Source organism: Colossoma macropomum, unplaced genomic scaffold, assembly GCF_904425465.1.
Source record: "Colossoma macropomum unplaced genomic scaffold, Colossoma_macropomum, whole genome shotgun sequence".
Classification (NCBI taxonomy): Eukaryota; Metazoa; Chordata; class Actinopteri; order Characiformes; family Serrasalmidae; genus Colossoma; species Colossoma macropomum.
In genome coordinates this window covers 31823205-31895293 of record NW_023494804.1, presented here as the reverse complement: position 1 = coordinate 31895293, position 72089 = coordinate 31823205, and the positions used below count along the sequence as shown (strand labels likewise).

Below are 72089 nucleotides of genomic sequence, written 5' to 3'. Positions count from 1 at the left end.
CCGATTGAATACATTCTGATTATAGATTAAGACTGAGGTGTTTATGCTCACTCTACTCAACAGTCTGATGGAAAATCTCTGTTTACGTGCTCACTACAAGTAATCAGATCCAAAATGATGTGCATGTTTAGAGAACCACTTAGTGTAGACGTTACCATGACAACGAGCATCACGTGAGTCCAGTCAGAGTGAGATGAGCAGCAGTGAGCAGTGCTTATGTTTTTAATTGCTTTAAAATGATGTCAGACTCAGGAAAACGTCCTTCACATGTCCTTATTAAAGAAGGCCGAGAGGAAGACGTCGTGTTCTGAGACACATAAGCTGGACGTCCGTCCCACCGCCGTCTTTTAAAGATCAGAGCATAAACTTCGTCTCCTCTGCAGACCAGTTTCTGCTCCGCCATGTTGAACGGTATAAACTCTCACTATGACGTGACGAACATGATCAGAACGGACTTAAACTTTCCGATAAGGAATGTAATCAGATACAGGCGTTTACACAGATATTATTCTTCTATTTAATGGTTATTTACAGGATTACCCACCTCGATCAGTCGGATAGAAACTGTATTCCGAATGGATTAGTCTATTCCGATTGAGGTGTATACATGGACGTATTCTATTCCAATTAGTTATTAGTCAGATTATTACCGGATTATTATGCTGCATGTAAACGTGACTACTGTTTCATGGTAGTTTTACAAAAATGCTTTTGGCCTAAAACTCTTTTAAATAGTACCCAAAATCTTATATTTCAGATTTACCACTACTTTATCATTATCAACATGTAAAATTCAGACATGTGTGGGTTCAGAGTAAATGAAATGGCTGTATTACACTGTAGGTATCACAAGCCTGGTTCCTACTGGACCCTCACAGAGCAGGTAGTATTTGGGTGGTGGATCATTCTCAGCACTGCAGTAGCACTGATGTGGTGGTGGTGTGTTAGTGTGTGTTGTGCTGGTCTGAGTGGATCAGACACAGCAGTGCTGCTGGAGTTTTTAAACACCTCAGTGTCTCTGCTGGACTGAGAATAGTCCACCAACCAAAAACATCCAGCCAACAGCATCCTGTGGGCAGCGTCCTGTGACCACAGATGAAGGACTAGAGGATGACCAACACAAACTGTGCAGCAGCAGATGAGCTATCGTCTCTGACTTTACATCTACAAGGTGGACTGACAAGGTAGGAGTGTCTAATAGAGTGGACAGTGAGTGGACACAGTGTTTAAAACTCCAGCAGCACTGCTGTGTCCACTCATACCAGCGCAGCACACACTAACACACCAACACCATGTCAGTGTTACTGCAGTGCTGAGAATGATCCACCACCCAAATAGTACCTGCTCTGTGAGGGTCCTTGGGGGTCCTGACCACTGAAGAACAGGGTAAAAGGGGGCTAACAAAGTACACAGAGAAACAGATGGACTACAGTCTGTAACTGTAGAACTACAAAGTGCACCTATATAGTAAGTGGAGCTGATAAAATGGACACTGAGCCCAGAAGCAAGGAGGTGGTCATAATGTTTTGCCTGATTGGTGTATATACATAAACGGTCCACGGCCGGTTACTTCAGCACCTGGCCATTATAAATGTGTTTATTACGGATACTGCCCATGGTAAGTGGGCGAATGCTCCAGCAAGGCCTTGTGCATGCCTTTTGGTGTTTTAATTTGAAAGTGCTGACTATGTGATGAGAAATGACAATACAGATGACTAACCTCTGATGCCCCCCCTGCTGTCTCTGCTCTGTCATAGTCGCAGTTTGCTGAAATGTTCTATTGCTTACGCAACACATAGAAGCCAGTCCTGCACTGTTTGCCATGGTTCAATATACAGATATACAGATAAATACAGAGGACACTCGAAACAAGTCTCTGCATAATCACAAAATAAACTAGTAGCCAAATAAACCCTGTGAAAATTCTCTAACCTTTAACTGACTCTTTGCTGTGTATATTGCAATAAATTATACATGTGGCTGCACTCAGCTTGTTATAGAAGGACAAAAAGATAGAAGCTAAAGCTTATAGATTTTGTCAAATAATGACGTCTCACCAAATAACAATCCATATAGCTGAGATGAAAATAAAAGAGCAGCACTGTTCCTGAACTGCAGGATAGCTAAATATATGATTGTGTGTATAACAGTTCATTCCCCTCATCATTACAGTGGCAGCTGGGTCATTCTACAGAAACGTTCACTTTTCTATCTCTCCATAGGAGTCACTGGTGTTACTGATCGTCATTGGCGTTACACTTAAGAAAGGAACACCAGAGACATTTTTAATGAACAATGCATTTTACAAAATGGCTGCTACAGAGCACCAAACTAAACATCAGTCATGGAATATCCACTAAAATATGGAATTTAATCCATTTGTATTCTATTTTTTCACAATTACCTCAGAATAAAGTCGGTCACACCAGTGACTTCAGCTAAAAGCTTCATATGAAATCATGAGCTAAATGAGAAAGTCTCTGATAACTGAAAGACACAGTGGACTCACCATGAGCTTTTCTTCATAGATCCTCAGAAAACAGGTAAAAGGAAGTCGAGTGATGTCATCAGTGTGACTTTTATTTCAAAATAAGAGATTTTTTGTTACGCAGTGACACCAGTGACACGACTCCTGAGGACAACAACTTTCATTATATATTTTATAATATGTATTTGCCATGTATTTTCTTTGTCAATTAATTAATATATTTCATAGTCATGTATAGATTATTACAGTTAAAAGTGCAGAAAAATGTTTTTTTCTTCAAAATATGGCCTCAGCCTTTACATATGACTGTGGGGACGAGCTCTTCTGTTGTGCCTTGAATTCTATACAATTGTTTTAAAAACCAATATTGCTAAATTGAGGCTCAAGAAGGTGTAATTATTAAAATAATGTACTGTTTTATTTTAAAATATAAATAAATTGTAACTCTAACCTGTTTTTCAAGTGTAATATATCTGTAAACGCTAGGGACACAAAAATGGACGTTTCTGTAGAATGACCCAACTAATAAACAGTGATAAGGCAGATCACAGACAGTCACCATTCTCCATTTCATTCTGAAGCTCACTGGTGTTTTGTGATATTAACCCACCGCTCTCCTCCTCCTGAGAGGGACGGTAGAGCAAAGACTGGATTTACTCAGAAATAGGTTGATTATCCACAGAGCACTGCAGTGGAGAATGCCTGTGTGAATGCATTTATATTTTACAACCTATGGGACCTTTTGCGTTAATTTGAAGTTATAATTTGTTTTAGTTTCATAAATCTGTGGAGTTAATGAAGGAAAACTTCGACAGTCTGGCAGACTTGCTATGCCACATAATATGTTGTAATTTTTTCACAGGTTTAATTGGTAACATAGTGATCCGCACTATTTAACCTTCTTCACAGTGGCCATAAAATACAGCCTCCATCTGTTTTGGAGGTTTCAAAATTGATTTTTTTGATAATGTTGATGGAAAATATTTCAGTGAAAATGTGTATAATTTACAAAACCAGAAACTAACAGGATTTTCATCTTCATATCGCTGTTAGAAAACCTCATATCTCCAAAATGGTAACTTTACAGGAGAAGGAAAAAACATACTTTACTTTTAATGTAAGTCAATGGAACCAGACATTTTCCCAAGTCATTCTGGGACATTTCTTTTGGCCCATTCTTCATTAAATTTACACACAATGTAAAGGACAACAGGCATTTTCAGATTATGTCAAAAACTGAAAAACGACAAAAATGGAGATACGAGGTTTTCTTCCGACAGCAGCATAGTACCTCAACACTGATAAAAGTACTTTGATAGTTTTTTTTTTTGTGCTCAATGGATGTTTTGATATAATGAAAGCTAAAGTGCTGTCCAGTTTCTCTTGGCACGTCCGTCTTTGTGGGGAAGTGCGAATTGTTTTCACAGCAGGGGGTTCTTGTCCCTCATTGCTCACTAGCAGCTCAACGCAGAGTCCTAACATTTCACACAAATAGATCCAGGAGTGTTCTAGTTAATCTGACAGAGTTCTGGGGAAAATACTTTACATCGTTTTGCTTTACACCAATGGAATGGCCTCTAGTGTGATTTTGATCCACCTGTGTGGACGTAGCCATGGGAACGAAAACAACTTCGCAACAAGCAGTAGGTTTGACTTGTTTTGACTTTTTGAAGATTTCATATTAAAGCAAGAAATCAGACTTTGATATTTCATCTATGTGAAATATTAAAGAGGAACTCCACCGATTTGGCAAACACAAATTCAGAGTGGTTCAGTGTGAAATGCGCCTTTCTAGAGAAATTTACAGAGTCAGAATTGTTCACCATTATCGTACTAGGAACCAGACGTCTGACGCCTTTAACGCCTCTAAAAGCTACATCACACAAGTTATCACACAGAATGGTCATTAATGCATTGCTTGATACCTGAGACATTGTTTTGTGATAGTTTTGTTATAAAGTTTTGGCCTAAAATGTATTTTTAATATAAACTATTACTCGATCACTATTACTCACTCCTGTCAAAACCGCATTCTCAGCTGAGATCAATGCACGTGAGCTAATGTGCTTTTGTTGTTACTAGGCTTCAACACACGGTTCAACGCCTGCAGCAGCTTTTGTTTACAGTTTATTTTTATGGTTTTCTTACCTATTTTGGAAGATGGCAGAGTATGTGGAGGACTTCGAGGAAGCCTGTTTCCAAAATGTCAATATAGAGCCATATCAATTAGAACGCAGTGGTTTAAAGGAGAGAGAGACAGACAGAGAGAGAGAGAGAGAGAGAGAGAGAGAGAGAGAGAGACCGAACCCGCTGGCGCCAACGCAGAGCAACCCAGAGCAAATGGAATCTCTAGGTGTCAACAACTAAACTACTTGCTACTCCGCTCACCAGTTTATGGGAGTAGGACAGTGAGGCAGATAGTGTTGTGGCCCATTTTAGACAGTCTGTTCTCAGCTAACAGCTAACCGTGATATATCGCTGCTGTCAGAACAAAACCAATCTCCATTTTTGTTGTTTTTCAGTTTTTGATGTAATTTGAAAATACTGTTTACAATGTATGTGAATTTCATGATGAATGGACCAATAGAAACGGCCTAAAATGACTTGAAAAATGTCTGGTTCCATTGACTTACATTAAAAGTAAACTATGTTTTTTCCTTCTCCTGTAAAGTTACAGTTTTGGAGATACAAGGTTTTCTTCCGACAACAGCGATATGCACGGTGGCTAACGGCAACTAAATCAATTTATTTCACTCACAAACGTTTCTTACCTTGATTCCAATTTCTGCTGGAGTGAAATGGCGGGTGTGTAAATCTGCAGCTCTGCGGTCGGACCCTTCTCCAAAACGCATTCAGGGCGGACAGGTACATTCAGGGCACATTAACTTAGCAGTATTTTACCATCATCAGCATAACATATTAAAACGTACAAGACACATGTAGGTTCACTGGTCATTTTGGATAGCAGAATGGTGATATTTATAGTGCAGACATAGCAACGTCTGGTTCTTAGTACTATAATGGTCAACAATTCTGAATCATTTCACACCAAACTACTCTGAATGATTTTGTTTACATCTAAACCATTAAATAATTACTTAATTTCACTAAATCGCTGGAGTTCCCCTTTAAATTATTGAGGTCTGACGATCTGCAGGACAAGCTGTACAGGGTTTCCAACGTCACGCTGTCGTCACGTTGTTAGGAAATCTGCTTCACCTTTGAGGCAGGCTCTGTATTTTGTGCACTGCATATGCTCAAAGTAGGGCTGAAATGATTAATTGTTATTAAATCATAATTGCAATTTTCAAATCGCAAGAGCTGCAATTTTTGTAGCCTTCATGTAAAAAAGAAGGTTCCTCAAGGTTCTGAAAAGGTTGGTTCTTTAGTAAAGACAATCATTCTATATAGAATCATGAACACTCTAAGATCCGTTTGCATGCTCAAAGTGTTCTTTGCATGGTGAAACTGTTCTTCAGATTGATGGAAAATCTGTTATATATGGTTCTATATATCACCAAAATGGGTTCTGCTGTTCTTATTGTGTCAATCCTTGTAACGATAGAAGAACCTTTTTGGTGATATATAGAACCCTATGCAAACCTATACAAACCTCTCCAACAGTCTGAAAACTAATTTCACTATGCATAGAACCCTCTAAGCATGCAAATGGATCTTAGAGTGTTCATGGTTCATGGAACCACTGTCTTTACTAAAGAACCCTTGTAGAACCATCTTTTTGGGTGTGTACATTGTCAAAAAACATTGTCTTAAGTTTTCAAAGGGTAAATTAAGCCTAATAACACAGAGCTTGTGAAATGCCTGTAGATAAGCTAGACCAATCAGAGGCAACCAAACCTCCATGTGTTGTGACATCACAACCATGACTTGGGGTCCAGCCAAAAAAGGTGGATATTCTGGTCTTTGTGGAGAAGACTGAATCTCAATTTTTAGAAAATAAGCAAGCAAGTCAAGTCAAAGTTTATTTATATAGCGCTTTTTACAACAGGTGTTGTCACAAAGCAGCTTTACAGAAAAATCCGGGTCCAAACTACCATGAGCGTCGCCAGTGGCGACAGCGGCAAGGAAAAACTCCCTAAGAGCAACAGGAAGAAACCTTGAGAGGAACCAAGACTCAAAAGAGGAACCCATCCTCCTCTGGTCGACACCGGATAGTAAACAGTGTTAGTATAAAGTGTTAAAACAGGCGGAGCAAATGGTTAATTAGATTAGTTTGAGTTTATGCAGCATTATTGGGAGGGTCAGTTCATGAGGGCGAGGTTTGCAAGGCGTTGTACAGCATGAAGCTCAATGGTGGTCAAGCCGGTCCAGAAGGCTGGCGAGCAGTGGGCACCCGATCAAGGCAGAAGAGGCAACAGCATCAGACACACAGGATGGGCAGCTGTTCAACTCAGCAAAGAAAGGAAAAACACACAGAGAGTCAGTTCTGTACAGAGTGACTGATCACAGATTACAGTATAAACAGAAGTATATAAGTTGAAGTAAATAATCGCAATATAAGTTGGAAAAAATCGCAATTAGATATTTTCCCCAAATCGTTCAGCCCTAGCTCAAAGTGTTCATCTTGAAGTGGATGACAAAATTTTATGGGGTATTATTTCCCCCTACTGGGCTGGGCTTGCTTATGTGAGCATTTTTGCGTGGTTTTTGCGTTCTCCTGTGGATGTAGAGATTTTTCAAAATGCTGCTCATGTGCAGTTTTTTTGAAAACGGAGAGAAAACCCACTGTTTTAAAAAGAGTCAGCTGCATTTTCACTAGCAGACCATTTTTAAAGAACCAATACATTTTGCCGAGCCAATTTTGCAAGTGTAGCATCATCCCTGCTCAAAGGTGAGAATAATTTGGTGGATTTTGCCGCCTTTGCTCAAGTGCCACTCTAGGCGATTGCCTAGTTTCTCTAAAAGGACACGCTGGCCATAGATCCAGCACACACATGTGGTTGAAAAACACTGCAGTATTGCTTTAACGTGAACACAGAGGCAGTGCATCTCCACACTAAATGGATCTAGAGGATTGTGAGCACACCCGTGCTCTGTTCTCGCCACGCTTGTATGACATCTGTTAATGGGCTGGGCACCAGCATGCCGGACAAACTGGGTAGGCCTAAAGGCAGGGTGAAATTAGATGCATTGGAGGAAAAGGTCACATTAATAAGTGTCAAATAACGTACGGTCCAGGCCAAGCTTCATTAGGGAGGTTGCTGGGTGAGGGCTGAAAACATGAGGCACGAGGGCTTGGGTGCATGGAATTTTCCAGCATCAAAGGAGACCAAATTAGGGTTATTTCTTTGCTCTGTAGAGAGGTGAAGGAAGCGGTGAGTGAAACCAAAGATCCTAACTGAACCGCGTTCACGTCACTCAAAACAAACCAAGGACAGCTGTGAAGAAACATTTCTGATTCTGTGCCTTTTCTCCAACAGGACCTTAGCCTGATGTAATAAAACCTGGCTCCAGGGGTCGAACCTGCCCTTGGAATGTGAATATGTCGAATCCACTTAACCGTTTCAAAGTGACTAAAGTGATAAAATTGTCTGATGATGCTCTAGCAGCTCTGTGAATATTGATCACATAAGCGAGCATCAGCTGCCTGCGCTCCAAACAGAGCTGAGGGCGCTAATTAGCGAATCTGCAGCTCAGGCCTCTCACTTCAAGTAATCACGACGTGATCCTGAAGGCTAAATATGGAGCGTGAAGAGTGCCAAAATTACTCGCTTGTGAAATTAGTACAGCTAGGTGCAAAGACGCACGACCGAATGAAAATCCAGTCGGGAAATGTGATTAACTGTAATCAACCAGCTTTAAGTCGCTCCTGAGTTGGTGACTCGTACTAAAGGGGAACTTAATGAGGCCTATTTGTAAGCCTGCAGCCTGGTGGATATTATGGCTGCCACTGAGGAGTACATTTGATTTGGTTCAGTGGTCTAAAATCATACCGGACATCTACTTTAGTGCGGGTTACGCTTTCAAGGCAAATCTTACATGTCTGATCCAGCTGGTCAAGGAGTTCTGATTAGACAGGTATTAGGGTTCTTTCATATTAAAGAACTGAAACGGCAAAAGTTTGGTTTGTGTGTAAATGTGACGTGATCATAATGAGAAATGCAAATCACTGTGATCACCTGATATGAGTGGCTAACTTAAAGGGGTTTCCCAAACCGAGAACTAGCATTTAATGTGTTTTTTGATGTGCTGTGCAATATTCAGCTCATGATTTTATCCTCCAGCTTCATCGCTTTGACAGAATTCGTGATTTTGCATTGTTTTAATGTTTTTTTGTTTATCAGTGTTTTCTCACTACAATACCCAGCATGCATTACACACATCCAACTACAAATACAACTATTGGGAATCCCTTTGGAGTCAACCAGTCATCTGGGTCATCAAACATGATAGCTTGTTTGTTATAAAAGACATAGTTGGGTTGAAGGAGGCCTGCGGACTGTGGATGTAAACATATGCTTTAGAACGTTCTTCCTATTCACACAGTTCTATATTCCCCCCTTTCACATTGTTCTAGAATGGCCTATTTCATTCATACTGTTCTTGAACGGCCTCTTTCATTTACATTGCTCAAGAATGTTCTCCCTCATTCATGCCATTCCAGAATGTTCTCCCTATTCACACGGATCTAGAATGCTCTGCTTCATTCACACTGATCTAGAATGCTCTGCTTCATTCACACTGATCTAGAATGCTCTGCTTCATTCACACAACTCTAGAATTTTTACACACCTGCAATTTTTTGCTCGCTTTTTGTTCTGCAATGTTCTCTTTCATTCACATCAGTGAGGAAACCTCAGTGCCTTTAGACCTTCAAAGAAGGCCTAATAGTTCATTTTTATTAAATATAGTCATCAATATTGTCATAACATTTTTATTTAATTATTACATTTTGATTGGAAACAAATAGATTAAGTTCTTACATCCAACAGAAAATTGTCCAATCGGATGCATTTTTTTCCTATGGTGTCTAGGTAAATACAGCCAAGCGAGCTCTCCCATTGGTCAGGACAGGGAGGTGAGAATGGTACTTAGAGACAGTTAGAAATGGAAAACAGTGGTGGAAGCTCTGTGCCGGTACCCTTTACTGAAGGAGTCACTATGAAAAACAGCTACAAATGTAAAATATATATATCTGTATAAACTTCAAATAAAACATTTGTACAAGCTTCACATGTCCGAGTTTGATCTAGAATGACCAATTTATCATTTATCACTGTTAGCTTAGCGCTAGCATGCTTCTAAAATCCTATAGGGGCGCTAGCAGAAATAAGCATATTCTAAACTGCTTTCTCCTTTCATTGTAATTCACACAGTAGAAAGTTGGTGTTTGTTGAGGAATGTTGGGTTAGTGTGCCATGACCTTAAGATGGATCAAGTCTGGAGGATTAAAGCTAAATTCTGAGGTTAAGTCTTCATTTGTAATTAGCCAATCCACATTACTGCATCATACAGGCACAGGTGTATAAAGCAATGAAGTTTTCACTTTTGCTGATTGCCTAGTTAAGGTCTGTTGGGATGCATAAATAATCTGGGCCATCTGAGGGTCCCCAAAGAAACACACATATATATATATATATATATATATATATATATATATATATATATATATATATATATATATATATATAATATAATGTGTGTGCTTCTACTGTAAACTTACCATATTGAAAATAAAAGGTTTTGTTATGACAATGGTGACATTGAATCACTTGTCATTAATTATTGCTGTTATTTTATTCAATAAAAAGTTGCATAACTTAAGACATTAAAATGCAAGCATAGCAAATTTAGCAAACACAGCAAAAAATAGTAAATGTTATTACATAACATGTAATTATCTATGGGCGGCACGGTGGCGCAGTGGGTAGCGCTGTCGCCTCACAGCAAGAATGACCTGGGTTCGATTCCCGGGCCGGGTGACCAGGGTCATTTCTGTGTGGAGTCCGCATGTTCTGTTCCTACTCTGGTTTCCTCCCACAGTCCAAAAACATGCAGTCAGGCTGACTGGACATGCTAAATTGCCCCTAGGTGTGAATGTGTATGTCTGTCTGTCTGCCCTGTGATGGACTGGCGACCTGTCCAGGGTGTATCCTGCCTTCCGCCCAATGACAGCTGGGATAGGCTCCAGCGACCCAGAAGGATAAGCGGTTTAGATGATGGATGTATGTAATTATCTATTTGTAGTAATCTAACCATTTAATCAGCAAAATTTGGTCACCACTTTTCAAATATGAGCCAGTCTGGAAAATGATTTCATTATCAGTTCATTCTTGATGCTGTGCAGCCTTCTCAGTCATTATGGAATCATCTTCAGCTCTGTTCATCACTGAGAATGTCTTCATTTTTAACAGCTACCTGCACATTGTTTGACACTGAATATAAGCATTTATTATACACACGTCTCAGCCACTTTCTGTTGTTGAAGACAGAGATTCCAAACTTTTGAATGCTAGCGTATGTCAAAATGGGGAGCATATTCTTCCAATGACCTTCTCACATTGGAAAGACCATGAGCACTCTCTGTAATAACCATATGCATTTGTGCTTAATGAAATGCAGGGACCTGTGGATTCATAATATATCAGCACAGCGTGAGTCCCCAGAGGGCCTTGTGCCCATGGCTTGATCAGTCAACTGTCTCTGGGCAGAAACTGACCATTCACACTGATCTAGAACAAGCCATCTCTTACTCAGATTCTAACCTTGACCACTGGCAAAACTGGTCTCAGATCAGCTTAAAATCACCCGCTTCCCCCAACTGCACATCATCATCACCCAACTCATCATTCCGCCTTTTCCCGTCCATTACCAGCCCAGCTGAGTGGTTTCCATCAATGCTAATGTTGTTTGGGTATTGGGTGTCATTTGTAACTGAATGACTGAAATGGGCCTTTTGTGAGCTCTGTGTGGTCTCGTAATCGCTGAAGTGCACTTTAATTGTCCATGCCGCACTGCATGTCTGCTAACAGGTGTCTGGCCATCGGTGTCCAGCCGTTCATCTGTCACTCAAAACCAGGAATGGTCAGAATAATTGCATGGATATTTCACTCAGAGGACCAAAGCGGTTCGGTTTTGTGTCTGTGTCTGAACGTTGGATGCTTTTTGACCAGCGATTCTCTAAAATCACCTGATTCACTTTTATGACTGACATTTGATCCATTCAACAATGAAAACAAAACAACAGATGAACACAATATGGAGATTAACCAAATGTGCAGGAACCAGGAGTCATGACTGCATATGTGGAACAGACTCCCTCTCCCCATCGCCGTCTGGCAGTGACCCCCGCGGGCTGCACTGTTGCCGTCAGTAACAAGCGGTGCTGCAGATGGTCAATGTGACATTTTTAATAAATAAATCGAACAAATCAAACCCGTCAGGACAGGAGGAAGAGAAGGACCCATACCAGTCAGAAACAGGGCTGTGGGGTGCCTTTGCCAACTGGGAGGGCAGTGTTGTTATTCCTCACCCTAACACAGTGGCCCATTCCAGACTCTGCTGCCCGGCTTATTCACAATGCAGCCATTTCGAATAAGCCAGGCAGCATCCACAACCCAGCCGGTGAAACAAATGTTCCTTATATTACAACTTTATTTGCTTTCTTAGCTGTTGTTCATGCAAGTTCCTCCACTGTAATCAATTTCTCTCTCTCTCTCTCTCTCTCTCTCTCTCTCTCTCCCTTTATTTAAGCCCCTGAGCAACATCTGCCTGAGTTGCCATATGTGAGCCACCAGAGCTACTAGAGTCACCAGAGCTCCATCTCTGTTGGCTGATCTGCACCGTTTTGACCACCATGGAGCTTCATGCTGTACAACGCTATGCAAACCTCACCTGCATGAACTGACCCTCCTATAGCGTTAGTATAAAATATAATATTTTATACTAACGCTGTTTGCTATCCGGTGTTATCCAGAGGTTTCTTCCTCTTGCTCTTAGGGAGTTTCTCCTTGCCACTGTTGCCATTGGCGACGCTCATGGGGGCTCGGACCCGGATTTTTCCGTAAAGCTGCTTTGTGACAACACCTGTTGTAAAAAGCTCTATATAAATAAACTTTGACTTGTCTCGACTAATAATTTGCACAAAAGCTACTTGAGCAATATGTGGAGAACCTTCAGACACTTATGTGAGTGTGAGTAGGCCAGCTCCAAAATTGATGGACTGCACATGTTATCATCACCTAGTACATAAACCTAGAGTATAGTTCCCACCCCTGTCCTGGAGTCCCCCCTGCCCTGCACATTTGCATGTTTTCCCTGCTTAAAGACACCAACCGAAGGTCTTGAAAGGCTTGTTAATGAGCTCATTAGTTAGAGCAGGTGTGTTTAAAAGCAGGGAAACGCGAAAACATGCAGGTTACTGGGTTTTCCAGGACCTACAGAGAAACAGCTCAAGACCAGCTGAAACCTCTCATCATCAGCCTGTTTAAAAACACAATTTTTCACCATCAGCCTTCAACAAATAACATTAAATAAATAAAGTCTCCAAAGATAAGCTGGAATTAGCCAAATGATATGTCTGTACATACAGGCTGTTAGCTAGAGACCTGAAAGATCACAACAACCAGAATAATCAAAATACATACCGCAGTAATGCACTTTCCATAATGTGGAAATATTATAGCACACAATTATAAAACACCTTTGGGGATGATCACCAAAAGTGGTCTTTGTCCTATTTAAACATGCTTTGTGTCCACGGACATTTTCCAAAATGAGTTCTCTGAAAAGGATTTAAAATTAGCATCCTAACTGTATTAGCAGACTGTGCTACGTTGTGTTTACTAAACCTACTACCTGAAGACTTTGACAAAATTGAAATTTTATTTCATGAAATTTTGATGAAATTGTGGCTGATTGCTTTTAAATAATTTGAAATATCTTCTGAAAAATTAAGAACTTGTACTTTAATGGCCACTTTGATGGAAATTAAATAATTGAAGGGGGGTCGCTGAGTTTTTCACAGTACTGTTTCTGTCATTAACATCTCTTTAATGCTTAAAATTCCCAGGCATAAGCTTTCTAAGGCTTGGTATTCAGTGATAACATGGAAAACAGTGTAAACTGGCTGACTTATTCTTAAGTTATAGGGCTGAGGAGTGGAGGTCTGGACTCACCAGCATGTTCTGGCTATTTAAAGGGTCAAGCATACTCAAATTATTCAATGGATAGCAAGTATTGTGGACAAATAAAGTGTGTTGGAGATTAGTTTAGATTATTATTGTCCTAATTGTTCAAGGTTTTAGGCCATGTCAAGGTTCTTTTAGGTCATTCCTCATTTGGCTGCCAGAAGTGGTACAGAAAAATGATGTAATCGAATGTAATTAAGTATTTGAGTAATTAAGTGTAATTGAGAATAAGTATAATGTCACTCTAATGAGAAAGTTATGCTGTAATACATGATACTGCTGGATTTACATAGTTTAATTGTGGACATTGGTTCCACTCCAATGGTTTGATTTAACAGAACCCTACACTCTTAAAAAAAAAAAAGGTTCCTCAGGGGTTCTTGGGTAAAGAAAATGGTTCTATATAGAACCATGAACACACAAAAACCCCTTGCGTGATTAAAAGGTTCTTTGCATGGTGAAATGGTTCTTCAGGCTGATACATAATGTTCTGTAGATGCATTCAGATGTTCTTCACCATGCTGTGCTTCCTCTAAAGTAGCCACACACACACACACACACACACACATCTTCTAAGCCGCTTCTCCTTCTGGGTCACGGGGGGTGCTGGAGCCTATCCCAGCTGTCATTGGGCGGAAGGCAGGATACACCCTGGACAGGTCGCCAGTCCATCGCAGGGCAGACAGACAGACAGACATACACATCCACTCACACAAATCACACCTAGGGGCAATTTAGCCTGTCCAATTGGCCTGACCGCATGTCTTTGGACTGTGGGAGGAAACTGGAGTACCCGGAGGAAACCCACGCAGACACGGGGAGAACATGCAAACTCCACACAGAAATGACCCTGGTCACCTGGCCTAAAGTAGCCAGTCCACCTTTAATTCTCATTCTTTTTCCTCCTCTAGAGTTTCTGGTTGATGTTAAATACCATTGAAACCTGTAAACTCACTGTGATTAAAGAATCTCCTGTTAACTCTTTCGTATTTCACTTTCATCCAACTAAACATATATATATAGGTAGTATAAATATATGGTAGGCCTCAACATAATTACATTAAATGCATATGAGCTGATTAAATAGTATCAGTAATTGTTCATTCCTTTTTTCCACTGTATAAATTGGAGCTGACTTGAGCCAGGCATGGTATACACTGTACAGAAGCACAGCGAGATAATTGTTGACGTTAACAATTAATATAACGTTTCCACCTGATTAGGAAATCCACGCAGTTCCACTGTAACATATAGAGATGATAATTACTTGGTAAATTCCTTTTGTCCTTTTCAATTATTTTCTGTCAAAGCAGAGCGATTACTCTCAGAGCGGTGATGCTATCTTCAATTAACCATGAGCAAAAATAAATGGAGGTTAATGGAAGTTGTTCATCCGAGGCATAATTCCTTTCACAAAGTATCAGGATGCTCTCAGATTTGTCTGTTTCTCTGAGCAGCTCTCTGGTGGCACAACCTGCACCAACTATTCACTGAGAGGTGCTAATCAAGACAGGATTAGACAAAGCAGATAAAAATAACCGGGGAGTTTTATTTTTCAATTTAATGGATAATCTAGGCGGTTTGTAGGGTCACTCTGCAGCAGAAAGTGCTGAATGTTTTCACGGTCCTGTGGATGCAATAAAGCTGGAATGAATTCTTTTTAATGTCATAATAAAGTGTTTCTAATATGTGGAAAAATACGTTTACATCATTTTGCTGTTGCAATGAACGCCAGAGCTCTGTGTATTGTATGTCGTGACACTGACATGCACTGATCTACATACTGATCTACACATTCTATTCGATTCTTTTGAAATTATTTACTTAAGGATGATTTTTAAATTTAAATGTATGTGTTCTGATTATCTAATCTATGGAATAAGATAATCTACACTGATCAACAAGCCTCAGTCATGATAGGAAATCCACAGACTGCTTCCACATGGGCAAAGGAGCAAGACAAGGCTGCCTGCTGTCCCCATACTTATTGTAGGTGTGTGCGTATTATAAAAAGATTGTCGGGAGAAACATCAATACCTTTCGATATGTGAATGACATAACACTCATAGCAAAAACAAGAAGACCTGATGACTCTTATAAGGAAAGTTAAAGAACAGAGTGAAAAGATGGGTCTTTAGCTCAATATTATAAAGGTAATAACAACAGGAAGTGTTGCTAACTGTTTAATAATTTTATATGTGTAATGCCTTTCTTGGGTTTCTCATCCAACTTGTATCACTAGTTCTTGTTTAGTGAAATCGGTATCATGTATCAGCATCATTATCATCATCATCAAGGAAAAATAGCAAATTCAATGTTAATAAAGCTTTTAAATAGTTCATCATTGTGGTCCCACTTCAGTTGGATACCCCCCCCCACACAAACACACACACACACGCAGATTATCTATAAATGTTCAAATTATTAACAAATTATTTTTTGAAAGTTAAAGAACAGAGTGAATGATGGGTCTTCAGCTCAATATTATAAAGGTTATGAAAACAGGAAATGTTGTTTACCGTTGATGGAGATGTGGAAATGGTGGACAGCTTTTGCCTACTTGGATCAATTATTAACAACAGATGATCCAGCTGTGAAGAAATACAACACAGACTGGAACTCAGCAGAACAAGGATGAAGGAGCTTGAAAAGATCTTCAGATGTAATCATGTGTCTCTTGTCCAGGCTGGTCTTTTCTGTGGTTCTTCATGGAGGTGAAAGCTGTACAAGAAAGGAAAAATATTGATGTCTTTGAACTGGCAAAGACTTTTGAGAGTGTCATGGGCCGTAAAGAAGACAAACAAATAGATTCTTGAACCAAGTCAAGCTTTAGCTCTCACTCCAAGCCCAAATAACTCAACTGAAGCTCTTTTATTTTGGATGTATTATGAGAAGAATCAGTTCAGTGGAAAAGACAGCTATGCTTGGAACAGTTGATGGTGAAAGAAGAAGAGGACGGTCTTCAACAACATGGATGTAATCATGAATAAGCCATTAAAGCTACACTATGTAAGATTTGGGGTTTTGTAAGCGGAAATGTAACCCCCATGAGCGGAAGAATCTGATGTTTCTGAGAGAGTTGAAAGAGTATATAATGATAACCGAGGACGTAAGTAAATTATCAACTATTGCCATCATATCATAATCAGTATAGTACAGGAGTCATTTTGTCCTTTCAATAAAGTCAAACCACCTTGGGAGCCACAACATTTTATGTCCATTTTACGGGTAGTTGATTTACGGGAGAATTCAAACAAGAAGTTTTTTAGTGTTTAACAGATTAAACGTATCAGGAAACCAGATGGAGTGATTAGAAGTACAAATAAGTCCACTCATCTCTATTCATCTTATATCTCTCTTGGCCGTTTCATTAGCTACTAGCTAGGCAAGACTGCTGTCTGTGTTGCTATGGTGACCGGCAGTCTGTGCACCAACCTTCAGGGTTAAAGGGTGAATTAGCAGTTCTACATTAACTCCAGCGTTTAAGACCATTTATAGTTAAACTGTGTTGAACGATCAGCAGAGCTTTATTTTACTGTAAAGGAGGATTATTTTATTTTTACCTACAAATCTAATCAAGAACAGGGCAGTAAAAGAGCCGCATTCGGCTACAAGCCACATGTTGCCGACCCCTGGTATAGTGTTAATTTTTCCTTTGGGTCCTAAACATTGAGTCTGACCCTCTTTTTGATACTGTAGGTATGATGTTCATTCATAAAGATGTATTATGTACATGACTAGTTCACAGGGTTCTGCTTCTTTCAAGCTTAACAAAAAAAGCTGGCACAGTGCAGCTTTAAAAAATCTAAAGACCCAAACAGAATTTAGGATATTTTGGAAAATACTATCCACATGGTCACCAGGAGTCAGAATTGACCTTACCTGACCTTAATAAAAATAACTTTGTGTTGAACATACAATAGCATTTCATGGCTCTTTGTTTGGATATATGGTTCTAGGAAAAAGCTGATTAACTGATTGAGACCCGGGCGGCACGGTGGCGCAGTGGGTAGCGCTGTCGCCTCACAGCAAGAAGGGCCTGGGTTCGATTCCCGGCCGGGTGACCAGGGTCATTTCTGTGTGGAGTTTGCCTGTTCTACCCGTGTCTGCGTGGGGGTACTCCGGTTTCCTCCCACAGTCCAAAAACATGCAGTCAAGCTGATTGGACATGCTGAATTGCCCCTAGGGTGTGAATGTGTATGTCTGTCTGCCTGCCCTGTGATGGACTGGCGACCTGTCCAGGGTGTATCCTGCCTTCCGCCCAACGACAGCTGGGATAGGCTCCAGCACCCCACTGCGACCCAGAAGGATAAGCGGTTTAGATGATGTATGTATGTATGATTAAGACCCTTTGTATTATGTGGAGGTTCTTTAAACATTATAAAGGTTCCTCACACATTTCATTCACTACAAAGATTCTTTAAAGAACCATCAATAAAAATGTTCTTTAGGAAACCGAAAGTGTTTATTCTCTGGAGCCTCTTTGACACTTTATTTTTATAGAGCATGAAATCACAAAAGACTCTGTTCCATTTCTAATAAATATGTCTGCCTGCCACGACCCACTGCATGTGGCCCAACAGTACTCAGGCAACACATCTTACACAATCAAATGCCTTTACAATGGCTGCTCTTTGTTCAAAAACCTGCATAATTAGAGTGCGGCACTGACATTATCACTGTTATTCAAGTGCCAGCACTTCAGTAGCTTTGCCAGGTACATGTGAACCTGTTAACAGCTAAATTACACACTCAACTGTTCTTTTGAAGGGAAAATGCTGCATTTATGAACATAAAAGGGGGAAAAATCTGACAATGAAGCACAATCAAAGACAATGGACTGGCATGTCACCTGATAGGAACATTCTTCAAGAGAACATTTTCTTCTAGAGACTCTGTGCAACAGAGATGGTCTGTTTTAGCTTCTTTTATCAAGCATTATTCACAGTCAGTCACTAAATTTGTGATTTAACTGTAAATTCAACACAATAATATTTGTTTGCTAGTATATTTAATAATTTTATGTTTAATACCTTTCTTGGGTTTCTTATCCAACTTGTATCACTAGTTCTTGTTTAGTGAAATTGGTATCATGCATCATCAACATCATCATCATTGAAGCTGTTTATAAAGGAAAAATATTGAATTTAATGTTGATGAAGCTTTCAAATAGTGCATTATAGTGGTCTCACTTCATCTGGACAGCCCCCCAATAGATTATCTATAAATGTTCAAACTATTTACAAACTCTCTGTTGGTAGTTGATTCTCAAAAGCGCTAGGGTTACGATTAGTACCAAGGTTATGCTTAGGACCAGGGTGAGGGTTAGGTGTAGGTTTTAGGTTAGAATTAAGGTTGAACCAAGGTTTTGGATTAAGGAAAAATAACTTGAATTTAATAGATAGCTAGTTGAATGTAAGTTAAATGCAGGATAAGCATCTACAAAGCACCTACAGTGCGCTATCCAAATAAACTGCTACCATTATAGTTTAAAGTAGTTACTATTTCAATATTGGAATCAAAAGACATTAAAGTACTAAGACTTTCTGAGTTTATTTTGACAGTTTCTTTTCATCTGTGGCTCCCACTGGCTGCGGGGTCCCTCAAGGTTCTATGTTAGGGCCTGTGCTCTTGTCACTGTACACCCACAAAAATGAAGCAGCAGGGTTGTTTGACATACGAAGTGAAAATATATTTACTTCAAATAAATTAATTGTATTGTCCTTAAGTAACTGGTTTATGTAAAATGGACAAAATGAATTAAAGTGCATTTTCAATTAATGAAAGCTGAAATTTTCCTTTGCTGGGTAATAACATCTCCCTCCATGGTTACAATGGTGATCCTCAGATCCTTTGTCTAAGGTTTGTGCTCACTGATGTTTTTCAGTGAGAGCCTTGTGGATATCCAATGATTTTCTGCAACTAAATGGACACTAATCTTGTTGTTCCCCTAAAGCCTTGGGTTCACTGCATGAGTTTTAAAGTCTAAACAGATTATAAAAATACTGGGTATCTCACACTGTCACACTGTTTTTTTTTCAGATTTCTGTGGGCAACTGAAATATTGGGAATCAAACATTAAACCATTAGGGATCACACACTACTCAACTTTTCAGCGGCTGCTGAACCAAACGGAGCTCACTGAGCTCTTGCGAACTCTCGTGCTCTCCCGTTACTAGGAAATAAACAAACGTGGAGCTGCTGCTGCTGTTTTCTATGCCATTTTCACTGAAACAGTAAAGAAGCAGCAGGTAAACATGTTTAATAGAGGATCATGGATTTAAAAATGTGATCAGTTGGTATTTTTAGAGGTTTAAATGTACATAAACTTGATCGTGCCTGAAACTCGGCTCATTAAAAAGCTTCGCTCTACACACTTTTCCCCACTTTTCTTTACTCACTTGCTGTATTTTCTTCTTTCACGCTCTGTTTTCATTGGCTGTTGCAGGAATCCGTTCAGATTGAGTCGTTGATCAGTTTACACTAGATTACACTTAGAGTCGGGTCAGAAACACAATCGAGAGGCCAAAAATCTGAGTCTGTGCCCCTCACACACGACTCGACTCTCTCTCCAACTGTCGACTCCGACTGATCCAAAAATCTGCAGACCAAAGCCAACCAGCACCGACCCAGCCAGACTGAGAATCGGGGCTAAAATCGGAGTAAAAGTCATGTAGTGTAACCCCGGCTTTAGTCCATCTATAGTTTACTAACAAACACCAAGGAGCACTGTCACAATGTGGAAAACCACATATGAGGAATCGTATTGGTATTTTTGATCCCAGCCTCTAGTTTGATAATAAAATCAATAAAATAAAATTGCTGGGCAATTTGAAATAAAAAATCAAGCCATTTCACTGACTTTGGAAAAGGTAATGTGGTGATATTTGCACTGTGGCGCTTATGCAAAAACCAAGATAAATGCCTTTCTATTGAAGACACCACATCATAGTATGCAGGATCCAGGACAAGGACCTTTTACCTTGCCTATAAAGACACACAAGAAGCACAAACTGGTGCAATCAGAGGCTGTCCGAGCTGTCTTGATGCCTGAGGAAACCCTGGAAATTCCTCCCGCTGGGCAGTTCCACTGCATTGAAGCTGCTGTGATCATCTGCTCTTATCAAACGAGAGCAGAGGCCCTGCGAGCCTGGAAACAGCTGCCTCTTTCCAGATCAGGGTCAAAGCTTGCCCAAATAAAACAGACCAAACCCTGAGGGTCTAGCCAGAGGGGGAGCTAATTTAGACAGAATGTAACGCAGAGCTCAGGTGAAGCGCTCACAAGAATGGAAGGCTTAAAGGAACGTCAGTCAAAACCACTTAATCAATTCCGAGCAATAAAGTCCTGCCTGCTTGCGTGTCTTGGAGAGTAAAGCTTCAAGAGAAAATAACAATATAAGGCATCTGAAATGGAAGCTTGGAATAACAAAAAAATGTGTAGGTGTGAAAGAGCTTATTTTTAGATAAGCTCAGCACACAAAGCTAAAGTGTGGTGAATAGCTGAGTCATGTTGCAGCTGTTTGCATTTAACATTTATGTTTGGCCTCACTACTGCAACAGGCCTCGGAGCTATAAAAGTTCGACTGTACAAACTCAGTGCTACAGTAGTTCAGTGATCACTTCAGCACAGTTTCCAACATGAATATTTCAAGAATAGCTCCTTAGTTGGACCCAAATAGTCCCTAAAAAGAGTACTGCAGTAGTTCAATACAGACTTTAGTGTGATAATAAGTAAAACTTTCCATTAAAGCCACATAGACTTTACATTATAATCAGTAAACCTTGATTTTTTAAACAACATATGCATTATTGTTATAATTATTAACCCTTTTAATAAAGACCAAATAGATTCTAATGTGATGATAAGTACATTACTGTTATAATAAGTAAAAAATCCATTGCAACAACATAGACTTTAATGACTTTGATGCTATATTAGAAAAAAAAACTTGTCATTAAAACAACATAGACTTATGTTATAATAAGTGAACATGTCAATTGAAACTACAGACTTTAATATTATAATAAGTTATTTTTTCCATTGAAACTATGACTTTAATGTTATAATTAGTAAACCTTTAAATTACAAACCTCCAAAAAAAGTTGGGACAGTGTGTGAAATGCTAATAAAAACAGAAAGCAGTGATTGGTAAATTCTGTGTGACCTCTATTAAATTGAAAACAAATACATACATTTTCTATATTTTACTTTCTTAACTTTATTTTTTATAAACTTACCATGGCGTGCGGCCGCCCCCCGGGCCCCCCGAACATCAAGCGGCGACGAACCCAGGCGAGGACAGCGGGGAGAGAGCCGCGAGTGGGTGGGGGATGGAGCGGAAAGCCCAAGCTCCACCGAGGGCCGTGAGTGACGGCGGGAGGAGGAGGAGGACAACGGTGCCGGCCACGAGAGGCACGAGAGCAAGGAGCGAGCCCCGAGCTTCACCTCCCCCTGTTCCGCAGCGAGGCCACTTCTCTACACCTCATGTTCGACCCAGGCGGCCGAGCTGCGAGCTGGGGGCGGTGACGAGGAGGCGGAGCAGCGAGCTCTCATTCCCTCTCGGCTCAGGTGCTAAGCAGCATGAGCGCCTTTTAAAAAGAGCTGAGAGGGAAAAGTGAGAGAGAGAGGGATGAGCACCAGCAACAGAGACTGAAGAGCTGAAAAGCTTAGTGAAGAGAAGGACTGAAGTAGGACTGAAAACTGTCTGAAGCTACTGAAAAGTGGCCAGCGTAGGTTTTGTTTTCATTGGTTCTGTTGCTTTGTTTATTTGGTGAATGAAATATGGCTGCTGCAAACATAAACCCTGCCTCCAGCGTCCTCCTTGAGCCCGGGGTAGCACATGCCATGCTACACATACATTCATTCCAAATTAGATGCCTGCAACATGTTTTTAAAACAGTGGGACAGGAGCATGTTTACCACAACGTTACCGTAACACGACAGAACTGATCGGACGCTTGCGGATGTAGTTGGAAAAAGAGGCTTTACTGGTTGAAGTGTTATCCAAACTTGTTGTCGGAAATCAGGCATGGGTCAGATATGACAAAGCAGGCAAACAAGATCAAAAGGGGAAGAGACAAAAGGCAGAGTCGATAATCCAGAAAACACAGTCCGATACGCAAAAGGCAATACAAGAAAACCGCTCGGTAGCTCAGAACAAAGAAGCAATACCTCACACCTTCCTAACTAAAGCCTGGGCTTTGAAGACTAACTGCACCTCGTCACATAACAAACAGACAGGTGCAGCAGTTCAGTACTCAGGGGAAGAAGAACGCCGACTGACTGTGATTGGTGGATCTATAGTCATGTGATCTCCAAGAGAGTTCTGAAAGTTGAAGTTCTAGATTGACAGATCCAGAGGAAGGCGTGACAGTTACATCACCTTTCCTTTTAACAACACGTAATACTTGTTTGTGTACTAAGACACAAACTGATCTAGTTTTGAAAATGGATTTTTTTACCATTCTTCCATTATGCAAGTCTGCAGCTGTGCAGCCGTACGGGGCCTTCAATGTCATATTTCATCATGTGCCACATGTTTTCAAAGGGAGACAGGCAGGCCAGTCTAGTACCTGCACTAGTACCTGATGTTGTAACATGCAGAATAAGGCTTAGTGTAAACGTGTTGTAATAAGCATGGACATCCCTGAAAAAGACGGCGTCTAGAAGGCAGCACGTGTTGCTCCAAAATGTGTATGTACCCCTTAGCATTAACCCCTTAAAATCTCAGGCTTATTACATACTAAGGCTTATTTTTCAGTAACTACTAGGGACTTCAGTGCAAACTGGTTGAGCTAATCTCAGGTAATAGATGTGTGTAATAAATCTTTAGGCCTGCTGGTGGGCCCTGGCCATTTAAGGGGTTAATGGTGTCTTCAGATATATGCAGGTTCCCTATGCCATAGGCATTAATAAACCCCTATATCATGACAGACTCTGCCTTTTGAACTTTCCGCTAGTAACAATCTAGATGGTTCTTTTCCTCTTTGGCCTGGAGGACACATCCTACAGTATTTCCAGAAAGAATGTGAATTACCAGACCACACTATATATTTCCACTGTGCATCAGTCCATTTCAGATGAGCAAAACTAGATCTGCTGCATTTCTGGATCTGAACCCATGTGGTGATATTTATCCTAGAAACATTGTGGTTTTTAATGCACTGCCGTCAAAGGCATTGAAGGTCAGGGCTATTCAGTTGTGGTTTTCGCCTTGCCCTTTACACGCAGAGATGTGTCTGGATTACTTGAAACTTTTGATGATAGTATGCACTGTAGAGGGGTGAATTAGCTAAAATCCTGCAATTATTCCTCGAGAAATGTTGTTCTTAAACTGTTGGTTTATTTGCCTCGACCCATTTCATGCTCATAAAGGATAAGGCCTTTCCCAGATGCTCCTTTTGCCCCCTTTTATGTCTTTTTAAAAAAATATGAGTCATTCTATGGAAATGTCCAGTTTTGTGTCCTTAGTGTTAACAGATATATTACACTTGAAAAACATGTCAGGGATACAATTACTTATATTTTTTAAAAAAAACAATAAGTTATTTTAACAATTACACCTTCTTGAGCCGTCATTTTAGCAATATTGGTTTTTAAATCAATCATATAAAATTCCAAGCACCACAGAAGAACTCGTCCTCACAGTCGTGCGTAAAGGCCGAGGCCATATTTTGAGGTAAAAAACATTTTTCTGCAATTTTAACTACAATAATCTATACATGACTATGAAATATATATGATTTAAATGACAAAGAAAACAAATGCCTAATAAATAATTATAAAATATATAATGAAAGTTGTGGTCCCCAGGAGTCGTGTCACTGGTGTTACTGCGTAACAAAAAATCTCTTATTTTGAAATAAAAGTCACCCTGATGACATCACTTGACTTCCTTTTACCTGTTTTCTGAGGATCTATGAAGAAAAGCACATGGTGAGTCCACTGTGTCTTTCAGTTATCAGAGATTTTCTTATTTAGCTCATGATTTCATATGAAGTTTTTAGCTGAAGTCACTGGTGTGACCGACTTTATTCTGAGGTAATTAGGGAAAAAATAGAACACAAATGGATTAAATTACATATTTTAGTGGATGTTCCATGATTGACAACATGTGGTTTGATGCTCTGTAGCAGCCGTTTTGTAAAATGCATTGTTCATTAAAAGTGTCTCTGGTGTTCCTTTCTTATGTGTAACACCAATGAGGATCAGTAACACCAGTGACTCCTATGGAGAGATAGAAAAGTGGACGTTTCTGTGCCAACTTTTTTGGAATGTGTTGCAGGCATCAATTTCAGAATGAACATATATTTACAAAAAACAATTCAGTTGATTAGGAAAAACCTTAGAAATGTTGTCTGTGCATGATACAGGTCAAAGTGGATTCACATATCACTTTAATGTTCTACGGTAAAACTTCCCATGAAAACTGGAAAATGTCTTCTGTTTGAAAAGGATTCAACAGTTCCCGATTCAGCACCACGGATAGCGACAGAGGAGCTATGAATAGCACGGTGACACTATCGCTTGAGAATTAACCAGCTTATGGAGCGGTCAGGGCTTTCTTATCTTGTGTTGCCTCTGTTTCACAAAGGCGTCTAATTTAGGATAATAAGAGGACAAACCTGGCAGGAGAATTTCTTTCAGACATCCAGAGCGTCAGAAATCTGATCTCAGGAATCTCACTACTCACAAAGCTCAGATACAGATCAGAGAAAACACAACCCTGAAATAGATCCAGTTTTCACTCAAAATAGTTCACAGTTCTCTGCAGAGAAAACAGCTTTTATTTGCTCTGTGCAAAACAACTAGGTCTGTATTGGGAACAAAAGGCTGCTTAGAATTCAATCTGTGACTTACATACAGCTGATTACAGTCTGCTTGTATTTTATGACTCGGTTTTCTGCACCTCAATTTCCTTCATAATACCCGCAAACTATCATTTAGTGCCTCGTTTCACTGCTTCCTCTGAGATGTTAAGTAGACCACCTAACAACTGTAGAGCACTTCTTAAGAAATGGAATTAAGATTTGAGTGCATGAGTTATCGCTTGTATTTGTGCTCGTATTCAGACGACTTACCGTTTGCACCACGTTGTAAATTATTTAAATTTGTTTTCTAATATGGAAATGAGATTTAAATGTATCTCGCACCGTTATTTTGCCGTTTAATTCAGTCGGCTGGAAGCATTCATCTAGTCCCTCTTATCAAAACACTGTCCAGGCTTGTTCATTGTCACAACACAGGCATGTTAGCCAAGCAAAGTATTTCCCCATCATCAGAGAGTGCGTGTCTGGATTAGAGCGCTGTTCCTGGAATATTTCCTGCATCACCACGGGAACCAACTGAACTGATACCTGCCAGAGTGTTTACACAAGACAATTATAAGACTGTGGAAGGTACGTTTGGGCTCAGCTAAACCCGCGTGGGGTGAGTCACACTCGGGTCTTTGTGTTTGTGCAGAGGTGTGATGTGCTGTGTTCATCTATTTCTCTTCATCGCCCTGAAATGAATCATGCGCAGCCAGCTCTGCCATGGAATAGTTATTTGTGTCAGACTAATAATATTTAGAGTGGCTTTAGATTCTGGTGAAACACAAGACTTCTTGCTAAAAGCAAGTCCATTTCTAATGAAGTAAGGGAGCACTGGCTCTGAGGCGACGTCAGTGTGGTTTACATACTAAGAGCTTTTCAATTCTGCACCTCAAATCCACTTTAGAGTCCTGGATTATATTATCGTGTATGGTTAATGCAGGAGTCGGCAACCCGCATATTAAGAAGAGCCATTTTGTCAAGTTTCAACAATAATTTAACCACCTTGGAAGCCACAACATTTCATGTCCATTTTATTGATGTAAAGTTTCACTTTAAATATGTCTCAGTATGTTCTAAAAATGTATTATAAACAAAAACACAGACTTACTTTGCTCTACTTTAAGCTTTAGTTCGGCTGTAGCTGCTTTTCTCGCATCTCCGGCAGGAAACTTTTCTGCAAAAGTAGAACAGTTTCTTCTAAAATTGAGCTTTTCATTCGAATTCTTGCTCAAATGATCCCATTCCACCTTAAATGGTACCTGAGGCACCAGAAAGTTGCACCATTTAAGGTACCAGGAAACCAGCTGGAGTGATTATAAATGCAAACAAGACCATTTGTCTCCAAATTATCGATGTTCGTCTTGAATCTCTCTTTTTGCCTTTTCGTTAGCTACTAGCTAGGCGAGATTGTTGTCTGTGTTGCTATGGTGACCAGCAGTCTGCACTGATCTTCAGGGTTAAAGGGTGAATTAGCAGTTCTACATTAACTCCAGCATTTAAGATTATTTATCGTTAAACTGTGTTGAACGATCAGCAGAGCTTTATGTTACTGTAAAGGAGGATTATTTTATTTTTACCTACAAATATAATTCTGCTGTGGAGCCACAACAGGGCAGTAAAAGAGCCGCATGCGGCTCCGGAGCCACGTGTTGCCGACCCCTGGGTTAATGGAACAGTTTATGTAACTGATTGGCCACCTTGTGTCACACCTAAGCTGTATTTGGTGTCTTGGGGCAGAGAAAATGTAAAAGCCCCCAGTGCAAATGGAAAAACCCTGTTTTTTGAAATACACACCAAAAGCAATTGATTCCAAAACCATAGGCATTACAGTGGAGTTGGCTTCACCTTTGCTGCTGTAACAGCCTCCGCTCTTCTGGGAAGGCTTTTCACTAGATTTTGGAACATGCATGCAAAAGGGCCTTAGTGAGGTTGGGGACTGAGGTTGGGTGATGAGGCCTGGCTCACAGTCAGCTTTGCAGTCCATCCAAAAAGAGTTGGATGGGGTTGAGGTCAGAGCTCTATGCAAGCCAGACAGGTACTTCCACTCAGCAAACCTTTTCTTATGGGCCTCAAGATGAACCCCTTGAAACTCCAGGCTAATTACATACTAAGGCTTATTGTTTCAATAACTACAGTGATTTCAATGCAAAATTATTAGCTATTCTTAGGCTTTAGAACTGAGTAATAAAACTTAATTTCCCATATGGAACCAAGGGGCCTGGACCAAATCGTGGAAAACAGCCCCAGACCATAATTCCATTATTCCTCCTTCACCAAACTTTGCAGTTGGCACTATGCATTCCGGAAGGTGGCGTTCTTCTGGCATCCACCAAACCCAGATTCATCTGACTGCCAGGCAGTAAGACATTCTTCACTCCAGAGGAAGTGTTTCCAGCTGCTCCAGAATTCAATGGTGGTGTGCTTTACACCACTCCCACTGACACTTGGTATTGCGCATGATGATCTTGGGCTTGTGTGCTGCTGCTTGGCCATGAAACCCATTTTATGAGCTTTTCTTAGCTTATCTACCTACATTACCCTACAGTGCATCTGCGTTGTGAATTCTTTGAGCTCTGTCTTGGTCATAATGCGCAGGAATGATACCAATTTTTTTCTCAGAAAAGAATAGATTCCAGTTATACTAAATAGCTGCTCCTTCTTTTAAGCAACACTGAGAAAATTTTCTTTTTTATAGTTTATAGTGAATCATACTGTGTTCTAAACCACATCAACTTGTCTGTATGACTTGAATGAAGACCTGCAGCCGGTTGAAGGAAGTGTTGGGCATGTATTTATTGAAACAGTTTGACTATTGACTTCCAGTGTTAGTTGGCATTCTTAGCCTAGCAGCTCCAGTTCTAAACTAAAGAAGCAAAACCTGGACACCAAACATGTGTTGGCTGATTGACTGCATCTGGAGTAAGTGGAGAATCATGTCAATTCCCGAACATGTAAAGCTGCATTGAAGATCGTGTAAACTGCCCAAAACAACATTATATCCTGCAGCAGGACGCAAATTTCAAGGGCTCCACTCCTTCTCCCACAAGACGTGTTTAGTTTCCACCATGGTTCATTGCAGATCGAGTTGAGAAAGATTCAACTTCAATGGAGAAGCTCTGCTCATCATGTGTCACTTTTCACAAGATAACCAATCAAAAAAAAGGCACGTAACACTGAATGGGAGAGAGATTGCAAGACTGTAAGACAGTTATATGGTTAAATATCTAGAAGATGAATATTAATTCACTGATATGTGTACCAACCAATATTGACATCAAGGTTTGCTAAAAAACACTGTAAATAGATGATAAATACCCCTCACGGTCTCACTTTATTTGGATTGTCCACTACAGTTCCTCATAGATTCTCTACAGATGTTCAAATTTTTAATAAACTATCTGGTGAAGTTGATTCTGAACAGTGGTGGGGTTAGGGTTAGGATTTGGACCAGGGTTAGGGTTAGAACCAGGGAGAGAGTTGGGTTTAGGTTCTGGGCTGAGGTTAAGATTAGGGTTAAGATTAGAGCCAGGTTTAGAGTTAAAGAAAAGTAGGGTCAGTTTAGTAGATATTTAGTTGAATATAACTTGAAAGTAAATTAAATATCTACAAAGCGTCAAAAAGTGGACTATCCAAATAAAATGCTACTGTAGCTTGGTGAGTAGTTTACCTTTACTTTACTAGTTTACTATACTAGTTCTGGTGTTCAAAGCACTTGCTAATGTTGCTAATGTTTACAATGGGTTAATTAGGAAAAATTGAATCTAGTGGACTTTTTGCCCCCCAAAAAAACTGAACGCCTCCTAAATGCGCGTATGCACTATTGCTAGCTTGGCACTCAGATAACATTGCAAATCCCATAGACATGCTAGAGGAAATTTGCATGTCATTGTGATGGTATGCAAATTAAAAGGGTTCTTAGACATTGCTATGTAATGATATGCCTCGGCTGGCACATATGACTGTATCTGGCTCTCAGTGTAAATGAAATTAAAACAAACATAAAATTACTGGAAAACATCTGCTTTATTTAACGTTTTTATCCTTCTAAAAGTCCTAAAATGCACCGATTTTCATTCTACAGTTAGTCACTCCCACTTCTTATCAAATAATAAACTTGCACAATAAGCCTGGGACAAATCTATAGCTATTGCGCAACTCTCAGTGCCCAGTAGATGTGAGTTTAAAGAACTATGAGTAGTCTGTTCTTTTCAGCTCCCTCCTCTGCCTCCAGGGAGGCTCCTGGCTCTAAGCCGTGATGTGCTGGCAGCAGGGCTTGCCCTCCGAGTATGACTCATTAGACTCCAGCTTCCAGTCTCTCTTACTGACAGTAGCTCAGCTGCCTGTGAAGCTCCACTCCCACTGATGCTCTTTTCACGGCATCAGGAGTGACAGCAGTTCAGAGACACGAGCAACTTACTGTAGATGATTTCAAGCTGCCAAAAAAAGAGAGAAAATATAGAACTTAGTACCCTAAATAGGATCTTTCACAAGTGCCAAGGGGTGGTTCCTTCGTTTAGCGTATGAGGTGCGTAACACTGGCTGTTGTGAAGACTATTGTAGTGTATATTATGGGCTGTATTTGATAGACAAGGCTAAAGGAGTGTCATTCTGTAAACACTGGTTGGGTTAGCAGTTACCAGTTTTCTGGTATTACTTAAACTAACCAGTTTTTTTGAGTTTTTAAAGATTTTTTTTAGTGGGGTGCAACCTTCTAAATGCAAGATAAGGCACACAAAAAATCACCACCTCCAACAATGCATAGCACCATGTCAATTAGCTCTGGCCCAAAACTTGATAGGGAGGAAAGTGGAATGCAGTACTAACCAACAGGGCCACGTTCTGAACATTTGGAGGTCAATGTCATATTTAGGGGGCCCACACATTTATTTTATGTGTAAATAAAAAAGAGTTCAAAAGAGTTGATCATCCATTTTTACTAGAAAAAAGTATAAGCTAAGGCGAATACATACACACACACACACACACACGCACACACACACACACATACACACACACACACATTTTCTAGGCCACTTATCCTGAGTTTTTAAGTGGCATGTGCATCAGTTTTATTATTATTCTTGAGCAAAGTCTTCAAAGATGTGTTCACAAGACACTGTGACTGACATACATTATAAGACAAATGTATGTTCAATGTATTTATGATTTTACAGTAAAGAATACGCTTCAATATTCAATGCAGTTCATATGTATACGTATCCAGAAACAATACAGATTTAGAAACAAAACTGCATAAGAAACATTTCATCCATTCAACTTTTTTACTGTAATAACAAATTACAGCCGCAGTTCTTTACAACTTGCATTTTGTGAATAAAACAATACAATACAAAATAATGAAATCAGGAAAAAACTGAGAACCTGATCCTTGGTACTGAAACTCAGAGAAAAATGCTTTAGAAGTTCAGCACTTTAGCTTCATATACCAAACCTGAAGTACGAAACCTGGGTGTGATCTTAGACTCTGAGCTCTGTTTTATCTGCATGTAAACACAGTCACTAAAGTAGCTTTTTATCATTTGAGAAATATCACTAAAGTTCAGCCTTTTCTCTCTCAGAGCGACGCAGAGTTGATCACTGTAATGACCTTCTTACTGGACTTACTAAGAAAACAATACGTCCCTTACAACTCATACAAAATACCAAATGCATCAGCATCCTAACAAAAACAGCACAGAGAGATCAGATCAGTCCCATTTTAAAAGAGCTGCACTGGCTGCCTGTATCATTCAGGACAGATTTTAAAGCTCTGCTGCTATTTTTAAGGCTCTAAATGACCTTAAAGCTCTGATTACGTCTGTCTGTTTATGATCTTAGATCTGCAGATACTGACCTACAAACACCTTCTGTAAAATACAGAAAACGTAGAGAGACTCTTTCTCTCAGGTTTCTTGGTTCTCGCGCATGCGCAGACTGAGAAATGTGAAAGAAATCAGAGTAAGAGTTTACATGTACTGAGAAATCTGATTACTAAGCTAAAATCCAGCCTCTTTATGGGATTTCTTAATTGGATTTCTTGATCGGAGTATGGTATTTGCATGACCATTTGAATAATCAGATAACTGCAGAAATCTGATTATGATTGGATTATTGAGTGCATGTAAACGCACTCATTGTCTTCTATGATATTAAATTAGTACTTATAGTTTCCTTTGTTACTATTAAGCTTTATCACGAGCATCATATTATTATTATTATTATTATTATTATTATTACATTAATAAATTTCTATCAAACAGTTTGTTGTGCTGTCCTTGATTCATCACTCTTACAACACATTTATATAAAATATTTATTTTGACATATATTGTAATATTTATATTTGAATGTTTGTACATTGAGTGGCATATTTATTAAACCGTAATAACACCACAGCCTGTCGGAGAGCACTGCAGTGCTGCATCAGCGGTTTACTAATGCAGCTCTGTAGTGCAGAAGCTTGTGGGATGTAATAATGTGCTGCAGCTGTCTTACTACCTTGTAAAAGGATAAAAAAAAAAGTTTTGACAAATTTTAACAAAAAACGCTTGATAACGCTTTATAAACAACTCAGTCGACTTTCCCTGGAATCGCAGTCTGTCAAAATCACTACGGGGCTTTTACACTGACATTTACGGTAGCACATAGGCACCAGTGGAACTCGCCTGACTGTAACTACAGCGGCTGCGGGTATTTAACCTATTTACCGTCGAATGTTTTAATGCGTTTAAATTGTTTTTAGTTAGATTGACTGTGAATCAGTTCACGAAGTGGGGGTTGAAATGATACGTGAGAAGGGTGGAGAAATAAAAACGAACCAAACTCTCTCCGCTCTCTGAATGGATGACGTGTTCCATCAGGTCCTCCTCGCTGCTTTTCCTGCTCGGTGTAAACAGTGAGCGGTTCGGCTTCTCCGCCTTAAAACATGTAACTAAGCCTGGTTTATCTGCCTTAACAAGCTGAATTCAGATGTTATTTACTGTGCCAACTACATGATCTAATGAATGTGTGTGTGTTTAATGTCTCAGGTCGAAAGTAACGTTCAAAATCACGCTGACGTCGGATCCCCGGTTACCGTACAAAGTGTGAGTAGCAGATCCCACTGTTGGGTTTTCACAGCTTCTGTCTGATTTAGTCAACAAGGGAGGCTTTACTTTTGTCCTTGTAGTCGTTTGTTTGACTTAATAACATGATTATTCGCTTTTCGACCACATTTATTAACTGTGAAAGCTCTCATTCGGCCTCTAACGTCTCTAACAGGACGGCTCCTCTGACTGACTGACCATCTGACCAGCTGTTTACAGCTTACAGGCTTGTTTATTTCTTTATTGACAGCAGAGCCGTTATGATAAGGTGGCAGTTAGGTAGTGTTTGAAAGAGTCACCTCGCTTTTAAAAGCGTTTTCTTTTAAAAGGGGCTCCAACAGTAAGTATGTTAGCGTGCATACGTGCGTTGCAATGTCGTGACAAGCTACACGTTTTGACAAGTAACAGCTTGTTACTTGTCAAAATGGAGCATAGCGTTTAAACCATATGTATACATATCTGGATGCCGCGTTGTCTGTTGTTCTCTATCTGAGGCGATACGTCTGCGCGTCCGCCATGTTGGAGCGGTCAAGATCCGCGTGTGAACATATTCACTTGTATTGAGAGACGAAGAGTCTCAGGATTAAATCAGCCACATCTTCCGTATTACTCGACCGATTTTCACCTAATCTGTTTTGTTATATTCTCAGATATAGATTAATCCAGGCTGCACGGATCTGCTCTCGGTAGCTTTTATTACTTAAATAACTGATTGTGATAATTAGACGTCCGGATCAGCAGGACAGTATTCAGTCTGGACCTGACGTTAAAAGTTTAGCTCGAGAAACATAATCAGACACACATCAGCAAATCCATCAATGTGTGAATCACTTCTAATCTTAATACACAAAAAAAAACAAGAATAAATAAATAAAACAAACACCCCAAAATACAGTGAGAAGGGCAGAGCTGAAGTTGGCTTCCTATTCGCCGGTTTATTGTACAAATTTTCCCATTCCACCTTAAATGGTGCAGCTTCAGGCACCGGAAAGTGACTACTGCACCATTTAAGGTGGAACGGGACAATTCAAACAAGGAGCTGGCGAATAAGATGTTGACTTCAGCTTCATGTAAGAAGGTGCTAACGTTGATCTATTATGAATATCTACACGGATTAAGGAATGATATAACTTACTGAGCTACAAAGCTTTAACCATCACTGTAAATAAACTAATACATAAAGTTAAGATCCCCTGAATAGACTGTTAAATGAAAAAAGCTTAATATAAAACCAGAGGAAAAACACACACCAAATCACATCAACAGGTTCTCTGTGCCTCATTAACCACACGGCCACATCCACACAAACATCACACAGACATGAGTGTGGATCACTGCGTTCCCTCCGTTATATAATCCTGTCCCACTTTCTGAGTGTAATATTCCTGAAATAGTGTAATTTTGGACAGTATCTTTCTTAAACTGTCGCTCTGTAATGGTACTGAATGCAGTCCAGCAGCGATGTTGACCGCCCTGAAATGGCACGCGCAGTGGAAAAAAGCACATGAATTCCGATCTGAACACTCACATTAATCGGATACTTATCTGATCTAGGACCACATACGAAGGTGGCTCAGGTCGGATTTAAAAAGATCAGATTTGCGTGTTCACACAGCCCTGAAAACATCAGATCTGAGTCACATTAGGGCAAAAAATCGGATTTGTGCCACTTCAACCTGGTAATGTGAACATAGCCTTGGTGCTCTGACCTGCCTAAAGGGCAGCAGGTATGTTTGATTATTGGACAGCCATGTAGCTAATTCAGAAGTTTTTAAGCATGTGTGGTAGCAGAATCGTTTTTTGGCATTTATTTTTACTCTCAAAACAAACTGTAGCTTTGCTCAGCTCTGCACATGACTCTTTGTACCTGTAGATGTTTGTGTGAGTGGCCGCGTGCAGCTGTGTAGTGTGTCGTTTCGTAGTGTATCACATTCATATCCAGTTTTAGCTACAAAGTAAGAAGAAGGCCCAGTTCACTTACGTCCCTCTGCCCCGTGCTGGGTTGGGATGCATATCAAAAGGTTCTCAACCTAGAAAATATCGCGTAAGATATGAAGTAAAGTGATACTACACTACAAACTTTCGAACATGTTTATTTACATCTATTTATACATATGGCCTCTTTGACCCACTGCATATAGATTGCAGCGCTATATTTACTGTCTTCCTCGTCAGGCATCTTCCTCTTCTTGGGGAAGTATTTCAACAAACTCATCGGAAAATTGAATCAGGAATATTTTAATGCAGAACAATAACAGAGTTGCATGATTGATTAAATTGCAGTTACTAATCAAATGTTGGTGGTTTAAAAAAAAAAAAGGGGTTACATCTGAACACATTTTTTATATATATATATGTATGTATATATATTATATGTTATATATAGTATATGTATATATATATATATATACACACACACACACACACATGCACTTTTTTTTTTTTTCTTTGTTTTTTTGACAGTACAGAAATTAAAACTTTGCGTTATTGTTAGGTTAGCTGGACCATTATTTCATGAGATATAATAATAATAATAATAATAATAATATTAATTGGCCATTAACATTGATAAATGTTCATGTAAATATAAAATAATGTTATGTAGCGAAGGTTCTTTTAAACTGTAAAATCTGTCTAACTTAACGTTAGCTAGTTTACTCTACCCTTCTCTCTTCTCTCCTCTCTCTGTCTTTCTTATCTCTCTCTCCCTCTCATTTTTGCAGAACAGATTCTGAATTCTACGAGAACATTCTTACTTGACAACTACTTTAATAACATTTTACATGGACTTCTGATGGTGTTGTTTTCAAGCTAGTGAGCTTCCTCAGCTCTTGTCCTCTTACATAAAACTCATCTCAGGCTCTCTTACCTCAGGAAAACATTCATTTTTATACTTCCGTTTGCCATTGCACATAATCTGCAATCGTTTCTCATTCAAGCCTCTAGACAGGCTTTTGATTTGCATTACAAGTCTCTTGAGAAATTTGCAGTAAAGTTAAGTAAAAGTGTAGCTCTGAGCTTCTCACTTAGCTTTCTTAACTTTAGACAGACACAGCACACTTCACATTCATCCATATGAGATTAATGTGTATGAGCAGAGGTATAAACTACGGTATTAAGTGTAGCCTCAGATTTTTTTCCATCAGAATGAATGATTTCATTTTCTTTTATTCATGAGTCGTCAGTTTCTCAAGTAAAAATGGATGCTAAGCACTTGAATTTTGACCTTGGTGGGTTATGTCTACTTGTAAGCGGGAGAGAATCTGCAGGCTAATGCTCAGTGTAAGAACTGTTTTTAACATGTCCATCATTATTTTTCCTTGAGTAAATCTCTGTCATATTAAGAGCCAGTTTATTACTGTATCAACTCGTGTGATGTTTTTACATGACGGTCAACATAAATGACTTCAGTAATAGAACTTACCCAGAAAGCATTGTAACTTGCCCATGCTTACAGTGCAATTTCTGGAGGAATTGTTAATTAGCCTTAACAGTTTAGTCATAAAATGCTTTAAAATATTTAAAATTTGAAGCTACAACATTAAATTTGCTCTGTTCAATCTGGGATTTGTGTAGCAGATTACTCCATCTGTTATCCGAGGGTTTCAGTCACGTGATTTTCCTGTTGTGGTCGCCATATTTGGGACCGAATTTCTGGCTTTGCTGCTCCACACGAACGTAACTAGAGATGGAAGATGGCTAAAATTAATCACCTCATTTTGGAAGAGAAAAAAGTTCCTCGACAAAGTTGATAAAATAGGCTGCGATCCTCATACATGCGATCCTTTATTATGCCTCATACTCAGCCCCTCTCCCTATTCTGGAGTCTCTCACAGCATTTAAAAGCACAGAAGCCCACCGGCTCTTCACGTCAGGGTGGGTAAAGGAGAAAACACTGTCATCATAGGAGGGTAACGACATCAGCTAATTAACACAGATGTGATCAATGCCAGCCTTTAGATCACTTTAGCTGATGTTAACAGCCGAGAGATAAACAGTCGTCCCCCTAACGGAGCTGCAGACCGCCGGTATAACTTCACTCTCTGTTTCTGGAGATTTAAATGACGTTTGAACGGAGAAACATAAGCGTTAAATATCAGACTGAATGTTGTGGGTCAAAAAACGACGTCGTGTTTCGACAGACGTGATTCTGTAAGTTTGCTAGTGCAGTTAGTTCAGAGTTCAGCTCCAGTTCTGAAACCCCTGCACTGCATAACTGTGGTTTCCTGGTTAAAATACCTGATATTATTAGCTAATTAATCCCTTCTTGAGCTGAACGAGGTGAACAGCAGAGAGAAACACTGAACTGTACAGTGCAGCGGCTCCAAGCCTGGAGTGAAAACACTGAATTAAAGGTCTGTGTGTCTCTCGTCTCTCGGCTTCTGTCGCGTCTTGCAGGTGAATCATTGACAAAGCACGGCAAATTGAAGGCACTCTCTGATTCGGTCCTCAGAATGGCAGCAGCTTCATTACTCTGCTGGTAGTAGTGGTTGGTGTGGCCAAAAACCTGGTTTGCTAGTTAGCAAGCTCAGGGCTCCACAGCTAACAGTATCAAAAATAAGGGCACTGCGTCACGTTTCTCGTCTCGTTCATGTTTTTCGGCATGAAATTACATTACGTTTACATCACGTCTTCTTCTGTGAGTTTATTGGCTGGTTGCAAAGCAGAAATCTGATTACTGTCTCACTCATGTAGACCTGGAGTTTCCCCCTTATCTGATTACTCAAGAGTAAACGTGTTAATCGGATTACTGAGAAAATCTGGTTTTCTGCAGTTATTGGATTATTAAATGCATGTAAACACACTCCGTGTTGAAATACAGGGTAAGTTTTCAGCATTTGACTTAAAGCTTTTGAACAAAGGCTTCACTCTAAAAAACATAGACACCCCCCTGTAAATATTACCTTGAGACTTGCTTCTAAAGAGTGAAGCAGTGACTGCACTACTGACACTACTGACTTTCTTGCTCTGTTTATGATTAATGATTGGCATAAAGACTACCAGATTTTGATAATGAGCTTCTTTTGTTGAAATTGTTATTTATATATTGTGTGCAAGTGTCAAGCACACAGGATATGGAAAATCTGTGTCCTACAACGTTCCTGTCACTGCATTGTCTCTCAGTTGGGTGAGTCATGGGAGACACTAGCAGGAATGAAGTCCACCTTAAATGGAGCAGCGGTTACATTCTGGCGCTTCAGGCGTCAGAACTGCTGGACTATGTAAGGTGGAACAATAAGGTTAGCTACATTAGCATGCTATTAGCGATTTCTTTTATACTTGTTATGAAGAAAAGAACCATAATACATTGAAACGACATTAAACTGAGATAATACAGTGGTTATCGTAATTTTTAACAGAGAAAATTCTCAAATTTGTGGGTTTCTTTGGTCTCTTGTTCAGCCGTCTCACCGTTTTTTCTTTTTTTCTCATAACACTCTGTTTGGAGTCTCGTGTAGCCCTAACACTTCACCCTACCCCTCTATCTCAACAAGAATCGGGACACCCTACACCTAGATGTGAACGCGCAAAACAGAGGGCTAAGGGCTGAGTGGTAGGGGCGAGGGGCGAAATGGGATTCGGCCTAAACCGAATAGTCCACTAGATAAAAGCGAACATTAATACAACAAAATCCACCTAATAAATGAAATCCCTGCAGTTCCCCAAAGTGGAAACGTTCTAGTGCATTTACTTGTTAAAAAGTAGTTATTTCTTTCCTTTTTTCTGAGTTATGTTTTTAGATTTTCTTTGAGTCTTGTCCTGAGAAGTAAGCTGCACTTGCATCATCAGCAGAGATGTACTCATGTTTTTTGTAAACAAGTGCAATCGCAGAGCAAATTCAGGAATCACTGATAGAATTTTTAACTGCAGAACCAAATTACTGAAAGCTCCTTTTGCGCTCCATCCTGCATGTGCACAGTTCTTCTTGTAAAATGCATAATAAAGAAGCAGCATGACAGTAAACGTGGGAGTTAATTTCTCTCTCAATAAATATTGAGGCACTTGAGCCCATCCAACAGTGTAACCTGGTATTTTGTAGAAAAGATGATGATTAAGGGGAGAAAAGGCCTGTTAGTTGACAATCAATGATATTTTTACCACATCCAGACCTGACAGTTTAATCCATAGTGTTGCAGTTAAAACTGAATCAGAAATCTCTTTACAATAAACTCGTAGACGGAGCATCCTTAAGCTAAATGTCTTCGCAACGTCTGACTATATTAAGCGTGGCAAGTGTCTGTAGGCCGCAAGTGTTCATAAACTCTCGTCATAAACATTTTGAACGGACCAAGAAAAAGACATTCAATCATTTACTCCCTTGCACTGGTTTGAGCCATTTCACGGCTAAAGGACATCAAACAAGCCATTTTTAATTACTGTTCATACAGAGTATTAAGAGGGGGTGCAGTGCTCGGTACGCAGAATACAGCCAGACAACACAAACAGAAAGGAAAGCAGAAAGTCCACAGTTTTTGAATGATAAAGATCACAAACAACAGCACCAAAGTGAAACAAAAAAGGCAATTTTTTGCATGACCTGTTGTTGAGAATTTTGGATTTTCCTACATACCGTAATCAGTTTAGTAAGATTATGTGCTTTTACTGTCAGTTTTTTAGTTACGGTTTTCCACCCAGCATGTACTGAATTTCAGTTTTGGTTTCGGCAAAAAGTTTTCATTTCATTCTATCACTAAATGAGACTTTGTTTTATGAGTTCTGGCTCTCTGTTGGTTCACACTGACACATTGGCTTCAAACCAGTAGTTGTAAACAAAACTCGTATGGCTTGAAAGGATTTGAAAAGACTTGATTAGGCAGTGTTTTGCAACACTAACTGGAATCTACACTGAACTTTGTTGTCCTCTGTACCCTAATAAGTAACTGTGCTTGTGGGTTTTACTTGCGTTAAGGGATGTTGTTAGGCACGAAGTGTAAAATCAATGTAACGCATGACCTCGGAAGGCTAATTGCCTTCATAAAATGGCCACAAATTATAACATAAAATGTCAATATTCAATAAATAAATGAATAATTTATTATTTGCTAATGATTGCAATAAACAATTCTTCTACATTGCAGCATTTTCACCCAAGGGTTCATTTCAGCCGATAAATCCTGCCAATTAGTGAACATGGCCTTAAAAATGCTGTTTTAAAAAGTGTAAGAAAGATGTTCTCACTGATAAACAGTGACATGAAAGCTTTGGTTTAAGATATAAATGATTTAAGATGTCTTATTTTGGGGAATGGGTGAGCGAATGGCACAAATTAGGACTAGGACAATCCTCAAGCAGAGACGCCAGATGGACATTTGAATTGAATATAAATCAACATGCACTGACTGGATTTGGCAAACGAGTTCTTAGTCACTGAAAAGTTTTTTTTGGTTTTTTGTTTTGTTTTTTTGTTTTTTTTTGATAGTCTATCTACAGATTTAGCTTCCTTTAAAATGTCTTTTGCCTTTTGTCTTTTGTTTTCTTTGCTGCCTGCTGTGTCTTTGGCTTTGAGCTATTCTGTTCTTCAAATGAAGCATGGGCTGATCATTTTAATGATACTGTAGGAAGAGATCTGATCACTCCTTATTATCTTAGCGCTTCAGCTGATTTGCTTTCATCTTTCACTGTGTTTCAGATTAAGTGTGCCCGAAAGCACGCCTTTCACAGCGGTGCTGAAGTTCGCAGCGGAAGAGGTGAGGCTATTGTGGACCATAATTGCAAAATGTAACCTGTGTGTTTTGATGAAACTGTTTAAAAAGAGGTTTCGCTTATTTTTCGGTGAGCTTGCTTGGAGTGTTGACATTACCCCATCTGTCCCTGTAATGATCCGTGGCCTCATTTTCACATTAGTCAGTCACACTGAAATGAGATAAACAGTTCTATGTGCAGTGAGCTTCAGGCTAATAGCCTAATAGTCACTTTATATCTTGTATACACTGAATTGATTGCTATGTGTGTGTAAGTTTCATTTTTTGTGCCTTATTTGTCCTTTTTTTTTCTCTCTTTTTTGTTGCTTTTCAGTCTTTGCTATTCTTTCTAAATGCCTTCCTGTCTCATTGGGAACAGGTGGTGCAGCGCTGCTCTCAATAGCGTTCTTCTCTCTCCGCTGAGAGTGTGAAAGGCCCATAATGGGCAGCCAGAGTGAAGGATCGCACTCATTTTGTAACGTTCTGTAACGTTTCGAAATACCGCAAAGCCTGATGATTGTGTCTAGCGGTGTTTTTTTCTTCTGCAGTACTGAATGTATGCCTCGCCAAACTTAGGAGTGCTTCCTTCAGATTAATTCTCCTCAGTCCTTCTTGAATAAAATGCCAAGGTTGACAGGACAATAATAGGCTTCTGGGGTAAAGTGAGGAATGGAGAGAGTGGAAAATGATGGATAGTTTTTAAAAAAAGTCTGCATTTCTCTGCATTTTAAGCCCTCAAATATCCATTGTGTTGTCAGAGAAAGCTTTGAAAATTTGTTCTTTCACTCATTCTCTCTCTCTAGCTGCCTCACTTGAGTCCCTGTGGAATGATGGACCGAGGATTTTGCTTTTTCACCTGTGAAAGAAAAGCATACGTTGAAAGTTCCCCAAAGTAAACACACACCCTCCACACATGACTATGCATTTGCTTGGCCCAGTCCTCTAATTCGGATTCAGCACGAGTGGCAGTAATTGATTTTTGATGACAGCAGGCGGCCGCCTCGCATCCCCTCGTTGCGCTGCTGCTTTTGCAGAAATGTCATCGTGACTTCTGGTGTGTTTTTCCCAAACCCCAACTGAGTTCAGTCTCTCCAGCGCCTTTCTCTCTCTCCCTGTCTCTCTGTCATTTCAGCCCACTTCAGCCTCTTTTGTCCTTTCCCTCTCGCTTTCAGCTGTCTAAATCTGCCAAAGGGAGACCTCAAATTACCTGCAATAAACACAAGTGCTAGTGGAAAGCCATTGCTCTGTCTGGGAGAGGCTGATACTTAGGGCTCAGAGTTGATATGTATCTTGTGTGGCCTGATGCAAGTGTGTGTCCTTAGTTTTCAGTTGAGTGTGACTGTTTGTATCTCTTTCTCTCTCTCCTTTAAAGTTTAGAGTGCCTGCCGCTACCAGCGCCATTATCACGAATGGTGAGTAGAGATGGATCATGTTTCCTTTTCCTTGTGTTTGTGGTTTTTTTTTTTTGGTCCTTTTTATTCATCTGCGTCAAACATTACAGCAATATCAATTCCCTACTCCCTCCCCCATCCTCTGGATCCCTGAACCCCCCCCCCACACACCAAAAACCACCCACCGCCCACCCACAGGCTCTGCCTGCCTCTCCCCAACTTAAAAAGTAAATAAATAAAATAAAGATTAATAATGCTAGACAAATTAATAAATATAAATGAATAAATAAATTATATAAAATAATTATATAAATTAATCGGTACATAAGAACAGAAAAAAAATAAATAAAAATGAAATAAGGACGTCCTCTAATCAGTGTTTAAGTTAGGCAAACATTTAAAATAGGAAACTAATGGTTGCCACATCTGGTCAAACATGTCTGCAGTACCTCTCAGGCTAAATTTAATCTTCTCCAAGTCCAGGAAAAACATGACATCAGTCAGCCATAGAGCATGTGAGGGCGGGGTGGTAGATTTCCACCCAAGAAGGATCCTTCTCTTAGCCAAGAGGAGAGCAAAGACAACTACGTCAGCCACCTGGGGCTTGGAGAAGAGGGATTCTGCCGGGAACCCTAATAACGTAAGCAGTGGGCAGGGATTTATATTACCACAAGCGCAATCTTAATGCAAACTTAGCCTAACCCTATGTGAGGACTGGGAACACCAGCTGGGAATTTTCCAACTTCCTGTGCTGTTGGTCTGCGGTCTGATGGTGCTTCATTCATTTAAAAGTGGATGTAGGCCTTATTTCAGATTTCAGTCCTGGTGGGCAGCAGCACTGCTTACCTCAGCACTCTGCCTCGTTAAATACACCTGAGTCAGCTCCTCAGCTGATTGGTAAGACTTTTGTGAATTGAATTCGGAGCATTATAGGAGGAATAAAACAGAGAAAAAAGCTCTGCAGAGCTGTGACCCAGAAGGAACCCAGTTTGACACGCCTGATGTACGCGATGGTAGTTTACCATTAAGAGTGCAAGAAATGGCAAATGTGCAGTCTGGTCAAAAACCTTCCAATTAGCCAAATATCTCACTGTGTTTGATATGCTACGCTATTTAAACACAAACAGAAACATAGGAAAAAAGTGCACTTGAGTAGGAGTGGGCAGTGTGACAATATTTTATCATTACAGTGATAATTTTGTAAGTCTGATGCACAGTATGCTTTTCTGAGCACATCCTAGTTATCATCAGTACTGTTTCATTATCAAGAGAGCATAATTAGATTGGATTTATTGCAGTGCAGCATATAAAATATTGAATAATAATCAGTGCAGTCACATTTTTTGACAGCAGTTTTTAAATATGACATTACTAATGTATGTTATGTGTCAAAATACCATGATACATATCGTGGAAATGCCGTTAAGTATTGTAATATACAATTTTGTTTAATATTGCCCACCCCTACACTTAAGCAAAGAATAGGCTTGAGCCAAATAATGATTGTGTCATCAATTGCTGATACTTTCCTCTGTCATGCTTGTTAATCACGAAGGGTGATTCAAATGTCTAAAAGTGTACCATTCACAACTTTAAGATGAACAAAAGTAATAACATTTGTCTCGCGATCTTTTTTCTTTGAACACGTTTTCTTTTACTGTTGCCTGTCTTCAGAGCATTCTGTAGCAGCACATGGTAGATCTTTTTTTTCCCCACTTATGGTCAAGTTGGGACGCTTGCAAAATGTAAATAAAAACAAAATGCAATGATGTGGAAATCATTTAAACCGTTTATTTAATTGAAAATAGTATAAAGACAACATATCAAATGTTGAAACTGAGAAATTTAATTGTTTTTGCCCATTTTGAATTTGATGCCAACAACACATTCCAAATAAGTTGGGATGGGGGGCAACAAAAAGCTGGTAAAGTTGTGTAATGCTAAAAAACGCCTGGTGGTTATTGGCAACAGGTCAGTAACATGATGGGGCATAAAAAAGCACCTCAGAGAGGCGGAGTCTTTCAGAAGTAAAGATGGGGAGGGGTTCACCACTCTGCGCAAGCAAATACAATTCAGGAATAATGTTTCTCAATGTAAAATAGCAAAGAACTTCTGCTTTTCATCATCTACGGTACATAATATCATTAAAAAATCACTGCATGGCCTCAGGAACACTTCTGAAAACCACTGTCTGTGAAAACAGTTCATCGCTGCATCCACAAATGCAAGTTAAAACTCTAAAACACAAAGAAGAAAGCCACATATAAACAGGATCCAGAAACGCTGCCATCTTCTCTGGGCCTGAGCTCATTTAAAATGGACTGAGGTGAAGTGGAAAAGTGTCCCGTGGTCCGACGAATCAACATTTGAAATTCTTTTTGGAAATCATGGACGCCGCGTCCTCTGGACTAAAGACCACTCAGCTTGTTATGAATGCACAGTTCAAAAGCCAGTATTCATGATGGTATAGGGGGGCATTACTGCGCATGGCATGGGTGACATGCACATCTGTGAAGGCACCATTAATTCTGAATGATATATACATGTTTTTTCAACATATGCTGCCATCCAGACGACGTCTTTTTCAGGGAAGGGCTTGATTATTGCAGCAAGACAATGACAAACCACATTCTGCATGTATTACAGCAGCATGGCTCTGTATTAGGAGTCCGGGTGCTGAACTGACCTGCCTGCAGTTCAGACCTGTCTGCAGTTCAGACCTGTCTGCAGTTCAGACCTGTCAGCCACTGATAACATTTGGTGCATTATGAAATGAAAAATATGACAAAGCAGACCCCAAAATGATGAGCAGCTGAAATCCTATGTTAAGCAAGAACAGGATAACATTTCACTTTCTAAACTACAGCAGTGTCTCCTCAGTTCCCAAACGCTTACAGAGTGTTATTAAGAGAAGAGGTGATGAAGCACAGTGGTAAACAGGCCCCCGTCCCAACTTTTTTGGAAACGTGTTGCTGGCATCAAAATCAAAATGAGCATATATTTTTCAAAAAACAATAAAATTTCTCAGTTTCAGCATTTATGTTGTCTTTGTAGTATTTTCCTAAACAAAATACGGTCTACATGATTTGCATATCATTGCATCCTATTTTTATTTACATTCTGCACGGCATCCCAACTTTTTGGAAATGGGGTTGTATGAGGGAAGTTACAAAGTGGAAGGCCATTAAAGTGGATTTTTTGCATTCAGAACTAAGAAATTAATTCGGAAAATTCCATTTTGACTGTCTTGCTAAAACAGAAGAAGTAGAATTGCAGAGGTATAGTCACTGACTGATATTGATTTTATGCTTCAATGGCTGCAATTATTAATCATAATATTAATTAACAACTGTTAATTAATATTATTAAACTATTAAGATGGCCACAACTAATCACAACAGCGGTTTAATTGTCTACCCACACTGCCATGTTTGTTTCCATGCACTGGTTTTTATCAGTGTGATGTGAAACAGACTTTTGTTTATCTTCGTTAGCTAGTCCGCAATAAATAGCAAGCAGTTTCAGCACTAAACACTGTGATAACAATATGCCTTTGGGGCAAGAAGTAGGAGCTGGATTGAAAACATTCAAATTATATCCCGACCGTAAGTTATTATGCTGCATTTACATTACAACAAAGCGAAATGCTTACCTCATCGACTGTTGACGTTTCAGATCACTGAAGAGACGCCATCTGTTTATAGTTTATAGCCCAGATTTGTGGAAAAATGGGTCGACTTTCAGTAGACAAAATAATTTTGTGAGTTCTTATGACACTTTTTCTATTATAAGGGTTTCAATAGAGTAACTGGAGGGAGGGAGTTCAGGGGGGAAAGCATTTATTTGTATCTGTTGTCATTGTGCATTTTGTTTCTGTTTAGTATTGAAAATAAAAAAAATGTTCACAAAAAAGAAATAAGGGTTTAAAATTATATTACCCAGCTATTTGCTGGAAAGAAGACAGTTACAGTTCTCATACGACCCCCACCTTTAGAATGTAGCTTATGAAATATGAAAGTTATGAAGAATATGATGTGTTTTTGTGCGTTTTGGATCCACCGGTAGTTTCAAGGAGTTGAAGAGGTTAATAACAATGTCCTGTCCTCTAGAAGTAATTCCAAAGTACCAAATTGTGGTTGGTCATTGTCAAAGCAGGCTGTTCTGAGCCACACTCAGTGCCGAAACTAACCCAGACTCCCGGGCGATACTCAGAAGTAGGATTTGAGTGATTTAATCCTTTATGATTAATAATGAACAGATAATAACTGTATGGGGTTGTACATAACTCAAGCCTTACTGAGTCCATTAGGAGTTTATCATTTAATATTAAATGATGAACAGATAATAACTGTAGGGAGTTGTACCTGACTCATTTGTCTGTTTGAGAGCAGACCAGATATAAACATGCTGCACTGTGTGATTGCTCAGCGTTCGAGCGTTCGAGTGTGATGTTCATCAGCGTTTTTTTTTTGTTTTTTGTTTTTTTTTGCATTTGCTTGCTCATCTGCCTGACTTATTGTTTATTTTCCACTTTCACTGTTTTGTGCACATAATTGCCGTCATGGTATTTCAAATGATTTTTTTTTTCTTCTCTTTGTGCAGATGGCATCGGAATCAATCCAGCACAGACAGCAGGTTCGTCTCATCTTCTGTCGGCTGAGTCTGAAATCTTTCATGTTTTCTAATACCAGACGAAGTACTTTCCCAAGCTTGTATTGAAACGGCCTTTCTTCTGAACCTCATCTGTTTGGTTCAGACTTGGCGGAGAATAACTGTTCATGAAAATCTAGTTCATGAAAACAGATGGGGATATCTGTTTAGTCCACCGGGGATGAGTCTCCGTGTTAGCTGTCGAGAGCCGTTTAGGCAGATAAGACGATATTCCAAGAGAATGCTGCTCTTTGAGGCCTCCTATGTAAATTTCACATATTAGATAATGAATATTGATGATGCGCTGTGAGCAGGCGTACCGCAATATGTCTTTTCCCCTTGTTATGAGATCACGTCCCTCTCGGAGGATTGCGTTTCGGATGTTTTCCATTCTAATTTATTCTTTTCTACATATTTTATACTGCAGCCTGCCCTCGAATCATGAAGTGATGTAACTATTCGGATCTCTATAGTCTTACCGTCTCTTATGTATTGACCTATGAGCTCAGCACAATTATGTAATAGCAGTTGGCATAAATTGAGTTTTGAAATTGCTTCATTGGAACATTAACTTATTTAGTGGGGCAGCACCTCCAAGGCTGTGCTGTCTTCAGGCTAAAAAGGATGTTTTATCAAAGTCATCTAAAATGCAATTTTTTCTTTTCATAGTACTTTGAATTTATTATAGTAGTATGTACTTTGTAACAGTATGAACTGAAATTCTATTTAAATGTATCGCTGCTGTCGGAACAAAACCTCGTATCTCCCAGATGGTAACTTTACAGGAGAAGGAAAAAACATACTTTACTTTTAATGTAAGTCAATGGAACCAGACTTTTTTTTTCAAGTAATTTTGGTCCATTTCTTTGGGTTGATTCATCATGAAATTTACATACAATGTAAAAGGAAACAGGCATTTTTGAATTATGTCAAAAATTAAAAAGGATTAAAATGGAGATGTGGAGTTTTGTTCTGACAGCAGCGATGTGTGCAAGTTTTAGAAGTGGGCAATAAGACAGTTCACTGTTAGAAATAAAGATACTGTTTAGGTACATTTTTCGTTCACCAAGCTACAAACAGTGTAAATGTTCCCTCAAAGGTACAACAGTGGTTTTAAGGTCTGATTGTGAACCTTAAATAAGTTTTTCCAGGTGAAAAGTTCGTATTTGTACCTTTTCATAACTGAATGCTTTAAAACAGAACAGTAAAATAAAAGCCTGGAGACGAGACGGGGTGTGTGGAGTCAGTACAGCTTAGAACATATCATTTCAGTGGATTATGGTTCAGTTATGTTCCCTGACTAAAGGTACTGAGATGGAGCCTTGAGGGATCCACCCCAGTGACCAGAGGGGCACTGCCCCAGTGACAGTTTAGTACCTTTATTTCTGAGAGTGTATGTTATTGTGATAAATTATCACATCTTGCTTTTTTAGTAGATCTGGATCAGTCCTTGTAAACATTGAACAGTGCATGTATCAGGTGAACTAGGCACATGCAGCGTACCGGAACAGTGATTTCATTATTCCAGTACTGGCACCTCAAACAGTTAATAGAGTACTGAAGCAACCGTGAACATCCCCAATAATAATCGATCATAACAGAGAACATTTAAACTTTTACTAAGGTAAATTTAGCAGCTCACAGAGTTGCACATATGAACATGTCTTGTTATTCAGAAACACTCAAAGGAAATCTTTTGTTTACTCTATTTGTCTAACAGAGGCTGCCCCTTCAGATGAGCTAATGCTAACACTAGAACTAACCAATACAGTGGTGGATGTGATTATTACTTGTCTCCTACACAGTTTGTCTCCTCAGTGGATAATGTAGAACGCTGGTTAGTTCAAGGAACATTTCAGAACAGAGAAATATCTTTTATTGTTTTTAGCTCTGGCTAATCCCAGCTAGTGTAGTTAGCCTTGTGCTCATTTAAGTGCTCATGTTAAGGTTTCATTATAGCAAAATATAATATTCTTTCTTACTCTTAAATTTAAAAATTTTGCAAACAGAATAATGAAAGAAAGAAAGAAAGAAAGAAAGAAAAAGAACAAACTTTATTGATCCCGAAGGGACATTGCAGCGTTTCAGTAGCAACACATATAATTTCACATAAATATACTATGCAGAGAAATAAAAATAGACATGTTAAGTATAAGAGTAGAAATAAAGTATATGTATTTGCTTATTTACATAGCATATGAGACAGTTGTCATGTTTACACGATAGCAGGCGCTGAGTGGTCTGAGGTACAATGAGTATAGACAACGAGGAGCTGCAGGAAAATTACAGTGTAAAGTGTGTAGTGAGATTCAGCCCTTTATGACGTTATCTTGTCTTATTAATTTTTTTATACATTTATTTTTACCAAATGTTTGTTCCTTTGTAAATATCGTTAAATAGATTTAAATTTAAAATAGACATTCGATTTAAAAAGTCATTGTACTTGTTTCTCTTATTAGCTTTGAATTTTCCGCTGTTTTGCTGATGCAGTTTATCGGTCCAACTTGTTTACAAAACTACACTAGAACTAACCAATACAGTGGTGGATGTGATTATTACTTGTCTCCTACACAGTTTGTCTCCTCAGTGGATAATGTAGAACGCTGGTTAGTTCAAGGAACATTTCAGAACAGAGAAATATCTTTTATTGTTTTTAGCTCTGGCTAATCCCAGCTAGTGTAGTTAGCCTTGTGCTCATTTAAGTGCTCATGTTAAGGTTTCATTATAGCAAAATATAATATTCTTTCTTACTCTTAAATTTAAAAATTTTACTTTTTGCTTGTATTCAAGGATTTTGTTCAGGATTTCTGCGATGCATCATAACGAATTGTGATTTCAGTATTCAAATTCTGGGACCTAGAACAGTTAAGAGTTGTCAAGTCCCCATGCACAGCGCTACTATAAATAACAAACACCAATAAAAAGTGTAGAAATAACGAGCTGTTAGCATTTAGACAGACAGACAGACAGACAGACAGATAGATAGATAGATAGATAGATAGATAGATAGATAGATAGATAGAAAGAAAGAAAGAAAGGCAAACAGAATAATTAAAGAAAAAACAAAAAAGGCAAATGAAAGAAAAAGAAAGAAAGAAAGAAAGGCAAATGAAAGAAAGAAAGGCAAATGAAAGAAAGAAAGGCAAATGAAAGAAAGAAAGTCAAATGAAAGAAAGAAAGAAAGAAAAAGAAAGGCAAACAGAATAATGAAAAAAACAGAAAGGCAAACAGAATAATGAAAGAAAACAAGAAAGGCAAACAGAATAATGAAAGAAAACAAGAAAGGCAAACAGAATAATGAAAGAAAACAAGAAAGGCAAACAGAATAATGAAAGAAAGAAAGAAAGAAAGAAAAAGAAAGGCAAACAGAATAATGAAAGAAAACAAGAAAGGCAAACAGAATAATGAAAGAAAAAACAAGAAAGGCAAACAGAATAATGAAAGAAAGAAAGAAAGAAAGAAAAAGAACAAACTTTTATTGATCCCGAAGGGACATTACAGCGTTTCAGTAGCAACACATATAATTTCACATAAATATACTATGCAGAGAAATAAAAATAGACATGTTAAGTATAAGAGTAGAAATTAAGTATATGTATTTGCTTATTTACATAGCATATGAGACAGTTGTCATGTTTACACGATAGCAGGCGCTGAGTGGTCTGAGGTACAATGAGTATAGACAACGAGGAGTTGCAGGAAAATTACAGTGTAAAGTGCGTAGTGAGATTCAGCCCTTTATGACGTTATCTTGTCTTATTAATTTTTTTATACATTTATTTTTACCAAATGTTTGTTCCTTTGTAAATATCGTTAAATAGATTTAAATTTAAAATAGACATTCGATTTAAAAAGTCATTGTACTTGTTTCTCTTATCAGCTTTGAATTTTCTGCTGTTTTGCTGATGCAGTTTATCGGTCCAACTTGTTTACAAAACTAAATCATGTAAAAAAAAAGAAGTCAAGTTCTGTGATGTTATATTTTTGCCATATAACCCACCCTTACAATGTGTGTTGGTTTGGCCTTGTACTCACACGTGAATTTGAAATTAAACAATAACTAAGAGTTTAAAGTGATGATCAGTGATATTTGCATCTGTTTTGGGTGAAACATTCAGGCTTTCCTAGGTGGCGTTTTGCTTTTGCGACTGTTTTAGTCCCTCACACGGTGCAGAAACCGGTTCTTTAGTGGATTTCTGGAGTCCGTGTTCTCAGAACAGGTTGTGAATTATAACTGTTTCTCTGTAACTTCACAGGAAACGTATTTCTAAAACACGGATCAGAGCTTCGCATCATTCCACGAGACAGAGTCGGAGCAGGCCGCTGTCCAACGAGTATCTGACTCTTCTGAGATTGCTCTTCACCTCAGATGACTGACCTGCCTGTGTATTTATTGTCTGGCCCTGAGCTGTCAAAACCTGCGCCTCATAACAGCCTCAGCAGCAGCAGCAGGTACAAATCTCCCTGCCTCGTGGACATCTACAGTCAGCCCCCCCCTCAGCCTTTTGATTTATGCTTTCTGGACACTTTGCTTGCAATATATTTCACTTTGCCCACTATTACAAATGACCACAAGTCCTTCTAGCCACCTAGCAATTTTAGCTGTGTCACATCTTCCACAGTTTTGTAATGTTGTATATTTTTTTATACTACATTCTCGATGTAAAATGTTCATTTGCAGTATTTTAGAAGTAATCATGTCTGCATTGGGTCAGTATATCTGGACTTTTAGCCATTTGGTCAGATTTTATTTTATAGTTGTTTTGCAGCTCTTTGCAAACGATCCACTTGTCCTCACCTCCAAAACTACCTGGACTGATATCAGAAACCTCTTCAAAACTGCAGTTTATCAGGCAAAGACAAAACCCTCTGTATTTTACAGTGCTTTAGCTTCATCATCCAACTGCAAGGTGTTTACAGGGGGTTTTGTTTAAGCTTTACAACCGAATAACGGCTAGAAGGCATAAGAAAGATTGCCAGTTTTCCACTGCTTAAAAAAAAACAACTGTCAAAAACGGAGATCTTATGCCAGTGACACATTATAAGCTGCATGGCTTGTATTTTGCCCACGGCGGTTCTTAGGATGCCGTTCGCTGGCTGTTGGAGATACAGTAAATAATGCAAACGTCTGTGTGATGAACTGAAGAAGCCTGCTCGTACTGTAACGGTGTTTCCCCATAAGATCACCTTGGCTAGTTTGAACTGTTTGACAAATACAGTAGGGAACGTAAAACTAAAAACTGGTCATCGTGTGAAAAATGGTTCTTCTAATACACATCTTTCTTTCCCTTAGTATTCAATTCTAATGCTATACACAGCTAACAGTCTCTCTTTGTAAAGTGGCTTTTGTCTGCAAGTCAAAGTCCCCCTACACTGGCTCTGTTTCACTGTATGACAAATATATTGTGGCAAATAAAACTATAAATAAAACCTACTTGTTCATCGTGTGGAAAAACGTGATTTGCTAATGCACATCTTTATTTTTACACAGTGTTAAAGAGTCCAAATCAAGGAAAAGATATATGGGTAGGCAGGCAGGCAGGTATGTTGGTAGATTTTATAAAGCTATTTATCTGGTCAATAAGCCTAGATTTGTTCAGAAAATCTGTAATATTAGAATAAATACAAATAACATTAATACAGTAAGTAGTTGATTTTGTGTGAAACCTCTCCTCAATACAGCTGTCTGTGGCTGGGAGTCCTAGAGAGCACAGCTGGCCTCACCTCGCTCTCTCTGGATGGGTAGGATTGCTCTTCCTCTCATTGCTCGGCGCTGTGCTGTCCAGCACAGGGGTCTGTTAGCGGATCTAACAGAACTAACAGTGCTCTCCTCCATGCGCTGTCCAATGACGTTGCGTTAGCAGCAGTTTGAAAAGATGCAGTGGCTGGCTTCACGTCTTGGAGGAAGCCTGTGTTCGCCTTCACCCTCCTGGTGCTGGTGGTATGGTGAGATCAGGGGAGATGTAACTAGTGGGTGGAACTGAACACGACCAAATTGGGGAGAAAATAGAAAAAAAAGTGTCCGCCCAGTATTATGTGGTTACCATCTAATACCTGATTTGGTCAATACTTAATTTGGTTAAATTAAATGTGCTGTTGATGAAATTATACAAATCTGTTTGATGACCGGCGACATCCAGGAGAAATCTGGAACCAAACTTGCTCATCAAACTAAACCCAAACATCAACTCCCAAGATTCCAACTACTTTCTTGAAAACAAGACATTTTTGTTACTTTTTACTGTGTTTGTGTTTAGTTATGTTGTAATGGTGTGTGGTGTTTGTACGAACACAAACACACTAGTTTTAAATAATGTGCTCAGGTGCCTCTGTTTAATAAATGAGCTTGATCCAGCATGTAGACACTGCTGAAGCTTCACGTTTCTACGCTGTAAAAAGAGTCCACTTTAAAAATCATTGGGCAGTATTTATCAAACCTCTCAGAGTAAGAATGCTGATCTGTGGTCAGCTTACAGCTTTTATATGACACTGAATAGAATTACATGAACTGATAAAAGCTAATCTTGGGTCGGTGTTCTTACTGGCCATTTTTTCTCAAGAACACATTTAAGAACAAACTTGGAAAGACTTTGGTGAATTCTTAGCTTTAATCTGCATTAATGTGATCAGATTTTCGAAGTAATTTTGGCCCATTTATATTGGTCCATAATATTAGTACTCGCACATGTAAAGGGAGTCTGTCATTGTCAAATGTTTAAAAAACATAAATAAATAAATTGTCGCTGCCCAAAGAAAAACAAGTATCTCCAAAATAGTAACTTTACAGGAGAGGACAAAAACACTCACCTTACAATGAAGGTCAATGTAAAGTGATATTAGAGCATTTCTATTGGTCGATGCATCATCAGATTTTGTACACAATGCGAAGGACAGCTGGGCTGTTGAGTTAATGTAGAAAACTAAAAATCAACAAAAATGGAGATACATGGTTTTCTTTGGCCGGCGACAGTATACACCTATCTATGCACCTGTACAGCCCCGCCCATTCTCAATTAAGTTATAAGGAGTTCTTTAGTTTGGACTGCTTTTTGAAAGAAACACAATAGAGGGCAGCTTATTAGATCAGAACTCATTTACTTCTATCTTAAAGGATCATCCTGTTTAATTCAAGGAGTAAAGTGGGATTGGATGTCACTGTTTTTTGCTAGCTTTTTAAAGAGATGGCTCCTTTGAATTCTAACGGCATGAACTCCCAGCGGTACCTGTCTTACAAAGTATCTTTTATTTGTACACCTACGTTTCTCCCACTCAGCGTATGAAACATACATTATGGAAAATAAAACAGTGAATAGAAGAACTGTTTACATGTTCAACTTGTGAAAAGCCTTCATGTGCTAATACTCCTCTTTGCCTTAGTATTGAATTTCTAGTGGCGTGAACACTTAACTGCCTCTGTCTGTCATTTGTAACGGGGCATTTATCCGTAGGCCGACGTTTCTCCCACCTTGCCTCGCCTCGCCTCGCCTCTGCTCTGCTATTTTCCCTATATCACTGCTAAAAGTGTGCGCCTGGAGAAAGCGGAGAGGACTGGTAAATGACAATCTCTCACCGTTTTTTCTTCCACCCTCCATTAGAGCTGGGCACAGTAGGAGGGTCTGGGTATTCAATCGTCTGTCATAATGGATCTTTCATTTGTTTTAATCAGACAGCGAGCGGTGCCCATTGCCTGCCACTCATTACCGAGAAAGAGGTGGGGGGAAGCCATTATAGATTCAGCAGGGCTGTTATTATTCTAGTGTAGAGAGCCCACTTTCTCTTGCATTTAAGAAGCCATCACTTCACTCTGTCTTCGTTTGCTTTGGTGGCTGCGGCTCGTTCATTAGCTGCGGAACAAGCCGCGCATTTGCAGGGGCGCATGAAGGTGTTCAAATGTTGCTCTCAGTTCTATAAATTTAAGGCTTTTTCTTTTTTCCTCCACCACCTTGTAGTGGGTGGCTTCTGGTGCACTGATGTGAGCAACGTGCATGTTGGGAAGACAGCTAAGCACACAATGCTGTTCAGTTCTTTGTTGTACTTCATCTCGGTCTTGTTTTTCGGCTCTCTTATCTCTGACGAGCGTCTGCCGAGCGAGCACACATGTTCCTGAGCTTCAGAACCTCTAAAAAACACGGTTTAAAATGCACCAGTGTCCTGTATGTTCAACAGAGACACAGCCATGTTGTCATTTACATAAATTCAGGTCCACAGTAGGAGCTTAATCATGCAAATTAATGGCAGTGAAACTGCTGAATATGTATGAAGCACAATACATTGATTTAGAATTGAGCAGTGTGGTACGGCTGTGAGGAGTGTGTGTGTGTGAGTGAGTGAGTGAGAGAACACGTGCATATCGCTGTTCTCGGAAGACAAGCTCGTTTATCCAAAATGGTAACTTTACAGGAGGAAAAACACACTTTACTTTTAATGTAAGTCAATGGAACCAGACTTTTTTCCAAGTCATTTTGGGGCGTTTCTTTTGGTCCATTCAACATGGAATTTACATACAATGTGAAGGGCGACAGGCATTTTCAAGTTATGTAAAAAAACTGAAAAACAACAAAAATGGACATTGATTGATTGTCTAAACCTGGAAGTGTAACTATGTGAGTATTCAGGAAGAAAACAGCTCCTCTTCTAAATCAAACATAGAAATTGTTATCGAAAGTGTAATTATGTCTGTGCCACAACCGTCAGTGCTGAAAATGATTTATAATGTATTACAAAGACCTAAAGGTGGTCTTTATGTTGTTGTAATACAATAAATTTCAATCATTTTGTTGTCCGTTACATTGTATGTTACATTATAATACAGTGTATGAGCAACAACATGATTTTGGAATGAAACTCTTAATATATTGTATCATAAAATTTACACCAATCAGCTATAACATAAAAACCACCTCTATTTTTCTACACTCATTGTCCATTTTATCAGCTCCACTTATTATATAGGTGCACTTTGTAGTTCCACAGTTACAGACTAGTCAATCTGTTTAATTTGTTAGCCCTCTTTCACTCTGTTCTTCAATGGTCAGGACCCCTATAGGACCACCACAGAGCAGGTATTATTTGGGTGGTGGGTCATTCTCAGCACTGCAGTGATGAGTTTTAAAGGGAAAGTGGTATATTTATACTTTTTTGTAACTTAAGTATTTTAAAGCAGGAAAAGACCAGACCAGACCAATGTTAATAGAGTCAACACACTATGGTACAAAAATGTCTGTGAACTAAAGCTGCTGATGACGTACCCTTGTGACTACCACAGTGAGAAAGTTTGTACCCTGAAAGGTACAGAGTTTTTGTGAGAGTGCATACTCTAAAACTAAGACTCTTGGGTGTATGGGCTTCTTTCAGAACACTTGGGGGAATTTCACAAAGCCGAATTTCTGAATTAGCCAGAGAAGAGGCGGGAGAGTCTTTCTATTAGGCATTGTTCAACTATGTCAGGGGTCAGCAACACGTGACCCGTTGCTGCTCCCCAGCAGAATTAGATTTGTAGGTAAAAATAAAATAATCCTCCTTTGCAGTAAAATAATCTGATCGTTCAACACAGTTTTAACACTAAATGGTCTCAAACGCTGGAGTTCTGTGTATAACTGCTTATTCACCCTTTAACCCTGAAGGTTGGTGCGCAGACTGCTGGTCACCATAGCGACGTAGACAACATAACGCCTAGCTAGTAGTTAACGAAAAGGCAAAGGGAAAGATTTAAGATAAACATCAATGATTTGGAGACGAATGGACTTATTTGCATTTATAATCACTCCAGCTGGTTTCCTGACACGTTTAGTCTGCAAAGAGAAACTGACAAACACTAAAAAAAAAGTCTCGCTCGCCAGCTTCTGGTTCGAATTTTCATGTTCCACCTTAAATGGTGCAGCAGTTAGCTACATAGTTAGCTACATTCCGGCACCTCAGGCTCCATTTAAGGTGGAACGGGAAAATTCGAACAGAAGTCGAATGTTAAGAGTCTTTTTACAAGAAACTGTTTTACTTTTGCGGGAAAGTTTCCTGCCGGAGATGCGAGAAAAGCGGATATAGCTGAGTTAAAGCTTAAAGCAGAGCAAAGTAAGTCTGTGTTTTCATTTATATCATATCTTTAGTCTATAATAGGACATTAGCACACACTGAGACGTATTTACAGCCGAGATATTGAAACGTTACTTCAATAAAATGGACATGAAATGTGGCTCCTAAGGTGGTTTGATTTTTGTTGAATCTTGACACTCTTTTTTAAATTTGGTTTGCCGACCCCCGAATTATGGGCTTAACCCCTTAAACTCCCAGGCTTGTTACATACCAAGGCTTATTATTCAGTAACTACAGGAACCCCAATGCAAACTGGTTGAACTATGTGTTGGTTGTAGCCATGTGTGATAAAACTTTGGGCCCACCAGCGCTCCCTGGTCTTTTAAGAGATTGAAATATCCAGTAACTGGGAAAGTCCTGCTCTGTACAGCAGTCACTGCATTGGGCTCAAACAGGCCAAAGTAGGTCCTGCCTTCAGAAAGAAACACAAAGTAAGAAAAAGCCGCAACTCTCGCTTCTCATAAGACCACTTTTTATTGCAGGGGTCTTTAATTAAAATTCAATAAGGTCCAGTTAGAGAAAATTTCCTCAAGCAAAGGTCCAGAACATCATGTCTAACTTGCATCATGATTCAGTGCCATATACTGTTTACTGAAGTAGCCTAGTAGGTATATCAACATCTTATACAGCCAACAACGGAATATCAGATCAAATAAAGTACAGTTCAGTCATATTTCAACAACATTTATTGTCAGTTTTCTCTTTTTAGATCACGGCACGTGAAATAACTTCCCTCTGACTCACTTTCTTCTCCGACTGCTGTTTCTCAACTCATCCCCCCTGTGTGTGCATCACATCATAATGCACAGATCTGATTGGCTGAATAGTGTCACGAATGATATTTACAACGCATGCGATTGGTCTGTGAGTTTCCCAGGCCGCTAAAGCTACCGCAAAGGCCAGAAAAGCTAAGCCGATTAAAATAGGACCACCCCGTCAAAATTGTCCACATAGGACAGTGTCTGGGTCCGGACTCGGACCACGGTACGGCAATTAGTGACCTCTGTTTTATATGGTTAAAATTATCAAGGCAGCCTTTAGATGCAGTTTAAAAAACAGGACATACACTCCACTTTTACAGGGCTAAATCCCGCTCAGTGATACTCCCAGCTCAGAAAAAGGCTGTGTTGTGTTATTACAAACAAGCCTTTCTGTCTGTCTGCCTGTCAAAAATCTCCAAATCCATTCGTATCACGAAAACCGAATCGGCAGGTTCAAATCAAGCCGGAAAGACGTGTCCGCTCATGCCGCAAGCACTATCTTTCTGCGTATTTGTATCAGGACACAAACTGCATGTTTATCATGAGATTTGAGGAGAAACTTTCATTCAAACTGAAATTTAAATGTGAGAACACTGAAATGTAAGAAACCAGAAGAATTTGTTGACCAATCAGTGTCATACGGTCTTTTCCTCCTCTGCGGGGGCTGGTTTTAGTCTGCGTGCGCTAAAGATAAGCTATCAGCCTCTGCCAGTTCTCACAGTGCAGCTGAGAGGAGAAAAACACACACCGCAAGATTATGACTCGACTCTCTTCTTGCGCTCTGCTGGCAGGATTGTTCCTCTCGGTTCAAACTGGTAATTAATTTGGCCATTTTGGAAGAGAACCAAACAAAAGGAGAGACAGTCCAAACAGATTTCCAGAGGCAAACTGTTCTGCTCCTAAAGGAGGACCGTTTTTCAGCTGTCTTGTTCTCTTATCAGCGTGTCTGTACAATTTGGAATTACAGTGTTCAGAGTGTTTTGTTGCTGTGTAGTCAAGAACAATGACAAGTGACAAGTTAGTGATCAGTATAAATTTGTGTTGCACTGAAGATTACACCAATTAAATCGTCTTTCACTACATTTTTGGGGCCCATTTTCTGATGGATTCAAATCTTTAACTGTGTTATTTTGCTAAAATCTATATATATTTCACTTATTTTCATTCTGAGTTGGGGTGATCTTTATATTCCCCCCCTTTGTTGCCCATAATTTGCACTTTCTTGGGCCTGGTGATAGATGTATATCTGTTGTCGGAAGAAAACCTTGTATCTCCAAAATGGTAACTTTACAGGAGAAGGAAAAACCTGCTTTAATTTTAATGTAAGTCAATGGAACCAGAATTTTTTCCAAGTCATTTTGGACCATTTCATTTCATTTGGTCCATTCATCATGAAATATACAAACAATGTAAAGGGCAACAGATATTTTCAAATTATGTCAAAATCAGAAAAACAACAAAAATGGAGATTTCTATTTACTTGTTTATCAGTGTGTCATTTTGCTAAAAATCTCGATTCCCGGCCGGGTGACCAGGGTCATTTCTGTGTGGAGTTTGCCTGTTCTCCCCGTGTCTGCGTGGGTTTCCTCCGGGTACTCCGGTTTCCTCCCACAGTCCAAAGACATGCAGTCAGGCTGATTGGACATGCTGAATTGCCCCTAGGTGTGAGTGTGTGTGTGACTGTGTATGTCTGTCTGTCTGTCTGCCCTGCGATGCCCTGCCCAATGACGGCTGGGATAGGCTCCAGCACCCCACCGTGACCCAGAAGGATAAGCGGTTTAGATGATGGATGGATGGATGGATGGATGAATTTTAGTAGACTTAAACCTCCTTTTCGCATCTCCATGATTTGTACATTTTTGAGCCCTTTTTTAGTTTAATGCATTTCTAGAATTGCTTATTTCTTTTTATGTTTTATTTTTTATTTTTATTATTTTCTATTTATTTGCTATAAAATAACTTATTTTACTAAAATCTGTATATGTCACTGGCTTTATTGTGGTTTCCCCTTGTCATGTTTTTCATTTATACATTTTCTGGAGGCCATTTTCAGGTTTATTTACTTGTCTGTCTGTTTATTTAGTTGTTTGTTTACTTTAGAGACACAGCTGTGTCTGATCCACTCGTACCAGCACAGCGCATACTAACACACCACCACCACATCAGTGTCGCTGCAGTGCTGAGAATGATCCACCACCCAAATAATACCTGCTCTGTGAGGGTCCATGGGGGTCCTGAACACTGAAGAACAGGGTAAAAGGGGGCTAACAAAGTATCAGAGAAACAGATGGACTACAGTCTGTAACTGTAGAACTACAAAGTGCACCTATATAGTAAGTGGAGCTGATTAAATGGACAATGAGGTGGTTTTAATGTTATGGCTGATTGGTGTAAATCCTTTATTCAGCTCAAACTCCCACAATTTCAATCCTAACAACTGTGACAAACCTAAAGTTGCATACTATTCCATGTTGAGCTGGAGTGACATGAACGGCAGTATTTCTGAGGTTAATAATCTTCCGCAGAATTTGTTTTGTGTGTTTTCATTTCAGGGCTTACACAAAGGCAAACACTACAGCGACCTGCTGCTGGACAAACTCCACACTGCCAGGTCTGAGTCCCAAAGCCAGGTCCACATGTTTAACATGTTCAGCAGTGAAGTGTGTTCTGTCATTATAGCAGAGGCTCTGGACGCCTTCGGGAACCCATGAAGCATCACGCTTTCATAATTTTACAGTTTTTTTATATAACTTAAACTGTTTAAAATTAAATTAGTCCTCTTATTCTCTCAGTTCTCTTTCCCAACATGGTGATTACTGCCTTTGAAGGGTCATCGCCATTATTATGTTAATTCAAAAGCATAAACAAAATGGCAAATTATATATTAAAGATTCCTTTCTTTTAGTTTTTGGTTCGGTGTGTCCTGAATTTAGGTTTTGGTCAAGAATTTTTACTCCGTTGCATCACTAATTTACTTTCTTACCAAAATATGTCTTATTTCACAAAAAATCTATACATTATTGGCTTTCCCTTATGCCGGCCTTACACAAAGCGATTTCACTGTCGCTGACAAATTTCCAATGTTGGAATAAGATTATAAGAGTCTTGCTAGAGTTGATCGTTGATGGTTTAGTGTGAGGTGGTCAGGACGGCCGTCTTAAATCAGTCTTTTCGTCATCTTGATGCTGCGACAAAATGAACCGTGTTTAATGTCATCATAAGTTTTAAGTTTTGGCTCATGCAAAAAGTGATGTGCCAGGTTTGCGAGTGAGAGAGTGAGGGAGTGAGAGACTGAGTACCTGAAATCTCTGTAAAAAGGCAAATCTGCTCCACTTTAGACAATAATCATACATACATACATCTTCTAAACCACTTATCCTTCTGGGTCGCGGTGGGGTGCTGGAGCCTATCCCAGCTGTCATTGGGCGGAAGGCAGGATACACCCTGGACAGGTCGCCAGTCCATCGCAGGGCAGACAGACAGACATACACAGTCACACACTCACACCTAGGGGTAATTCAGCATGTCCAATTGGCCTGACTGCATGTCTTTGGACTGTGGGAGGAAACCGGAGTACCCGGAGGAAACCCACGCAGACACGGGGAGAACAGGCAAACTCCACACAGAAATGACCCTGGTCACCCGGCCGGGAATCGAACCCAGGCCATTTTTGTTGTGAGGCGACAGCACTACCCACTGCGCCACCATGCCGCCCCACAATAATCATATTAATCTAAAAATGTGAACTGGCCGTTTTAACATTTCAAGTTACACTGGTTTCTTATTTTGTTTGTTTGTTTTTCATGGTTTAGTTCATGACACCCAATCAGCAATGCTGAATCGCTGCATGTTTTGTTGTGTAAATCATTGCATTAAATAAAAAAGCAGCAAAAAAGTAACAAAAAGCACATTTTACAGGTTAATTAAACAATACTGAGTGATGATCTGCCAGAATATACAGCTCTACAGTGAACTGAGTCCCAGATCTTTACATGACCAGCCAACGTATCTGCCCATCTGTCCCTCTACAGAGTGGAGAAGGAAAAGGGTTTATCTGCTTGTACATTTCCACCAGGTGCATGATGGGAAATAATCTCAAAAATCTAGTTGCAGTCTTGTAAATAGTGACACTGCAGGATCCCCAGTCTTCACAAAATCACAGTCTGTGGCTAAAAACCGTGACACTGTCTTTAGATGTGAGAGAGTCAGACTTTAGTCTTTCAGAAGTCTTTAAAGTCTTCTAGTGTAGGTTATGCCGGCCTTACACCAAACCACTTTTCAAGCGATTTCACTGTCGCAGACAAATATCCATGTCGGGATAAAACCATGAGAGTCTTGTTAGAGTCGCGTCGCGCTCGCGTCATCTCGATCGTTTGGTGTAAGGTAGTAAGAGAAAGAATGTACGTGAGAGCCTGAAATCTCTGTAAAACCGGGCAAATCTGCTCCACTTTAATACAATAATCATACTAACTTAAAATATAAACTTACTGTTTTAATATTTCAGGCTCACTGAGTGTAACAGTGATGTACAGAAATGCGCAGAGGACTTTAAGAAAGGAATTATTGAAGAAGCATCAATGTTTGTTTGTTTTTTCCCTTTTTTTTGCTTCCTGTTACACTGTTTGATTTTTTATGGTTTAGTTCATAATATCATAATATCCAGTCAACAATGCTGAATCACTACATGTTTTGTTGACGTGTAAATCTTTATATCAAATTAAAACACATTGCTGCACATTTTACAGGTTAATTAAAGATTCTGGGTGATGATCTGCCAGAATATACAGCTCTACAGTGAACTGAACTGAGTCCCAGATCTTTACCGGCCCAGCCAATGTGTCTTCCCATCTGTCCCTCTACAGAGTGGAGAAGGAAAAGGGTTTATCTGCTTGTACATTTCCACCAGGTGCATGATGGGAAATAATATCAAAATCTAGTTGCAGTCTTGTAAATAGTGACACTGCAGGATCCCCAGTCTTCACAAAATCACAGTCTGAGACTAAAAACCGTGACACTGTCTTTAGATGTGAGAGAGTCAGACTTTAGTCTTTCTAAAGTCTTTAAAGTCTTCTAGTGTAGGTCAGCATAAGTTAGTCAACACCATCTCACATCTAAAGACAGTGTCACGGTTTTTAGTCACAGACTATGATTTTGCAAAGACTAGGAATCTTGCAGTATCACTATTTACAAGACTGCAACTAGATTTCTGAGATTATCCCCCATCATGCACCTGGTGCATGAAGCAGATAAACACTTTTCCTTCCACTCTGTAGTGATACAGATGGGAAGATACGCTGGCTGAACATCTACACACCAACACAGCACGCAGCGGTTCAGCATTGTTGATTGGATATTATGAACTAAACCATAAAAAACAAACAGTGTAACAGGAAGCAAAAAAAAAAGGAAGAAAAAATCGATGATTCTTCAATAATGCCCTTCTTAAAGTCCTCTGTGCATCTCATTACATCACTGTTACCTCAGTGAACCCAAAATATTAAAGCAGGCAGTTTACATTTAAGTTAATATGATTACTGTATTAAAGTGGAGCAGATTTGCGGGTTATACAGAGATTTCAGGCAGTCACACGTACATTCTCTCTCTCTCTCTCTCTCTCTCTACCGCGCACATGCGCTCGCTCACAAGTACTCACGCGCACCCCTGGCGCGTCACTATTTGCATAAGCCGAGACTTCAAACTTACGATAATATTAAACACGGTTGATTTTGTTGCAGCGTCAAGACGGCAAAAAGACTGACTTAAGACCGCCATCTTGACCACCTTACACTAAATGACTGAGATGACGCGAACGCGACACGACTCTAGCAAGACCCTCATGATTTTATTCCGACATTGGATATTTGTGTGACGCCGGCCCTGTAAGATCCCCAGTCTTCACAAAATCACAGTCTGTGACTAAAAACTGACGTCTTTAGAGATGAGAGGGTGTCAGACTTTAGTCTTTAGTCTAGTTAGCACTACTGAGCTTTAAGTGATCTTCATCTCCCCCCTTCTATGTTTATAATTTGTACATTTTTGGGGCCCATTTTGAGACTCATTTGTCTTTTTTGCTTATTTGTTTATTTATTTACCAAATATGCCTTGCTTTAGTAATATGCACACATATTTGACGTACCTTTTAAGTAGTCAAAGCTTTAAGTGCTCTTCAGCTTCTCTTTCCTGTGTCTAGTCCCACTTCTTTTTGAATTCTCAGTGTTTAAGCTGTTATCATCGAGGCCTATTTCCTGTGTCCTGTCTAACGTCTCCACTGCCAGAGTGTGAATACGCTACTTAAAGTATTAATAAAAGGCTAAATCTGCTTTTGTACGCACGTCTGCTCCTCGATCCCTATCCTGCCACTCGATTCTGAGCCCTCGTCTGAGGAGATGAAAGAGCAGTCCTTCACACTGGCTCCTGTGTTTTCTCTGTTTATGTATTCTCGAGATGCTCTGACCTGCTTTAAATTCTATGAGATGGAAATGTTACAGTGGAGAGGGGAAGTGGCGGTCCTCCTCGAAGCCACAGCCACGGTTTAATTTTACTCTTGATCCTGCAGAGGTGAAGCGACTGTAGGTGGACGCTGTCGGGAGCTGCTGTGCCACTTAAAGCACAGATCCGAGAGCAGCTGTGGGCTTCTCTTCACAGTGGTTGAGGTGGGAGGATGTGGTAAAGAAACCGGTCCTAGAATCGTGCAGGAGTGTGGTGAGCTTCATCCAGATCAGTGGTCCATATGATATTTTTACAACTGTACCAAGGGCGTTGCAGTTGGGGGAACAAGACAGCGGACTACCCAGGCAACCTTGGTGGACAGGACCCACAAAGGGCCTGGACTAAAGAAAGTTTGCTTTGGTGTACAATTAAAAGTAAGTTTAAACATTTTAAAGAGATGAGAAACGAGCCCACAGACACTGGATTTGTCGAGGGGTTATCTGTGGAATGCTCACAGGCCTCATCTTCAATAATTGATATTGTCATATAACCTATATATTAAACAATACACACCAAATAGCCACAACTTTAAACCCACCCTGTTGTTTCTACACTAATTGTCCATTTTATCAGCTCCACTTACCACTTTGTAGTTCTACAGTTACAGACTGTAGACTTCAGTGGTCAGGACCCCCATGGATCCTCACAGAGCAGGTACTATTTGGGTGGTGGATCATTCTCAGCACTGCAGTAACACTGACATTGTGGTGGTGGTGTGTTAGCGTGTGTTGTGCTGGTCTGAGTGGATCAGACACAACAGTGCTGCTAGAGTTTTTAAACACTGTATCCACTCACTGTCCGCTCTATTAGACACTCCTACCTTGTCAGTCCACCTTGTAGATGTTAAGTCAGAGACGATAGCTCATCTGCTGCTGCACAGTTTGTGTTGGTCATCCTCTAGTCCTTCATCAGTGGTCACAGGACGCTGCCCACAGGACGCTGTTGGCTGGATATTTTTGGTTGGTGGACTATTCTCAGTCCAGCAGTGACACTGAGGTATTTAAAAACTCCAGCAGCACTGCTGTGTCTGATCCACTCAGACCAGCGCAACACACACTAACACACCACCACCACGTCAGTGTTACTGCAGTGCTGAGAATGATCCACCACCCAAATAGTACCTGCTCTGTGAGGGTCCATGGGGGTCCTGACCACTGAAGAACAGGGTAAAAGGGGGCTAACAAAGTATCAGAGAAACAGATGGACTACAGTCTGTAACTGTAGAACTACAAAGTGCACCTATATAGTAAGTGGAGCTGACAAAATGGACAATGAGTGTAGAAACAAGGAGGTGGTTTTAATGTTATGGCTGATCGCTGTATATCTTATTATCTATAAATCATCTATACAAAAAAAAAAAATTCTCTTTCCAAACTGGCAATTTTCAGTGTTTGAAGTGATCTGTCTCCAATGAGCTCATCAGCTCACCAACCACTCAGCACTCAGTAGCAGTAATGCCAGCATCCTACTGCCTAAAACCTGTTTGCTGTAGAGAAACAGAAAAATGGAAGACTAGGTTTTTAATCTGACCTCACCCACTTCAACTCACCACTCAGATGTGCGTCACACAAGTGGTCACTCGCAGCAGAAACGGAGGAGAGGACAGATTATTCATACGGAACACACTCACCCTCAGCATATTAGCCTCACTGAGCTAATAGGCCAGCCATGCAAACTTTTATTAAGAAGTTTGAACCTAATGTACATAAAATTTGTGAATAATTGGTTTGTCTTCTATAAATCTGGAGTAGTACAGTGGTGTAATGCCTTTCTTTCTGTTGTAAGACGTGTAGCTTTTAGCATGAGGTGAATCAGCAGCTGTGTAGAAAGATGGAGTAGTTTGCAACGTAAAGCCTAGCAAATCGAAATGTTTTGGTTTAGAAATGTTAAGCAATTTAAAGCAGTTTACTGCAGTGGCTTATAAACACCTTTTTCTGACACTGTTTTCAGGTTTAGAAAGGGGAATGCGTCAAGTTGCAGGAAGTTCTACAGCTGAAGTCAAGGGTCATTCTTCAGAAACGGGTTACAATTTATTTATATTTTAAAATAAAACAATACGTTATTTAAACAATTACACCTTCTTGAGCATCAATTTAGCAATATTGGTATTTAAATCAGTTATATTGAATTCCAAACACCACAGAAGAGCTTGTCCACACAGTCATGTGGCTGAGGCCATATTTTGAGATAAAAAAAATTTTCTGCTATTTTAACTACAATAATCTATACATGACTATGAAATGTATAAATTAAATGACATAAAGAAAACAAATGACAAATAAATATTAGAAAATATATAATGAAAGTTGTTGTCCCCAGGAGTCGTGTCACTGGTGTTACTGCGCAACAAAAAATCTCTTATTTTGAAATGAAAGTCACACTGATGACATCACTCGACTTCCTTTTACCTGTGTTTCTGAGGATCTATGAAGAGAAGCTCATGGTGAGTCCACTGTGTCTTTCAGTTATCAGAGATTTTCTCATTTAGCTCATGATTTCATATGAAGCCTTTAGCTGAAGTCACTGGTGTGACCGACTTTATTCTGAGGTAATTGTGAAAAAATAGAATACAAATGGATTAAATTCCATATTTTAGTGGATATTCCATGATTGACAACATGTGGTCTGATGCTCTGTAGCAGCCATTTTGTAAAATGTATGCTTCATTAAAAATGTCTCTGGTGTTCCTTTCTTAAGTGTAACACCGATGACGATCAGTAACACCAGTGACTCCAATGGAGAGATAGAAAAGTGGACGTTTCTGTAGAATGACCCCTTATGGAATGGTACCTAAGATGGCACTGGGGAGTCCCCTGAGGGGAAATGATGAGGCCAAGCGGACAGGGCCATGTTAAAACTGGTATTGAAGCGGATCTTCACTGAACATGCCTGCTGAAAAAGGACAATTACAATGGAATTGGCTTAATTGTTTTCCAATAATGACCACTAGGTTCCTGTAGAAAACCATTCCATTATGAAAACCATCAAATGCATTTAGAATCAGCCATTGGTCACCTGTTAAAGCACTAAGATCCTTTATGCTGTGATATCAACCCATTTAAAAAGGCCAAAACCACCAGGAACCAAAAGAAACATTTAATGGTTCCTATGATTTTTTTTTCAGCAGGGATTTTTAGCTGTTTAGCTCTATTGACTCCCATTCACAGACAGAGACTAGTGCTGAAGTTTTTGTGTAAATTTGACAATGAAAAGCCACAGGACATCATTTGTTATTTAAAATGTTAACTGAGTATGTTTTTATATTTATAAAGGGTAGTATGGTCAAAACCCTGTGTTTATGTCCAGAGTCTGCTTATCAGCACAAACACCAAATCGCTCGTGTGCACGCAAGCCTTCCTGCAGACCACTGAGCTAGATGTACTTGAGAAGACTGGAGGACCCGTGAGAATGTAGGTGATAATGAGGTGCCTGGGTGTCAAGGACAGTGTGTGTGTGTATGTGAGTTGGAGTGTTTTAGAGACAGTAACACTTGCTATGCAGAGCTGTGTGAAAATAAAACCAAAGGCAGTCCTCAGGTTCCTCGGCAGAGTGTCAGTGCTGCTCTGGCAGCTGCTCTGCTGAGGTGAGATTGGGATGTAAATTTAGAGACGCCTTCACCTCGTCTTGGCTGGAACGACTGAGAAGAATGGAGACGTTTCGTAATGTGTTATTTCTGCCGCAGCTCTGGTTTTTAAGCCGTCCTCGTGGGAGGCCTGCGAGTGATTGATAAAAGGCACGCGAGCACGTCACTGCCGAATGGGATTGTGCAAAATCCTCCACCGAGCAAATGCTGATCTGAATCAGACCCATTTTTGCTGCTCCTAAAGCGACACGACTGCTAGGAATGCTGCCAAAATTCTGCCTTCGTCGTGAATAGGATTTGATCCACAGTGCTCCAGTTTGTCAGGTGTCACCAGGAGGCAGCCGTGTCTGCAATTCATCAGTGCAATCAGGTATTATGTAGAGCTCCAGACTGCCTTCCTTAAGATGAGGAAATGCATGTTCAAAAGTATCCAGACTCTCTTTCCAACACACAGATTGCATAATCTCCAGAGAAAAGCGTCGCCGATAAAGCAGGATGCTCTGGAGCTGCCATATGAGCTTAATGTCACCATGCCCAGTGCCAGGCATCAGCTTGGGCTGTGGAGCAGTGGAGCTGTGTTCTCTGGAATAATAGAGTGGTTTGTAATCCAGAACTAATCATCCAACACCTTATGCAATCAAATCCTCACAGCAATGTTCCAACATCTACTGTCCAGCAAAGGGGGGACAAATTCCCTATTCATACCCTTGTTTTCAGAAGAAACGCTGGATGAGCAGGTGTCTACAAACTTCTGGACATGAGCTTTTCATGAAAATCTACCAAATAAATGGTTTAGTCTTACTAGCCAGAGGTGATAAACAGGTTGAATGCCTTTTATGATGCATATCGCTGCTGTTGGAACAAAACCTTGTATCTCCATTGTGTCATTTGTCAGTTTTTGACATAATTTGAAAATACCTGTTGCTCTTTACATTGTGTGTAAATTTCATGATGATGGACCAAAAGAAACGGCCCAAAATCACTTGGAAAAAAGTCTGGTTCCATTGACTTACATTAAAAGTAAAGTAGTTTTTTCCTTCTCCTGTAAAGTTACCATTTTGGAGATACAAGGTTTTCTTCCAACAACAACGATTTCCATAGATATACACCGATCAGTCATAACATTATGACCACCTCCTTGTTTCTACACTAATTGTCCATTTTATCAGCTCCACTTACTATATAGGTGCACTTTGTAGTTCTACAGTTACAGACTGTAGTCCATCTGTTTCTCTGATACTTTGTTAGCCCCCTTTTACCCTGTTCTTCAGAGGTCAGGACCCCCATGGACCCTCACAGAGCAGGTACTATTTGGGTGGTGGATCATTCTCAGCCCTGCAGTAACACTGACGTGGTGTGGTGGTGTGTTAGTGTGTGTTGCGCTGGTCTGAGTGGATCAGACACAGCAGTGCTGCTGGACTGAGAATAGTCCACCAGCCAACAATATCCAGACAACAGCGTCCTGTCGGCAGCAGCATCCTGTGACCACTGATGAAGGACTAGAGGATGACCAACACAAACTGTGCAGCAGCAGATGAGCTGTCGTCTCTGACTTTACATCTACAAGGTGGACCAACAAGGTAGGAGTGTCTAATAGAGTGGACAGTGAGTGGACACAGTGTTTAAAAACTCCAGCAGCACTGCTGTGTCTGATCCACTCAGACCAGCACAACACACACTAACACACCACCACCACGTCAGTGTTACTGCAGTGCTGAGAATGATATATATATATATATGTGTGTGTGTGTGTGTGTGTGTGTGTATGTCCTTTTATGCATATATACATTTAAGGTAAAACAAAGTGAACAACAGCACTTGTATCATTTGTTAGACATTTAGCAAATTCTTAGATGCTCTACAGCAGTGGTCACCAGCCCTGCTCCTGCAGGTCTACTTCCCTGCAGACATTAGCTCCAAACCTAATCACCCACACCTGATCTAATTATAGCCTTCAGAAGTCCATGAATATCTGACGGAGCTGTGTTATTTTGGGGTTGGATGGGAAACGTGCTGAAAGGTAGACCTCCAGGAGGAGCGTTAGTGACCACTGCTCTAAGGCTAGGACAATAAGCAGTTTTCAATCCTTGACACATTGGGAAATAATTTATAAGTGGACTATAAATATTGATTTATCATTATTGTTAACCACAGTTACATATTCTCTCTTATCTAGGACAGTTTCCATTTGAACCAGAGGAGGGCCTTTTCACATCGACTCCGCACCGCACCTCTAACACTAATGCTATCTTTCCTATCAGAGCTCATGGCTACGAGCCGAAGTAGAACCTCATAGGAACTCTGTCTGCATCTGAGTAACGGCCCATTCTGCTAACACTGACAACTTTGTTACCAGCTGATAGATTCACTTCTTCCTCTGTGTCTTTCTCCTGCATTCTGTGTTAAAGGGGAACTCCACCGATTTTGCAAAATTACTTAATCATGCAATGGTTTAGATGTAAACAAAATCATTCGGAGTAGTTCAGTGTGATTTCTAGAGAAATTTACTGAGTCAGAATTGTTCACCATTATAGTACCAGGAACCAGACGTCCAAAGCATTTGATGGCTATAAAAACTACATCCCATTAAGTTATCACACAGAATGGTTATAAATGCATTGCATCATATCTGAGACACTGTTTGTGATAGTTTTTATGACACAAAAGTTAACTGGTCATTTTGAATAGCAGACAAAATGGTGATAGTTGTAGTGTAGACATACAGACGTCTGGTTCCTACAATAATGGTGAACAATTTGGACTCAGCAAATTTCTCTAGAAAGGCACGTTTCACACCAAACCACTCGGAATGATTTTGTTGACATCTAAACCATTGAATGATTAAGTAATTTTGCCAAATCAGTGGAGTTCCCCTTTAAATAAAAATGAGCATGTCTGACTTGCTGTGAAGGTTTTGGTGCATTAAATCCACAAATCAACTCAATGTGAGAACAGTTTATGAAATTAAACTACATAAAACTACACTTAAGTTAAAAAAATGCTGCTTCTGATAGTGTATGCTGTGTGTAGCACTATGCTAGGGTGACGCTCTCATTGCCGTAAGTGTAAATTAGGTAAAACAAGAGCTTTTTAGAGTTTTGGATATTGTATTGGAGCACAGGACACTCATGCATGCAAAATTGTAGGGAAAAATAATCAATTCTACTTATTAATTTCATGCTCATTATCAAAAATATTTGATAAATCAGTAAGTAGCATCACTAATTTCCTAAGCATTTAGCAAATATGCTAGTCCTGTCTGATTTTTTCCCTGTTTACTCATACTGGAATCATAATGATTGGCCCCACATCCTGGATGCCGTATACTGGCAAACGTGTGAATGAGAGGATTTGCATAAGACGTAAGGAAATCCAGAGGCGTATGTAACATCTGCTGTATCTGCAGAAGATTTGAAGGCAGATTATGGCGCCAGACTGAGAAAGCTGGGCTGCTTTTCTGTGTGGCCAGTAATTACGCCCTCTCACTGTCTCCTTCTCTGTCTTTCTCTCTTTCCCTCCCTCTATCCTTCCTTCCCTCCGCCTCGCCCTCTCACTCTCTCCCTCCCTCTCTCCCTCCTCCTCTCTCTTTCCCCAATCTTCCAGTTCTAGGCAGGAAAAGAATGCGATGTGGTCAATTATAGGGGCTTATTATACTCGAGTCTGCTGTTCGACAGAAGGCTTGAGGTTGGAGCTGCCTCTTCAAAGTTGTGCCTGTGCTCACTGAGGTTAGCGGCAAGTGAGCAGGGCCAGGCGGGGGGCCACAATCTCTGCTGGACAAGCCCAACACTCACTTTTCAGTCAGCGTTGATAATGACCATTATACTGACCAGGCAGCATTATAATGACGGCCTCAAGCAGATCAAAACGCACAAGAAAACAGCAGTGAGCACAACTCTAAGGTGAAACCCATATAGCCACCATGTAGGAAAGTTGCACTGTAATGAATGAAGTTGTTCATATTGTGAGTTTTATTGCTTACACAATACACCAATCAGGCATAACATTATGAGCACCTCCAGCTCCACTTACTATATAGGTGCACTTTGTAGTTCTACAGTTACAGACTGTAGTCCATCTGTTTCTCTGATACTTTGTTAGCCCCCTTTTACCCTGTTCTTCAGTGGTCAGGACCCCCATGGACCCTCACAGAGCAGGTACTATGTGGGTGGTGGATCATTCTCAGCACTGCAGTAACACTGATGTGGTGGTGGTGTGTTAGTGTGTTGCGCTGGTCTGAGTGGATCAGACACAGCAGTGCTGCTGGAGTTTTTAAACACCTCAGTGTCACTGCTGGACTGAGAATAGTCCACCAACCAAATATATCCAGCCAACAGCGTCCTGTGGGCAGCGTCCTGTGGCCAATGATGAAGGACTAGAGGATGACCAACACAAACTGTGCAGCAGCAGATGAGCTATCGTCTCTGACTTTACATCTACAGGGTGGACAGACAAGGTAGGAGTGTCTAATAGAGTGGACAGTGAGTGGACACAGTGTTTAAAAACTCCAGCAGCACTGCTCTGTCTGATCCACTCGTACCAGCACAACACACACTAACACACCACCACCACGTCAGTGTTACTGCAGTGCTGAGAATGATCCACCACCCAAGTAGTACCTGCTCTGTGGGGATCCATGGGGGTCCTGACCACTGAAGAACAGGGTAAAAGGGGGCTAACAAAGTATCAGAGAAACAGATGGACTACAGTCTGTAACTGTAGAACTACAAAGTGCACCTATATAGTAAGTGGAGCTGATAAAATGGACAGTGAGCGTAGAAACAAGGAGGTGGTCACAATGTTATGCCTGATCAGTGTGTTTAATTTTTATTGCAGTACTGCAAATGAATTTTAGTCCAACCAATCACAATGGCCCTTATTCATAAATGTTGTGTATAGTGAAATCTGAT

The 72089-nt window shown here is 39.8% G+C and overlaps 1 protein-coding gene across 1 annotated transcript; it reads left to right on the top strand.

Moving 5' to 3' along the window:
• Positions 1-32125: 32125 nt before the first annotated feature.
• ufm1 (ubiquitin-fold modifier 1) lies at positions 32126-51700 on the top strand. The gene is made up of 6 exons (XM_036595157.1): positions 32126-32379; positions 32481-32537; positions 40168-40225; positions 41592-41631; positions 46213-46245; positions 50517-51700. Coding segments are annotated over exons 1-6 (276 nt in total). The 5' UTR covers positions 32126-32377; the 3' UTR covers positions 50603-51700.
• The last annotated feature ends 20389 nt before the right edge of the window (positions 51701-72089 follow it).

Excerpts from the sequence above, each read along its gene's own strand:
- ufm1 (XM_036595157.1), top strand. Across the intron at positions 32,538-40,167 it reads CCCCGGTTACCGTACAAAGT|ATTAAGTGTGCCCGAAAGCA; the intron begins GTGAGTAGCAGA and ends ACTGTGTTTCAG. Across the intron at positions 46,246-50,516 it reads CAATCCAGCACAGACAGCAG|GAAACGTATTTCTAAAACAC; the intron begins GTTCGTCTCATC and ends GTAACTTCACAG.